Genomic DNA, 72,089 nt, shown 5'->3' on the forward strand with positions numbered 1-72,089 from the left:
TGTCACTATGAACTAATTACCATTTTGGGAAACTAGGAGCAAACTCTCAAATCCTGAGTCAGATAAAGGATTTTATTTTTCTTTTAGTTTGACAATAACAGGAAGGTGTAGAAATAACATAGCACACCAGTAAAAGCCTCCTTTCTCAAGATTTGTGTCTGCATCAGCAGCACAAACGCTGACAATCTCGCAAGCAATTCTGCTCTGCTAAGATCTGCAGACTTAACTGTGTTTAGGTAGCTCAGATAAGCTTTAAATAAGCATCTGAATTTCTGGGTGCTTATGGAAAATGAACCAAATTCCTCTCCTTTTGAGATTCACTTATGTCTGGATTCTGATGCATTCGTGTAGGAATAATAGGTCTTGCTTTACATACCTAAGCTTACCATTAATATTAAACAACGAATTTAATGTTGTCGCCCACGTGGTATTTCATTCATTCCAGGGAACAAGAATCTTTTGTGTTTATTTTATCTCCAGCTGGTAAAATGTTACGTTATTTGCTTTTTCTTAAAACAACTGCTGTTTTCCTCTGGGGAATTGAGGCATTTCATGGAAAAGTGCAATCATGATTCCAAAAGACTGCATGATATAAAAACCATAAAATTGTGCATAGTGTCGGGATGTGGCAATGTAACAGCGAGGAGGCTGCTGGGGACAGGCTTTGTCTTCCCGGTCTCATTAAAATCCAGTGACGGCCTCCATTTGTTTATATATTGGATTCCCGTTAACATTGATTATATGCTGTTACTGTTTTCTACCAAATTAAATTTGCATGTTGAAAAGTTGAACACTGCTAAGAATACTTATTTCCTTATAAATGGTTTCCTTGTAATTAGGATCAACCTGGTAAGCATAGTTGCTTCATGAGCCCAGAGGTCAAGAAGTTTTCCCAGAAGATGTGCTCTGAGTCCTTGAAAAACCTTACCAATAGATGATCCCCTTTCTAAAAATCAAAAATAAATACATAAATGCATACATGCACAATAAACCTGAGATGGAGTTAAGCTTAGCAACAGTGTATCATAGTTTAAAATAAATTTTAGAATCAGATTTTCTCATCTGCTATACCTGCTTCTTTTCACACCATTTTATTTGGCCCTCCTGTCCTCACACAGTTCTTTGCAGGAAATCATTCGAGCCCTGCTTACAGGTGAGGAAATTCAGGTACAGGGTCATTGGTCACCTGTCCAAGATCATACAGCTATTCAACAACTGAACTGGGGTCTGAATCTCATCTCTATCATTTAAGACTTTGCTCATCTACTTGTGATGATCTCAAAACATCATAAAGTACGTAAACTTGTCTATCACAAGCTTATTTTCCAGTTTCTGCAGCTCCACCTGGTGTAAAAGTTCACAGTTTTTTCTTCTACCATCAGTGGGCTTAGATCCCTTCAGCTACTTACTTACAAATGTCCTCATCTAATGGGGACGTGTGTACACACTTGAGTGGGCTGTGGAAAGATGACATATGCTGTGCCTACCGGACTGTCTAACACATGTTCAGAACAGGTCTCCCTTTGCCCCTTATGACTCTATCGACCATCCACCAAGAAAGAGAAAGTTCTAGTTGCCCTTTTTAATTTTCCTTTTCTTAGTGCACACTTTCTTGACATCCTCTTGAAGACTAAAGAGGAAAGAGAGTTCTTTCCTGCTGCAAAGGGATATCACAGAAATGTAGGAAGCTTCTTAAGCTTCTTCTGACAAATTGAAAATTTACAGATACTTTATTAATTCACTAATTAATTAATAATCGCTCTGCTGATTAGTAGCTTAATCATGTAAGAGAAAGCAAACCTAGCACGGGAATGGCCTATTTATGATACAGGATCACTTTTTTTTAATACCTCAGCTTATTCTCTAAAAAGATATATTCAAAGATATAACCAGTCTTAAAATGTTTCCAGCTGTGAACTTCAAAAAAATCTTTAAGCAGAGATCTCAAGTGTTTTTTATATGTTTATGCACACAATAAATGAATAGTTTACTAAGTTTTTTTTTTTTTTTAAGATTTTATTTATTTGACAGAGAGACATCACAAGTAGGCAGAGAGGCAGGCAGAGAGAGAGAGAGGGAAGCAGGCTCCCCACTGAGCAGAGAGCCCAACATGGGACTCGATCGCAGGACCCTGAGATCATGACCCAAGCTAAAGGCAGAGGCTTAACCCACTGAGCCACCCAGGCGCCCCTACTACGTTTTTTTTTTTGCAACAGATTTTTGTTGAATACATGAATGTAAGTTCACTGCTTAATCAACAAGCCAAACGAATGCTACGAAGCATGCTGCAATTCCAGCTTAGAGAGAACACCAGAGCTTCGCGATTTTCAACATCCTCAAGAAATGAAACAACCCCATCAATTATGTCTTGCCTGCCACTTGGGTCATTTACCAGAAAATGCATCTGTACATGTATTTGGCCACCCTCCCCCTAAGGAGAGATGTTTTCCCTTTCGGTGGATTAAGAAACTGAGTCCTACATGGTAGAGGTGACTCGCTCAAGGTTACACAGGCCAGCTGGTAATGAAATGGGAATTAAATCAGGTCTTCTAATTCTAAATCCCTCCCTGTTGCCAGCCCATACACTAAAAGTAAAACAAGCAGCCTTAAGACACTCTAAGAGATCAATATTATCATTGACATCCAATATTAACAAGTGAATGATAATAAATTAATTATTTTGGCTTATTGAATAAATAATTCATTAACTCACTGAACAAGTAGTGCTATTAGATAATTGTTAAGTAATTATTAATTATTATATTAATTAATTGAATTGTTAAAATAATGTATTAGATTGATAATAAGGGTAATGACTTAAAATAAAAGGAAACTAATGAGCTCTCCTCTCTCATTTTTAAATTCTTTCTTTTTCAAAATTTTATCTTAGGAAGTCCAAAAGTTTTGATTCCCTGTTTGAAGTCCTAGGCCTTTGAAACTGAAAAATTTTCACTGTCAGCCAACTTTAGCTATACTTCAAAAACTTCCCCTTGGTTCTCAACCCTGTTATCAACTCACCCCATTTTGCCCCTGTGGCTTAAAACTCTAATAACCCTCTCTAACCACAATGCTCTACTTCTCAACTTCCTCTCCTCTCTTTTATATTTATTTTTATTATTTTTATTATTTACTTTCTTTCTTATTTTTTGAAAGAGAGAGAGAGACATGGGTGGGGAGAGGCAGAGGGTGAAGGAGAGAGAGAATCTTAAGCAGGCTCCAAGCCCAGTGAGCAGCCAGATGCAGGGTTCCATCTCACCACCCTGAAACCATGACCTGAGCCAAAATCAAGAGTCTGATGCTTGATCCACTGAGCCACCCAGGTGCCCTCCCTGGGTGAGCATCTCTAAAGAGCATCTCTAACGACACCACACCACAGTGACTTGTTGCCACTCACTGACACTTCTCTGCTAACTTCATAAAAGCCCTCCCATCTTCCTCCGAGACTGTCTACCTTCTTATTTCTCTCTCTGATCTGCCCAACCCCAAGCCCCATTGTTCATGGGTGATGAACTACTCTCTTATCTCCAGAGCACTCCATTTCTTGCACCCGTGAATTCCTGTTGTGTCTCCCAGCAAAACATCAAACTCAAATCAATGATATCTGTCCAGAGACATGAGCATCTCTAAAGACACCACACCACAGTGACTTGTTGCCACTCACTGCATTCATAATCTCTCACCTCACCAAAGCCTGAAACACCAGCTACCAACACTTCTACTTGACTGTAATCATCACCAATCTTCAGCTCACTTCCTCCAGGTACAGCCCATAATGAGTCCCACCAACATCCTTGAATCACACTTGCCACCCAATTTCCTTGAGCTCTTACTTTATGAGCCATCATAAGCAGTACAAGTCTTTCTCAATTTGAAGATAGGTAGATGAGAGACAGATAGATGGATAGATAGGTAGGTAGACAGATAGATAATAGATAGATTGATAGATGATCAATGGGTAATAGATGAACAGATAGATAGATGTCACTCACTCAATTCTCATGCCATTGAAAATATAGTCTAATCTCCTTCTCATCTTTGCAACTTAACTTTTAAGAGGAAGCATACTTTGAAAAGTATAGTCCCTATTCCTCATTTTCAAGTCACTTCTCAACCCATTTTCAGGGACTTTTGTCCTCACTTAAGCCTCACTCCAGAAAATCTTCAGTGACTTCCTTAGCGGCCAAATCAGTGGACACTCTTCAATATCATTGCATAATTGACACTATCAATTATCCCCTGCCCTTCTGCCATTTCTAAGATTTTGAGTAACCTCTTTTCTCTCTCTCTCTCTCTCTCTCTCTCTCGTTCTTCTTTTCCTCTGGCCACCATTGAAACATATGTGTTCTTCAGTGTCCTGTCATCAGCTCACTAGTGAATTCATTTTAAATGCTTTCACTGATTGGTCTCATGCTGGTGCTTTCAACTAGTGCTGATCATCCCCTAAATATGGATTTGTACTCATGAAGATATGCATGTATGCTTAAGGGTAAATATACAAAAGTACGTAAGAGTGGTGTATGTGTATGTCAGTACACACACACAACAAAAACTGACAAATATCCCCAGTCAATCCAGCTATCTTCCCCAAGCTTTGGAATCACATATTTAATTGGGTGCTAAAGATCTCCCCCCGTATATCCTATGCAGATGTAAACTCACGGTTTTAAAACTGAATGTATTTTTTCTTCCCAAACCAGTGCTACATCCATTAAGACCCCTAAATTGAAAACTTCAACTTCATCTTTGACTCTTTCACTATACATTTCTAGTCAAACACAAATTATGTTAATTTTATTCAATAAATATTTTTTTCCTCCACTGCCCTGGTGTAGAAATACATCCTGATTCAGTGGGATTACCAAATCTCCAATCTAATCATTGTCTCCAAGTGGCCCATCATCTGGAAAACAGCTAATATGGAAATACCCAGACCACTTCCCTACCTAAAAGTCCTGTGTGGCTCACACGGCCTTCAAAGAACCAAGGCTCATTCTCTGCAACTTATTCTACCTCATCTCTCCAAAACATACTGAACTCAAGGGCAGATCCAGCTTTGGTGGGGCCTGAGGTCCCTATAACTTGGAGAAGGAAACTTCTTTAAGCAAAAGAATTCAAAATTAAAGACAACAGTAAATATTTATTTCAAATGAAAAAAGAAATCACAACAAATGGTGAAACCTGGACCTGTAGGTCAGTTCATGGAGATCTTGCTAAGCAGCGAAGCAGAAATGTTTACCTAGAAATTGTTCCGGATTACAGCTTAGCCAACCTTTCCACCTAAAACCTCCACAATTTCCAGCAAGCCTTAGAATTCATCGGGGACTGCTCAAGTGAAGGAACCTGAAGACCAAACTTTACTAGATTTCCAATAAACTCTGCTCTACTTCGCCTTAAGTTCCAGCAAGCTAAACAATGTTTCAAACACATGCCATCCAGTGTGCTGCCTTTTTGCTGTTGTTCCTGTACTAAAGGCACTTATCCATTCCAGGCCCTGGATGGCCTCCATCCATCCATCTTGCCTAAATAATTTCTGTTTATGGTTCAACATCTCGCTCCAGTGTCACCTGACTCACCCACACTGGATTACTCCACTTCTCAGGACTCTCTTAAGTCCAAGTGTAGTTCTCTCGAAATATACAAATTTATTTGTCCCAGGGCAAAAAAATGCATAAAGAAGCCCATTTGTTACATAGCCTAATATTTAAAAGTTACAAACCAAGCCGACAAGCCGTTAAAATATATTCTCTCCTTCTGCCCTGAGAAATATATCTTCATGATAGTTGAGTTCAAGGTTGGAATTCTGGAACTCCTTGCAGTTCTAAGCCAGAACCTGACGCAGTGGGAGAGAGGGCCCGAGCCCCAGTACCACACAGACTTCCTTCCTCATCACATCTCTCCTCAGACTTCTTTCCAAACTGTCATAGCTTCACATACACACATGTGGACAGTCCAGCCCCATCCCAGCCCCATCTACTATACTGCAAGCAGATACTGTAGGACCGTCCCTCAGGCCAAGGTGTGCTTATGTGTAGCAGCGGTCAGAGTCCTGGAATGGTAGTCAGGCTACTAGAACAGTGCAAAGAACTTCAAGTCCAACGCATGGTCTAGACAGCGAGACAGACTCTGGTTGATTACATTCCCTTGGCTCTCCAAACTCCCTAACCTACGGGAAGGGGCATAGACAAAGCAGAGACTGGAGTGCGGCTTTCTAAAACACACAGGCTTTGGCTGGAGTCCCTCTTGCCTGGGTCTAAGGCAGATACTATTTATATGAATGATAGATATGTCTCCCCGTTAGACTGTGAGCCCTTTATGAGCAAAGGCTGCTTCTTAATCCATTGTTGCCAGGAAATTATAAATAAATAAGTGACCGAATAAATTCATTCCATAAATTAATCAAAGAAGAATAACAGCAAACATCTGGGCCTGGAAAGCATATAAAATCATGATTCTTGGGATGTAACTATCTCCACCAGGCTTCCTCACTGATCCCTACATTCCGTTCACAAAGAAAAGGTCTTCCCAGCAAGAGGCAAGGTTTCTTTGAGTGCAGTGCCCTAGGGTGATATCTAGGTGGTGTTCAGGAATATGACTTTTCATAAGTTTAACAATGAATCTGCCGTACACTGACCAGGATTTGAACATGCAAATACTGGCTGAGGCAACACCAAAAACCATCTTCAAAATGAAATGCCATTGTCTCTCAGTCGATAAATTCAATTGCCTGGTAGCGGATTCCTCCCTGATTAAGCTGTAAGAGTCTGCCTGACTGGGAGCTTAAAGGACAGGGGAGGGAAGTATGGGAAAAGGTTAAAACAGGAGATAATAAAGCCACAGATCTTAAAAAAAAAAAAAAAAATGAATTCACAGTAGCTAACTAACTGGTAATATGCCGTGGCATAAAAGAGGTAAATAGCTTTCAAAAGGCTCGGAGGTCCATTCAGTGTTGGCCCTGTTTCTCTTCAGCTGGGCAAAAGGCAAATAGAAACCATGCAGTGAGGTATTTTGGTCATACACAGCTGCAGTTTCTGCCATCACATCTCAAAAACTTCAAGGGGCATTTTTAAAAACATGTTATCGTTATGAAAGAATTTTGTTCCCGGAGAATTCATTAATCAAAGCATCACTGGGAGCTCTGTACAAAGTCTGCAATGTTTCCTTCATTAAGTCACAGAGAAGCGGGTTGAAGCACCGGGGGATGGAGTAGAAGACAGATAGGGGTATCCAATGCCAGCTTTGAAGACCATCTTAGACCTTAGAAAAGTTACTTAATGATTTTTGCTTTAATTTTCTCAACCTGAAAATGTAGCTTGGAATAAAATTGGTTGTTTCCCAGAGCTGTTCTTTGAGGTTTAAATAAAAGTGGTTTCTGTGAGGCACTTTCACACTGTGGATATTTGATAAATGTAAATGAATTGTATCTAAAATTTAGGGGCGCCTAAGTGTCTTAGTCAGTTAGGCATCTGCCTTCGGCTCAGGTCATGATCTCAGGGCCCTGGGATCAAGTCCCACATCAGGTTCTCTGCTCAGCAGGGACTCTGCTTCTCTCTCTCCCTCTTTGCACTCTCTCTCTCTCTCAAATAGATAAATAAAATCTTAATAAAATACAGTAGTCATTTATACAGCACATTACCCAGGACAAAGATATATTAAAACCAACCATAGTCAACTTGACTTTCTAGTCAGCAATCAACTAGATTTTCACGTACTAGTGTAAATGTTCCTCCCACAAAGAATACTTGTTTAATGGTGTATTTCCTACTAAGTCTTAGTTTGCTAGTCTGTAAAACCCTGAATTTCTCACATAAAATTGAGGACATGTACTATTGGCTCATATGTCAGACTGCTTCAATTAATTGGCATAAATTATCACATTTAATTATACATACCAAAAGCAATAAATAAATGCCTGCTCAAACCGGATTTAATTTGGACTTTGATTTGCTTTTGACCTAACTGATTTTTTTTCACTAATATTAGCATGATTTTCTAAGCTCCTATTAGAAATCAAATGAATCTTGTTCTTCTGGATTTAGATTTTGCAAGAAGAATATTAAGTGAGTCCGGTAGTCTGAATACCAGTCCAATAATTGAATTGTCCTATGTTCTTTTAAAATAATTCTCAAACGAAAAACTAAAATATCAGACATGGGAAACTCCACACAACTATATTTTCAAAAATTGCCTGAAAATTTGTGACAGTTGTCTTCACATATAAAAGCAGTTTTCATAACTGAGTTTGTCATTAATAATGATATATATCAGTGGCCTCAATGAATTTAACATCAGAGCTCTTGCTGACTTTTTGAAATTCTTGTTCATAACTTTATTAACATTCCATATGTCTTCTCATTTTCCTCAGACTCCAGACCTGGAAATGCCTCCTTATTTCTGTGTGTCTCATAAAATGCACCTAAACCTGGAACTTAATGAAAGGGAATAATAAACTAAAAATCTAGAATCATAGGCTGACTCCTAGATTTACCACTATCTCCTAATTAATAACCCTTTCTGACAATATTTTTTAAGATTCTATATTAAAATTATAATTATTTACATTTGTATATTTTACATTTCACAATATTTTAATATTGTAATAATTATAATTTTAATATTGTAATATTTATTATTTTTTAATAACATACCTACTTCATGTCCCCCAAAAAACCACAGAAACAAACCCCAAAACCCAGGAGTGAATCAATGAGAATTTCCATCCCTGTTTTCAAGAAGCACTAACAATAACTGGTACTAACAACAGGGTTTTCCTCACTGGCCACGCAGGCTTTGATTTATGCCTCATGTAATTGGTTTTGTGCTTTATTTCTTGATTCCTAAATGGTTAAATCTTTACCTCAGCTGGAAAAGTCCATTCTATAGGCTTTTACCCCTGGAAAGGTCTGGCTGTTGGTATTATTTCTCAGAAGAGTTGTGTCAAATTATTGGAAACCATTAAATTAAATGATGTTTAACTACCTTCAAATTATTTAGACAATCAGCTCTATACAAATATGAGACATCGTCGATTCTTGTCTTCTTAAAGGCATCCTCTATGGGCAAAGATAAGGGGAGAAATATTTTCTACTATAATCTCCTTAAAGATTGCAGAGTCCATGCAGCTGGAAATGTCCCATAACTCCCTCCACTTTCTATACCATCAATGTGTCAAGAACAAAGACTGAGGTGGCTTTGGCGTCCATAATTCTGTGTCAGTTAAAGAACTATGATTTGTGCCCTTTCAATTAAAAGTTTATTTTTCTTTGTTGTTGTCCTTTTTATTTTTGTTAAATGTATCCCCAAAAATAATAACTGTAAACGTCATGGAGTGTAGTATTTCTGTGAAGTGAATCAGGAATCTTAACTACAGAGTCCCAGGAAAAGCTGGGTTAAATTATCCTGGTCCATTAGTAACTGCACCCCCCACATGTGGAAAAAAACAGCACTGTTTGGGGTCCTGTCACTCGCCTCACCATTACATGACCTTTACTGTAACACTTTCTTACCTCACACTTCCATTTCTTCATCTGTGAAATGAGGAGACTGGACTGTAATATATTTAAAACTCTAACATCCAAGGAGTGAATTTTTCTTGAAAATCAGATAATAAATTTTTATCGAGCTATACTAGTTTTGCTGGTTTGCCCTCATTTGTCTGAAATCCCAGTATATAACACATAGTTTCTGGATCCAACAATTAACAAGATGTATAGTACATTTAATGTTAGCCATCCTGCTTAAACTTGTAAACTAGTCTAGCATTTCTCTGAATAGGTAAGGAACCAAACTGATATTCAAGTAATGTAGCAATTAAGTATCCTTGTCTGGGTTATGGTGCTATGCATGACAAGAATATAAAAGAATTTTTATAGCACATAAGAATAATTTATCAAGAAAGAATAAAATCACATTAAAGAATTCTCAACTGTTTTATTTCACCAACTACGTATTATTGGTGTCAAGTTCTAAATTATTTGGTACTGGTTTTTAAAATAGTGATTATTTCATTATAGAAGTACAAATACATCATGAGAGAAATTCAGGGAAAATGATATCTGATTCTATCTATAGTTCTTTTAAATCAAACCACAAGTTGCATGACTTGAATTTAAAAGGGTGTGTTTACTCCTATTTAACATGAATGATCTTTAAATATGGACGTCAAAAGAATAACCAACTCAAAAATAAGTTGAATATCTATTTTGAAATGATAGTATTTGACATGAAGCTATAGTTCTAGAACATTAACTTTTACACTTTTGTGTACTCCAACAGAGTACTATATTAGTTATACAGAGGAAAATGAATATTCTTCATACATCATATCTTGTTTAGAGAAGTAATGTATTTTTTTATGTTCTAAAATAAGATATGAAGACTCTTGTTTCTATTTTGTTCCCATCCGTTTATGGTTTTTTTCTTCTAAGGTTGGGTAATGTGAACCTCACCACAGCCTTTCATTTCAAGTTGGGAAAAACTCTGGATTCTTTCTTTATCAGCAAATAAAGATAAGAGTAGCATGCTAAAAATGCCAATTTTGCTTCTTGTCTTGAAAGGTGATAATGTGCTTTCCAAAGGAAATTTTCTTTTCTAAGTCTGAAGACTCGGTAATATCACCTTAATAATCTTTTCATCTTGAATAGCACGATTCTTTGAAAATATTAATTACTGAACCATTCCTGATATCGCTTTGAAATTATGTTATACCACTTGTAACACTTTACCACATTCAAAATGTTGTACAAAGAGAAATCAATATTATTAGAGGGCTATTGACCAAGAAAGATTTTTCAGAAACACCGCTCTTCTAAGCGTAAGTGAGTACAACAAGCTTGAACATTAATTAGGTACTGAAAACAACAAGCTTTATTTGGGTGGAGAAACATGTCATTAGTCATAGGTCTTATGAGTGGAAAAATTTTAAGATACTTGAATCATGATATTTAAAAATAAATGCAGCTATCTATAATAAGTCCTTCATTCTAATCACTGTTTTCAGTACACTTAATTGATGCATTCTTGTAGCAAATGACTATATAATGGAAAGGGATGATTAAAAAATGAGTAATGTGTTAATTTTAAAACTCGTGTCTCTACTAACATCATAGGAATAACTAATCTTAAATTATAAGCAGTCTTGTAAGTAATATAAGATTTTTGACTTTTCATTTATGTTTCAGAACCCTAACCACATTGTCTCACTTATTTGTAATCCATCAACCCAGGTGACAAATAGTCTTCTATATTTACTCACTCAAAATATACAAGAAGCATACTGTATTAGCAGCTGAAACTACAAACGCTAATGTCAATCAAACGGTCTGGCAAGGTCCCATATTTCTTGTCACCAAGAGGCTTAAAGCAAAGAATCTGTGCCTAATTCTTTTAAACCTTATAGGTCAAAAGGTTTTAAAATTATTTTTGACACCATTTCTTTGCTTTGTCAACAGGCCTGAGTACTTTTTAGCTCGTAAAGGATATCAAAAACGACTCATTCTAATGTCGCAAATTTATGGGTTTTAAGACATCGCTTTTCACAGTAACATAATTCTGCGGGCAGATTAGGTGATTGCTATGCCTCAGAAAGATGTTGATATAATTTTGAGAACTGGGTCCTAAAAGCTTGGCTGCGTAGGGCCTAGAACTGGACTGAAGGGCCTCAGATGTGTTTCTGGCTATAAAGCAGCTATGGGGCTGGGATAGGTAGTTTGGTCACGTAAATTACAGATTCTAGAGGCACAATCAGTTAGTTCCTCGTGGCCTACACTGAACCCCCAGGGGAACATTTTAGCAGTTCTTCTGAAATGAAGCCTCACAGCCCAAATCACATGAGTTCACACACCTTCTGACAAAAAAGCAACCTCACTCTCTCCTGTATAGGAGAACTTAAATACAGTTCTTTCCCTTTCAGTTTCTGCTCCTCCCTTCCTTGTTTGGTATGAGAACTACTTCACTGGACCTTCTGGTCTTTTCTACTGCCTTCCCCATCTTCCCTCACATCTCAAATGCTTCCTCCTTTCAACTCTATGATCTGGGTTGTATCATTTGACCCTCTCCCATGGAGGTACACTTCTCTTGGTTTGATCCTTAACACCCCTGTTGAGGTCATTTTACTACTTAAACTCTCTTCCTTTGGGGTAGCTCAGGCCAGAGTGTTATTCTGTTAGCATACCACTCCTTGGAAGCAAAGCTACTCCTGTCCTCCTGTGTCTAACCTCCTTACTCTGCCCTCCAGAAGCCATCTTTGTGATGACATCCCTTATGACTGATACATTATCTCTCCGCACACTCAGTGACTCCACTCCCTTCATAAAAGCCACTCTCTGTATGAAGATTTCTTGACTAACTGAAAGGCATAACAAGCTGCTCCTGGCCTCACCCTGACTAAATATGAAACAGTCTCCACATTCTCTGTCACCACCCAAGAGTGATACTCAATGCTAATATGTGAGGTTTTCTTTCATCTTTTTGCGGTCTCTGTATGTCCTTACACTGTAGGGTGTGGACTCTTTATGTCAGGCTGTGGGGATGTGGTTGATGAACAACTGTAGAAACCTAGAAGTTATAGGTGATACAACAATGCATCCCATGAAAGGGCTGCACAATTAACATTGCTGTGTGACGTTGATGAGTGCTTAAACCTGTAAGGTTTCTTCAAATGACTTAAGGAGGATCATTCCCCTTTTCCATCCATTACAAGGCCCAGGTTACCAGTGGGTCAATAAAGAGGAAGCGATTCAACAAAGGGTGATTGTAGTATTCATTTATGTACCAAAACATGAGAAAAAGAAACTAAAATTATAGTATATATACTAAAAATTAAAAATATAATTAAATACATGTAATTATACTATAATTAAAACAAATATATAATTTACAAATGTGTATATACATAAATACATAGATATAGAAAATACAGTAGAAATGAACCAAAAGAATTACACAATTAAGTACCATCTCTGGAGAGGAGGAAATATCTTACAGTTGTCTTCAAACTCTCAGTCTTGGCCCAAAGTCTCAACATTTAGGAAAATAACCACTACTATAATAATAGACGTTCTACTATGAGTGTTGTATCAAAGAAAAAAATGCCATCTTCAATAAAAATTGGCTTACAGAATCTATTACATAAAGATTCCCCAAATCTCATTTTCTTTTTATTTTACATATAGGTAACAGTGGTCTACACTAAGCCATAGCTTAGTTTGTAGTTATTGTGAATTTGTTTTAAAGCAAAGGATTTTGTGGTTTTTAAATTTCACCATATTATATCCAAATGGCATTTTGCAGGCTACATGTTTATAAATTTGATCTGTAATTGCTATTGTAAATGAATAATAATAAACATATTGTCCTATAATGTTCTTCAATCAGAATAATTCTCTAATGCATTTTTGTTTCCCATATGAGAAGAATATTACAAAAAAAAGACTATTATAATTCCCAATACGTATACCATGATGATGTAGAGGGGGGTGGCAAATCTTAGCTGAGTCTGCCAACAAGCTATTTTTAATAATTTTGTTTCTATACTTTTACTTTTACAGCCTAAAATCTTTTTTTTTCCTAGACCTTAAAATCTTAAGTGATTTTTGTTTCCTAGGCATTTGTCTTCTTTCCTTTCCTAGATGGTAAAAAAAAAAAAAAAAAAAGGGAAAAGAAAAAAGCACTTTATGCCTAAAAAACTTGAAGTCAGCTCCATGCCTCAACCTATAACAAAATGCATGACTTTCACGTTTGCAAATAATTTTACAATAGACCTTTTTATCACATTACTTGGAATTACACAAGGCAGGAACGTTAACAGGAGAGGTTTGTAGAAACATTTCACATGGAAACATAAGGACTTTGTCTTAGGTAAATTAATCTGCTTTTTAAAAATGTCCTAAATAAGAATGTTTGATGTGTAGCATATAGAGTGTTTAGTGATACGCATGTTAAGTACCGAGAAATATAGCCCCAAATCTAAAGTTTAGAGTAAATCTATGAATGGCCATAGCGAGGCTTCCTTGACCTCTGGGTGTCTCATATCTGTAGGACTCCAATCCCAGTGACATTATGATAGGGTTTTAGTGGGAACCTTTACAAGGCCAACCCTTGCACTAAATTGCACCCAAGAGAAATTGGTATTATGATGAGGCTCTGGTGTATCATTTGCCTCCTCGACTGCATAGATAGATTTCCATGCAGTCGAACCTCTCTGCTGGGTGAAGATCCAGTGCTGTGTGAGCCCTGGGGGAACAGCTTCCTTCTCTCCCTCTCCCCTTTCAGCTTTCGATCACCCTGCTTTAAAAAAGAGGCAAAGAGTTGGGTTTAAAAACATTGTGTATATTACACATTCAGGGTTTCCTGAAAAAAATCATAATATAGTATTCTTATCTTTCATAATAATGAAACTGGGATTTTTGCCTTTGGAAAAAAAATCCCATCGTGCCTTGGCAGAGACAGAACTCAACAAGTACGGCCCTTTGTTAAGGGGGCATCGGTATGTAACTGCAAAATAGTAAATCAATAAGTAAAATACAAGGATAATTTACCATGCTAAAATCAGCCATATGCTATATGAGTAATACACAGCTAATAATAAGTACCATGTAGCTCTCATAAAAAGGCATTTGCCATTTTCCCTACACAGCAACAGCATGATTTGCTTTATTCTCTGTGTGCATTTATATGATGAATTCTCATTACAGAGTCTGAGACATTTGATATTCCACTTATAAAACATCCAGAACAGAAACTTGTTAAAGGAATGTGTTCTTTTGACAGATTTTTTTTAATCCCTCCAATTTTATTTTATTTTATTGTCATCCAGTTGTAAACTAAACCAAGGGCAGATAAAAAAGTTTTCATGGGAAAACCTAAAATGGCAGCTCTGACTGCCGGGGAGTAGGGAGTTGGAGTAGCCACAACCCACCTTTGGCTCAGTAGGCCATCTCCCAGCCCCTAGCTGATGAAATGCCATTGTGCAGTGAGATTCAGTTCCCTTGCGGTAGATTACACTGTGCTGATTCTGTTTTGCTTTTGGTCAAATGCCAAAACAATACATCTAGCAACAAGAAAGCAGTGCCGCTAATTAAAACAACATATTCAATCCTAACATATGCAAAAGGAATAAATATTTAAATAAACATGGATTTGATAAAGACTGTCATGATTAAAATTATACAAAACAAAATGAAGGCCTGAAAATAATGAATTCTCTCCCCAAAATGTCCCCTTTTAACTGGATGGAGCAAGTATTTAACTAAGAGGATCTTTAAAGGTAAATAGGACAGTACATATGAAATAACAAAGTAGACAAAATAAAAGAAAGGAATTCATTTAATGAAATCACTTTTGTCTTAAAACAGGGCTCACAGGGGCACCTGGGTGGCTCAGTGGGTTAAGCCTCTGCCTTTCCATCAGGTCATGATCCCAGGCTCCTGGGATGGAGCCCCGCATCAGGCTCTCTGCTCAGCAGGGACCCTCTCCGCCTGGCTCTCTGCCTATTTGTGATCTCTGTCTGGCAAATAAATAAATAAATAAATAAATCTTTAAAAAAAAAAAAAAAAGATAGGGCTCACAGATATATTCTTTTAAATACGTTTCCTCTAAAATTTAAAGTATAATCTTTTTTATTTTAAATACATGAAATTATGTTTTAATTAGCTCATTATCAAATCACTAATTTGTAAAGTTCTGTGTTAATTTAGTCAACAAATATTTATTGAGTACTTACCAGGTGCAAGGGTGGGTGCCAGGTGAGGGGGTTAAAAGGATGAGTAAGGCAGACATTTTCTCTTCCCTTAACAGAGCTAATAATTTGGTGACAGAAAGAGGATAAATAAACAAATGAATAAAGAAGATAATCATGAAATGTGACTAAAGAAAATTAACTGTATTTGAGATTGATAATGTTGGAGCCTGCTTCAGACAGGGTGATCAGGAAAGTGTCTACAAGAGGTGCCGTCAAAGCTGAAGCCCGAAGGATGGGAAGGACATGGCCAAACAAAGGACAAAAGAGAGAGATACAGTCAGAGGAACCAGTGAATGCAGGGGTTCTGAGAAAGAAGGGTTCAGCATTGCCTAGGAACTGAAAGAAGTCACTGGGGAGGGATCTGAGCACAGCCTGAGATGGGCTGGAGAGGGAAAAGGATTTGGATTTATAGAGTCTGGAAGGAGATGGGACAAGGTCGATAAGGAACTAGAAGAACGGGTGGTTTTAAGATATATTTTGAAGGTAGAAATCATAGGACAGGACTGTACTGTTACAACCTTAGAGAACTTGGAGAATGAGACCCAGAGAGATAAAATGCATTGACAAAGTTATGCGGATGATGATAGTGCTGGCACAAAACCCAGGTAGCCCAAATGATACCCTTAAATGCCTTATGTTACACCAACTGTTAACATCGCATTCCGTTCTCACAGTACCTTTACAGCAGTCTCAACCTGAGAACTTAAAGATACATTTAGGAGTGTGTATATATAAGAATGAATTGAGTATAGTGTTCTAATCTTAATAAATCATAAACCTTTTCTTATCTAAAAATAGAACTCAGTGAGAGCTGAATTTTTATAACTGTGTTTTGGTCACAGATATATTGGACACTACAATTGTATACCTCATGTTTCTCAACAAGGATTCGATGGCAAGACGGCTGACGCCCACCAAAAATCATTTTCCCCCCATCTTGAACACCTAACTTCCCAGTTATAGTGCATTTCCAAGGCTCTCTTGCAGTTAAGAATAGTCATGTACAAAGTTCTCACCAATAGAATGAAAAGACATGAGCCCTGTCGCTTCCAGAACTCGCCCTTAAGGCAGTGAGCTTGCCTCCTCCATGTTCTTACTCCCATTGCCACCAGCCTGAACGGGGATGTGGTGGCAATCCAGCAGGATCCATGCAGATGGCGACAGTACCCTAGAAGCTGTCAGAAAAAATGACTTTATAAGAACCTGAGTGCTTGAATGAACACAAGGAGAGCTTCCAGCCATGTTGGAACTCTTAGGTGAAAAAGAAATGAAATTCCTTGTTTTTAAGCCACTGTATTATAGGATCTCTTCTATTTCAGCAGCCTAGCTTTAACCCAAACAATAAAGACTCTTAAATCTCTGCATGTCAGAACAATTATACTTTTCATGTTGGAAGCAATCCTGAACCTTAATAGGGGGGAATATGAAGAGTCTTAATTGTGTATTCACTGGCTTTCCATCTAAGTGGTATTTTCCGGATGTCTTGTTGGGTGGGAGTGGAGGTAATTCTGAACAGTCCCTTGCTCCACCCCCTCAACACACACGCATACACAAACATTGGGATCCATTGTTCTATGTGGCTTTCCTAGGCAAAGGAGGGGGATCTCAAATGGTACATCGTAACCCACCTGCCCCCACCACCATGTGTGCTTCAATCACTCAAAGATCTGAAGACACAATAAGGAATAAATATATTTGTTAAGGCAATGCCTGTGAGATAGATCACTGAGCCGTGTGGGTAGGATACAGGACCCACTGGGAATGCGTTACTGTGAGGAAGGCAGAGACTAGCTTCAGTCTGGTACCAGAACTTACAGCATATGGGTATAGAGCCTCATGGCACTGAAGGCAACCAAGTCCACCAAGGCCATAATCGTGACTGGACTTCGATGTCTTCAAAACTGACGAAGTTCTACTATTCAAGAGTATGTCAGGAAGATAGCAGTTCAAAACCATCGGTTATGGTACCAATTACCGGTTCGATTAGTTAGGATTGCAAGGTCACATGGCAACTTTCACAGCCTGTGACAACTCTGAATCTATTTCTCAGATGAGTGATTACGAGGTTAACAGGCAATTTGTAATTCATAAACTATCCAAGAGTAGAAATAGTAGTAATACAGTGCTCACGAGCATAATAATGATGACAGCAAATATTTACCGAGCACTTACCCGGTTCTAGGCACAGTGCCAAGTGCACTACATACACTAACGTAAGCTTTGTATAATTTTATTATCCCCATTTCACAGCTGAAAAAATAGAAGTGTAGGGACACTAAGTGGGAGACCTAGTAGTCAAACAGGCAGGGCGACTTGAAAGCCTTACATGTAACTGAATTAGACTGTGACCTTTATCAAGCCAGCGCCCGGTTGTACCTATATCTGAGTCCCCAGAGCATCTAGCATGTAATTACCTGCATGCAATATAACAAACACCCAACTGCAAGTTAATTAAAATAATACAGTCAGGGTTTCCGCTATTCATTCTCACTTCTGTGGCAATTGGAAACCATTTTCATGTCATGTCAACACGGTAAAACTTTCATACAGCCTTCCAGAGATACTTGTAGATTAACAACCTGTTCGCTAATTGGGGCAATGCTCAACTTAAATTGTACAAGATGAATGTAAAGAGTATAACAACCTTGCAGATGCTGTTAAACAGCTTCACTCTTCTCCAAATGTTTTAGCTTCAGCTCACAGAAGTAAGGCTTCCCCTCTCTCCGTCCACATGGATAATCACTAAAGACAATGTTTCCGGTTTCTGTCTCTGACCCACTCTACACTCCTATTCTTCCCTACGTTCAGAAGGAGGAGTTGCTAGGCCAATGGACCAGAGTCTTCTATTCACTGGGTTTATTTACTAACGAGCAGGGTGACTGCGTCTTAAAACAGGCTTCTTCCCTGAACTCTTCGTACACTGAGGAAGAGATCTTCCCTGTTCTCTCTCTTCCTGAGCTCAGTCATGAGGCCACCATGCCTTTTATGTCCCTATGCGGTAAGCAGACCTACTTTCTACTCTGCTTCGACCAAGCATGTGATATTAGCCTTCAATCCTCTTCCTTCAACTGGTTCAAAACATGGTTTCAGAGTCTGACTTACAGCTGCAAGAACTCTACAGGCAAACCTGAATGTGTAGGTCCCAAAGTCAAAGCAGGAAGTCCCAAATCCAACATTGTGACAGGTTGAAAGTATTCTGAGGTAGAAAGTACTTGAACATACGAGACAGCATAAAGTTTTCCAATCTGAGAATTCAGAAAAACTTCTGTAATCCATGGCTATGTTAATTGAGGCCATTGTATCATCCTCAAAATAAATCCATATTACACTGTTTAATATGGTTGAAATTTCAATTATGAACAAGATACCTAGCGTAGGTAAACTAATATTGAAAATTTTACCACAAACTAAAAAGTAGAATTAAGGAAAATCAGTTCTATTCATAGGTCAAATGTGTAAAAGTAGGAGATGGGAAAGAAAAGGTTGGAGATTTAATTTTCATTCTCTCTAATCCCTAGCTAGCTATTCTGAATCCCAACATCACGAAGTACAATACAGCAGGGAGAAGTAATGTTACGGTATGTTTTCTGTTGTTTCCAGAAAACACATATAAATTGAAAATGAAAATTCCAAAAGAATACTAGCTTCCATACTACATGATACGTATTAAGGATATCTTAGGGAAAATTTGGATATTCAGTTTCAAACTTTCAAATACACTTGATTAATATTTGCTGAATATTGAAAAAAATGAATAAATATCTTGTGGTGGCTTTATTCGTACACCTAATGCAGCATTAAATATTGTTATATATATATATATATATATATATATATATATACAGTGGGTTTGGGGGTTTTTTTGGAGTGCATGCTAAATTTTACTATTGCTTACTTGTACTATTATCTTTCCAACAACAAAGTCTATGGGTATAAATTCCTCTTCAAACTTGCAAAGACAAAGAAAAAATGTTAAACCAACACAAGAGAAATTTGATTATATAAAAATAATAAGCTCTTATAGGTCAAAAATTGCAATAACAAAGTTAAAAGAGAACCAAAGAACTGAAAAAAAACTATTTTCAGTACTTAGACAGCAAAGAGTTAATATTTTACATTTCAAACAAATAATCCAAATGAAATACAGGTGTAGTATAGGAATATATAATTCACAGACTATATATGCATTCACCAATAAGTACATGCAAAGGTAGTCAACTTCACTAATAAATTTTAAAAATACTAATTAAAAATAATTTTTTTTACCTTGCTGAATGGAAAAAATTTCATATGAGTTGATACAACCCATTAGTGTAGAGTGTAGGGAAACTTGATTCATACACTTCTTCTGAAAGTATAAACAGGTGCTTTTTTGTCATTTGCAGTGTCTGTGAAAGATGAAATGTGCAATACTTCATAACTCAGCAATCTCACTTCTAAAAAGCCATACTAAATAAATAACAGAAGAGATACTTAAGGAGGGTTGGAGAAGCATTGTTTTTAATAGTGGAAAAAAAAATAAAGGTTGGGGGGCAATATAAACTTCCTTTTGGAAGAGAGGTTAAATGAGAGTAGAGCAACATAGTTGAATGATATTTGGGAGTCACATAAGTAAAAGCTTCTGGTGACCAAGTAATGCGATAACAAGGGGTTGAGTGCAATTAATGGAAGCAGGAGGTGTGTCACCAGAAAAGATTCAAATTCAATTTTTTTCAAACACGTGATATGGCCTGAACCAAACAAAATTTACGTGCAGGTCATTTTCCCCAGCAGGTCTCCAGATGTTGAGATCCGAAGTAGAATTAAATGTAGTGACATTTAAGGACAGCTAATGATACAGTTAAAAGGGGAAAAAATAAGTGGCCAAACCAATGAATAGCATGATCACCTGTTTGGTAGATACGTATACATAAAAATGTCTATAAACACATGGGAAAAAGTTAAAAAGCACAGGTTAAAAGTGTGTTACCTCTCCATGTAGAGTTAGTGAAACAGCAGAAGGCGACATGGGTGGCTTTCCCTTGTAATTTCGTCTTGTTTCTTAAACTGTCTAATCCTAGATAGTTCTTACTTTTGTGGTTTTTAGAATTTTTCAGATAAATTTTTGAACAATAGAATTAATCCACAGAAATTCAAAAATAAATTTCAGGAAAAATAAGAGAGTTATGTTTAGGCTGAAGAGACAAAGCACATCTTCCTTAAATGTCAAAAACTTCGGTTATTTCTAATTTGGGATATACCTTTTACGATTAGTCAATTACCAACCAAGTCTTTTTTTTTCCAAAGAGAAAACATTGGAATTAAAACACAAAACTGGCTCATGTATTCAAGCACTGAATTTGCACCAAGGGAAGATTTCAGATTCACGGAGAGGAGAGAAGAGTCAACGGTTTGGCAGGTTTTGACAAGATTTTCCAATGTGTAAGAAAGTTTAGGGGCACGTGGGTGCTTCAGTCAGTTAAGCGGCTGCCTTGGGCTCAAGTCATGATCCCAGGATCCTGGGATGGGGTCTCCTGTCAGGTTCCCTGCTCAGCAGGGAGCCAGCTTCTCCCTCTCCCTCTGCCTGCCTCTCTACCTAGTTGTGCTCTCTCTGCATCAAATAAATAAAGATAAAAATCTTTTTAAAAAAAGAAACAGAAAACAAGAAGTTTAATTCAATTTACCCACCAAAGCTAACATATTTTCAGTTATGTTACCAATTCACAGAATATTATGATCTAAGTGTCAATGAAAGTAATTTGCATACAGCAGTGAAAGATACAATTACGTTCTGCTTTGGTCCTATGATAAAACTTGAATTTGGTGATAAGAACATTTTATGTGAACATTTGGGGGTTGAAGAAAGAACAACATTGACAAGGCAACCAATTAGAAAGCAGCTGATCTTTTATCATACTATGATTTTGAGCACATTCGAGGCTAGTGTTTAGAGTTTGTTATTTATAATTCTTATGAAGTGTGTGTGTGTGTGTGTGTGTCTGTTATGCTTGTGTATGTGTGCATCCATGCTTTATTTGGTATTATGTTATTCTATCTCTCTACAACCAGGTTGAATCTCAGGAAGGTATTTTTATAAATACAGAAAGTTGTCTTAAAGAGATGGAAAGCAGGACTGATTTTGCTCTTCCGAGAACTTTAGAGTCTTTGGGCCCAAGCCATTCACACATTTGTTTAATCATATTCAGCCCTATCAATCAAGGGGTTGAGTGTATCACTCATGGTCACCTCAACTAGAACCTAGGTTCAAAAGGAGAGCCAGCATCTCATGTGACAACTTAGAGCACATAATGAGATAGTCTCCTTAAAGGAACCCAACCCATTAAGCAGCAAAGACGGTTGCAATATCAGTTATTAAATTAATTATTCTAGGGCACCTGGGTGGCTTAATCAGTTAAGACTCAGGTCTGCCTTCGGCTCAGGTCATGATCCCAGAGTCCTAGGATCGAGTCCCATATGTGGCTCCCTGTTCGGCAGGGAGTCTGTTTCTCCCTCTGCCCTTCACTCTGCTCGTGCTCTCTTTCGCTCACTCTCTCTCAAATAAATGAATTAAAATGTTTAGAAAATAAATTAATTATTCTGAAAATTAAATATTGAAATAAAAAGTGGTATGGCCAATAATTTTATCTTGAATCCTTCAGGGAAAATCTATTCTTCGTCTTCTTTTTTTTTTTTTTTTAAATAGGTTCCACACCCAGTGTGAAGCCCAACACGGGACTTGAACCCAGGACCCTGAGATCAAGACATGAGCTAAAATCAAGTGCTGGATGCTTAACCTTTGACTGAGACACCCATGTGTCCTGGGAAACTCTATTCTTATTCAGATAAATCTCTAGGAGTTTTATAAATCACAGGAAAAACCCCATGAGCAGGAGGAGTTCAAGCCATGCTGGGATCCATCTCTGGGGCAGTCATCGGAGACCCTGAGGTAGTGAAATAGTCTGGGCTTATGCAGGACTCAGTAAATGAAGGCTGATTTACCGACATCCAAAAAACAAATTAATAATACAGAGTAATACGGGCGGAGAATCTCCTGTTTTAGTTTTTGCTGTTGAGAGATTTCTCAAGCATGCTTAAATGTGAAAAAGAGTAGATTTATTTCTCCTCTGTGCTTTGCTATAGGTTTTTCTTCCATCATTTCCCCAACTAAAGGGAGTCTTGCCCCTTCCTCTGAGATTCCACCTCTGCATTTTCATTTCATCTCCTTCACAGTATAGTTCGTGTATATTTCAACATACCTGCTACTCTGCTGTCCCAACCCAGAGAAGCACTCGCCTCATATTATGTAAAGAAAAAGCCAAAGACCCACTCTTTAACTTCATCCTAAATAATCTCCTCCTCTCCTGCCTTCACCTCACCCCAGCCACTAGTCTCTGGCTATTCCTCAAACACTCCAGGCCTTTGCTTCAGCTGTCAACTACTCTGCAGAATTTACTTACTTAAAAACACCAAAAAAAAAAAAAAAAAAAAAAAAAGTGCATGTTTTAAGAAAACGCTTCCCCGTATTAATAGAACTTGCACATTTAGCACCACATCTGTTCCAATAGAGGAAGCCAATCTATTTGATGCTTTCTCTATAGATGTGGTAGAAGAGTCTACTAATTCTCACCAACTGTGTGTATTCAGTAATACCATCCTAATAGCTACCAGCAGACACTGCTTTAACTAGCAAATCCAGTCGTAGGTAACGCAAGTCACTTTTTTGGCATCTTTTCAATTTTATTTTTGATTGTGGTAAACTACTTACAACTTAAAATGTTCACTCTTAACCATTTTTCAGTGTAGAGTGCAGTACCTGAAGCATATTCACTTGTGGTGCAAACCATCCCCATATCCTTCTCCAGAACTTTCTTCATCTTCCCATACTTTGTACCCAAGAAACAATAGCTTCTCATTCCTCTTTCCTGCAGCCCTGGGCAACTACCACTCTATTTTCTGTCTCTATGGATTTGCCTACTCTAGGGACTTCATAAAAGTGGGCCCTTGTATAACCTGTCCTTTTGCAACTAGCTTATTTCACACAGCATTATATCCTCAAGGGCTAGCCATGTTATAGGAGGTGTCAGAATTTCCTTCCTTTTCAAGGATGAATCATATTTAATTCTGTATGTATACCACATTTTGTTTATCCTTCAACCAGTGGTTATATGGGTTGCTTCCATCTCTTGGCTATTGTCAATAAGGCTGCTAAGAACATGAATATACAAATATCTCTTCAAGACCCTGTTTTCAACCCTTTGGGTTAGATACCCAGCAATTGATTTTCTAGGTCATATGGTAATTCCATTTTTAATTTTTTGAGGAACTGCCATCCTGTTTTCCACAGAGGCTATATTCCATTTCATATTCCCACCAGCAGCACATGAGAGTTCTGATTTTTCCACATCCTGACCAACACCTGTTATTTTCTGTTTTTGTGACAGTAGTCATCCTCATGGGTGTGAAGTAATTATAACAAATCATTTTTTCTCACATAAAAATACTTGCAAATTGATAGTCTTTGTCATTGCCTACATACTCAAGCTGACTGTGTCTCAGCAAACATCAGAACAGAATTTGTGTTTTACAAAGATTAGATATTTTAGGCCATAGCCTAAGTTATAAACTTATTAGGAAGAACATGTTTAAAATTATTAAAGGAAGATGTTAAGTAAAAAAAAAAAAAAGGAAAGGATGGTGAAAAACTCAGCTTAGAAATCTTTAGGTGGCTTGAGACTGATGAACTGCTTTGTCAAAATTCTCAATTCCCAAACAATTTATCCTTTCATGGGTAAAAGGTGAAAAGTTCATCATTTTAATAACGTGACTATATCAGGTACTTTGAGTATTTTTTTTCTTTTTGTATTTTCATTTATAGGGACTTAACTACTGTTACCCCATTGTAGTCATTTGAACGTTGTCAATATTTTGAGGTTATTTTTAGTATTTTAGTAAGTGGTTATTTCCCTTTTTCCTTTAAATACGGATTGTCAAAAGTGTTGCATCCTTGAGGGATCTTGGTATGCTCTAGGGCCAGCTTTTTTCCCCCAGAGTAATAGTCAATAATTGTATAATGCTAGTCAACAGAAAAACAGGAATCACTTAGGAGAATTTGTTTTTCAGCGAGCTTGGCAGGGATGCTCTTACTCCACAGAGAATAGGATATACCTGCACTGACATCCACTCAGAGAAGTAATAACTTACCAAATCCTCCTTATCAACGTGTATCCTTTTCTCAATTAATTCAAGATTTCCAGTTTGTTTACTTTCATCTCCAAAATAGCAACAACTTCCTTTAATATTTCAGACGGTCTGGCATTTAAAGAACTGATTGATGAATGTTCAATTGCACTCAGAAGGCGACAGCAGTTCTCGTCATCCGTAATTCATTAGCATATAATGGAAATGCCGTGCCAATCAAATTAAAGTTGCATGTGATAAGAGCTCTTTGTTATTGATTGAAATTTTTTTCACAGCAACTTGTAACTGCCTTTGAGCCAAATATGTTCCCCGCCTGCCCCAAGCTGATTTCGTGGCTTTCCCCACCACTCTTTAATGCGCCCCGTTCTTCTCCTGCACATCAGCGGCAACGGGCAGAATTTCTCTGCCAGTCTCACGTTCAGCTGCATGTTTTTGTTTTTTCCCTCTTCAGCTCTTTACATTATTCATTGCTGGGCTAGAGCAAAATCTTGGAATGTGTAGCACATGGCAACAGAAGGAGAGGGTATCCCTTCGCAGCATTTACGCTGTATATATTTAAATGCTTTCAGCTTTAAGAAACTGCCACACCAAAACTCGAGCTATTTGCATATATCCTAACCACTGCAGACCACCTGGCAAGAGGCTGCTACATGGAGGCTAATCACCAAAAATCCATGTCCATGTTTTCAGAAAGGCATAAAAATATGATTTATGTACATTTTTTTATTGTGCTTTTTTAAACAAGGGTTAAGTAACAAAATAAAACATGTCACATTTTGTTTATCCTCTTAGGCCTCACAGCCGAATATGTCTTTAGTCTGCAAACATTTAAAATTTTTAGCTTCAACATTTCACCACAGAAGACATCTGAAGGTTATCCTCTTCCCTTTAATAAATTCTATAACTCAGAGCTTGATCAAAGCTCTTCCCTCAACTCTTAACAATGTAAAGAAAGAAAATTTTACATTGAAGTCATTTAGAATTCCTCAGTAGTTAAAATGTTTTTCATAGACACAATCAAATCTTCTTTAAAGTTGCAATTAATTCTTAGTTAGGGGAAAAATTCCATATGGAATAAAATTCTCTTTGGAAATCATGTGTTTGCATTCCTGCTGTATGATTATTCTTACCACACCAGAGACTTCTTAATTAATTGCACTCTTCATGGCTACACTAAAACAGATGTAAATAAGTGCTTTTTATAACCATTAACTTTCACAACAGGCTTCTTCACAAGAACTATAGGCTTCAATGGTGGAGAGGCAGCTGAGGGTGTGGGCAGCCAAAGGCCGGGGCACAGAGGCTCCCCACTCATTTGCATAGGCAGTTTGTTCTAAATCCAAAAAATGGACACAAAGACTTTTCCCGAATGCAAAGGCAAAGGCTCAGAACTTGCCATGTTTGGAAACAACTGGGACCTACTGTGTTGAGTTTTGAAGGGTGGTTATATAATTAGTGCTTTGAGTCAGGAGAAACCTACCTCAGCACGAGCTTGGTTTTGTATTTTAATTTTTCTTTTCAAGTTGGCAACTGAAGCCAATGAAAACTGTAATGGTGAGAGAAATGAGAGTGGGGAGAACTAATAAAAGCAAAATAGAGGACAAGGTCTTGTAAAGAGTCCAGGAGAAGTTGAGCTGGCTTTATGCCAGTCATTATTGATCTGAGGGATGGAATTCGTTAAGGAGGGAGCACGTCGTGTCTTCTAGGAACTCCAGCATGCGGCACTGTAGAAAGGAAGGGAGCAAACCCATTTGTATGCACTCTAATAGCACAGTATTAATTTCAAGTAGTCTTGTTAACATGCTTTTTGAGGCTGCTTGGGGGGGAAAAAATTGCAAAAAAGTCACAACTACACAAACATAAATCTATTGTGTTCAACTTTCTCTAATAGACATGTGTATACGTCTCTGCATTGGATTTTTCATCATGAATTTACAATTTCCCCCAGCTTTATTGATTGGTAGATAAAATTGCAAGTTATTTAAAGGGTACAACATGATGATGTCAATGTTTGTCAAAAAGTATGTCAATTCTTACACATTGTGGAAGAGCTCCTCTCATTGACTTAATTAACACATGCATCACCTCACATATTCACCCCCTTTTTAAGGTGAAAACATTTAAATTCCACTCTCTTAGCAAATTTCTACTATACAATATGTTATCAACTGTAATTACCATACGATACACTAGATTCTCCAACTCAGTTATGAGGCTACTTTCAAATTAGCAGGTTGCCCTGTGGTCTGAACGACGCTGAAAGGGAGAGCTCCCATATCGCTAGGGAAATTCTCACAAAGCAAAGAGGAAATCTGCAAGTGACCGGATGCAACTCAAGCTGGAAGCTTGTGCTTTTTTCAAAAATCCAGGTAAGATCCTCTTTTGGGGAAAGGAGGAACACCAAAGTACAAAGTACAACAAAGGCGCGTACCCAGGAGACCTACCAAATGAAGCTTAATCTGTGACAAATTACGTTCTGTGCCATTAAAGAAATTCAACCATGATTCCTCTCCCAGGACTTAACTAATACGTCCTTTTTCAGAAGAGAGTGCTCCATCGTGATCCCATGCGAGCTGTCTGATTATGGTTTCTGAGACCCATTCAGCTTTGTAATCAAACAATAATACCAATGATAACAACTACCAATTATTAAATGCCACATACACTATACTTTACATAATCACCCCTAATTCCCCCAAACAATTCTGTAATCTGGATATCATCTCTATTTTAAAAATAAAACTTGGGGCTCAGAGAGGTTAAGTAATATGACCAAAGTCACAAAGCTAGTCCACTGTAGAGCCATAATCCAAATTTAAAGCTGTCTAACCCAAAAGGCTAAGCTCTTTTTATTCCCCCATACTGCAATGAGACCCCTTCGTTCCACTGTAGATAACAAGAGCAAACCCAGGATGTCTCTGGGTTACTCTGAACATTTCTTCCCACATTTCCATTTTGCAAAGGTCTCTCGCTTTTCCTTAGGTAATGCCAAACGATGCTGTTTTCTTTACAACCACCCATAAAATGAGACTAATCTAGCTTCATGGGATTTATAACTCTGATGAAGGGATGGGACCAAAGTCCAAATACAGATGTGGAAATGATTATTCTTACACCTCTTATGTATGAGGAAATGTCTACCTGATCACACAGAGCGAAGGTTCCAGCTGTCTCTGTGACATAAGCCATCTCGTCTTTTATATAGGTCTTCCTAATTTAGAGCCATAATTCCTGTTTGAATGTGTATAGCTCTGTGTGTGTGTGTGTGTGTGCGCGCACGCGCGTGCATGCACACACACACGAATGCATACGCACTTTCTGAGTTTATCTATTGGTCCTTTTTTCCTTCCAAATGTATGACACTGGAGGATTTAGAATATCAGCGGTGTTCAATAACTATTTATTATCATTAATTAGCTGAATTGCCTCAAGAAAGCCTAATGAAAAGGAGAAAAGGAGTTTGGTTTAAGAAAACATATGATTAGGCCTCCCTGCTGACATCCTCTTTTTGATTACAGAACTTGCCTATTAGATTCACTGAGAAACTGCATTCTCAGAACTCTGTCTCCTTTATCCAAACCGATCTCTATGTACAAGAGACAGGCTGTTAGAAGAAATTAGTTATAAATCAGAATTGAACTGGAATTCCCACATTGTATCAAATTCAAACCATGTGACTTAATCTTTCAGTGGTCTTCCTTGGGGGTTTTCTCCTTCCTTCAGTGTTTAGGCAGTCAGTTCTCCCCTAAGTTCCACATCCCCCACCTACTCAGGAAGGGAGGGCTGTTAAGAGCTGGTCTGGTGTCCTGGGATTTGTAGTTAGAAGATTCCCTTTCGGTATTTGATAGCTCAGAGCTGAACCGGCTGTTATACACCACTCATCACCAACAGTGTCAGAAGTTGTATCAGCATCTTCAAAAAGAAAGTCAGTACATTTTCAGTTAAAAATAGCCATATTCTAAGTTTACCTATGTTCCCTGCACAACTTTTTTTTTTTTTTTTAAGATGAAGTGAAAAAAATCTCTTGAACCTATGTTCGACATGCTCAATAATTCCTATCAGGTGTAAAACACCTTTGGTCTATTTCAAGAAACCAGCAGCTCTTTGACAGTGGTCAAAACCAAAAAGGTCTTAAGATTTGGCTTGGCTAGCATCCCGAAATGTTATTCCAACCACCAACGTATCTTTCATCAGGAGACTATGCATCAAGCCACGTTTACCTGACTACGGTGACTATTTAGTGTGCTTAAAGCCATCGTGTTCCCATTTATGTCATAAAGTGCAACAGAAGAAAAACACCAATACTTAGAAGAATTATAATTAAGAGGGATGATATTCTGGTCGTGTTGTAATGTGGATCCTGGGGCTTCTTGTAGATCTAAGAGTGTCAAAGGAGTATAGGGAGAAGGAGATACTTCTGATTTGCTCTTTAGGATACAAAAATTACATGTAGGACCTCCAAGAATTGACTTGATTTCTGAAGATCTAAAGAACAGAGGAAGAAGTGATGATGGCCTTTTGTTTATAGAAGCAAACTTCTAGTCTTGAATGAGTGAATGGGGGGTCGAACAAAGTATGGTTTTAATTCTGCTCTGGATCAAACCCTGAATAAAGAGGCATAGCTCCCTGACAACACATACTCTTTTGCTCAGAGAGTTCACCGAGTCTAGACCAAAGAGGGCTTTGACTAGATTTCCAAACAAACTGATCAATATGAAATGTGTCAAATATCGCACATATGTTAAAAACTGTTCATGATCTGTCTGGAAAAAAGTCATCTGGACTAGTTTTTTCCAATTTTTCTTTTCCATTTGCTGGATTTCACACAACTTATTTCAAAGAAAGGTATGCAATGACTGCAATTTTGTGCATTGAACCTAGAAGTGCTCTCATCTTTATATTATTTGTATGTTTCATTAATATAAAATTTAACTCCTTTGGAAATTTTAGATTGGTTTATAAGAAACAAAATATTATTTGGAAATAGTTTCAAAATTCTATTTATAATTACTCAATTGAACTAAGAGACCTAAGCAAACAAATCATGTTATCATCATTACCTGATGACTTTAAGAGTGAGCATTTTGAGTGGATTTGGATCAAGTTGTTAATGAGAGCTAAAGCAGTGGCTTATTTCACTGGATTTTCACTTCTTGAGGCGTGGAATCATGTACTGAATAAATCAAGGATAAATGGCTTCATCTTAACCTCTGATGATCAGCACTAAAAAGTGACTGTGTATTTAATGCAATCAACAGGCTCCCGGGGGCGCCTGGGTGGCTCAGTGGATTAAGCCGCTGCCTTCGGCTCAGGTCATGATCTCAGGATCCTGGGATCGAGTCCCGCATCGGGCTCTCTGCTCAGCAGGGAGCCTGCTTCCCTCTCTCTCTCTCTCTCTGTCTACTTGTGATTTCTCTCTGTCAAATAAATAAATCTTTAAAAAAAAAAAAAAAAAAAACAGGCTCCCGGAAGGTGGTCTAGCACCCCGGAATGGAAGGAGGGCTCCTAGCCAGCTTTCAAGGGGATCCATATGAAAAGAATCCAGGAATTTTCCATTTATAGGAAAATAAGGCACCAGGAGACAAAATATCTGGTCATATGTTGGGGTGAGTTTCCTGGTCAGTTACCAGCCCTCTCAATGTTCTCTCTCCCAGGAGAAGCAGTGGCTGGTATTATCTGCTATTCCTACAGGGCTGTGTGAAGATTTACAAATTGTAGGGCAGGCCCAAATGTGACACAGACAGTCAGCTTCTGTCCTCCTGACATTTATAATTCAAGAGGCCTAAGAGGAAACGTCTGAACCCTCCCTAAACCACCAAACGAAGGAGGAGGAATGAGACAGCTTGCCAAACAAGCCCACCACAGTGAAATGCAGTCATGCCCTGCTCAAATCCTTCTTCCAAGTGAATTCAAGTACAGAATAAAGCATGGTCATCATTGAAGAGCAATAGTATGTGAAGGTGAAAAAAGAAACGCCTTCACTGGGCCGAGTTTTCACACACTTGACGGAACTACTAAACCGAGGCATGCTTGTTTGAGATAAATGAAATGAAATCATAAAACTTGTAAAGCGCTTAGAGCTTGGCACATAATAAGCACTCAATAAATGGGTCCGAGAGCCTATCAGTAAGAAAACTGAGATGGAGCAGTAGTAATAACATTTTAGACAGAGGAAGGACATACTTTTTTTTCAACACATGTAAAATAAAACTATAGTGCAACTGCACCAAACTGAGCCCCTCCTAGAGAAATGTGGAGTCCTGAAAATACCTTTCTGGCATAACAGGGACTTGTTGGGACTTTATAAGAAAGGATTAGGAACATTTGTTTATTTTTTAAAAGACTGCCCTATGGGGACCTGAAGTGAGATACGAGGCTTATGGGCTTGGGCTGATCCTCCCCAAATTTGGGGGTTGTTTAATGTAAGTCATCTTGGATTTTAAGCTGGCTATTCCGGACTATTCCCTTAACTAAAACAAGACGGCCCCCTACCTTCGCTGAGAGATCTCAGAATCCCTGAAGTCTGGCAGCTTCCACTAAGCCAGCTGCTGTTTGCAGGATTCTGATGATCTGGGACTTCCCAGGTGTCAGAAGCAAACAATAGATCACAGCTGGCATTAATTGGCAGCACCCTGGTTGGCAGTCTCAGAAGAGAGAGGCCAAACACTGAACAGGCCACAGAGAGAAGACTCCCCTCACTCAGCTAATATTAATTGAAATGTCTTCATGGAATGCTGTTTTACACATTGCAATGAAAACAGTTTGTTTTTAGGATTTAAACATCCCTCCGCTGTGTTTGCAATCTGAACGCTACAGCATGTGTTAAAACATAAGATCCAGGGAGGCAAACTGACTATAAACAGAGTAGTTAAGGAGCTGGAGGGTTTGCGGGTGTGGGGTGGGGTAGGTGGGGAAGCTGTGTCTTTCCTTTGCAATTTTCAAGCCCAGTAAAGTGTACAAGGAGTGGCAACACAGCATAAGCAAGGGGAAAGAAAGAGATATTTTAACGTCAGAGGATTTTTCACTATGTTTCCCTAGGTGTGTTGGTGAGAACTCTAGAAAAGGAAAAATGGTTTAAATCCATGAGTTTTCCCTCCAGTACTGCTCTCTTAAAATCCGAGGCCATCAAGCTGAACGTTATTCTGGTTATCTAGGGCAATAGTCTCAATCTACCTAGTTAAAAGATACCGAGGAATGTGGTTCACAGCCAGTAATATAGATTAGTATGCTAATATTGTTCTAAGGGTAGCATTGTTAAATAAGCCCCAGATATCCCTAGAATCAGACTGAGCACACCAAGCCAACCCATGTGTATCATTTAGGATTATACACGAACTGTTAAGAATACAGAACAATTGCTTCACATTTCTCCACGCTGGTGTCATCTCCCTTTCATATCTGGAAACAACACCCTATCTCGTCCTCAGCCACTGACATTTGTCATAAATTCCAATTGACCTTTTGCCAGAAGAGCTTCAGGGTGCTTTTCTTCTTATCTTTTCACGTCTTCAGCATGTAATGATTCATTCCGGAAGCATTTGGGGCCCAGCACTGTGTTAGATATTCTGGGAAGTGAACAAGAAGCAGGAAAATCAGTCCCTGCTTGGGAAATCCAAACATGTTTCTTGACCCAAGTGGACCATTGGAAGACAGTAATAGCTCAGTAATAACTTGCTGCTATGAACTGAACACATCAAGTCTGAAAAGGTACTAAATAAATAAATAAAGCAAATGTATCTGTGTACTCAGTTTAATCATCAAAGGCTGTCTGCAGAACATAAATATGGAATGGTGTTTCGAAGAAAATATGGAATTTAGGTAAGAAAAGTATTTCAGGTAAAAAAAATTTTTTTTTTTTTTAAAGAAAGCAGAAGGGGAAAAAACTCTGATTAATAAGGTCCTCAGAAGGGACACAAAGTGTGTTGACTAGAATAACAGAGAAGGGAGAAAGCTGTGGTCATACTGGTAGACTAGTCTAGATTTCATAAATAGAAATGTTGACGCAGAACAGTGAAATAATTCTCCAAAAATTATGGCTCCAACCAGTGTTGATATGTCATGACAATAGAAGTGAACAAAGCAATAACAGCTAGTTGTGGAGGGGTACCCATGCAAGTCCTGATCCGGCTCCAAGTGTTCCATGTGCAGGAACGTTCCTCCAGTTCATCTCTGGCACCTTTAATTCATTGTTCTTCAGAAGGTGCAAAGGTCTCCTCGGCCCGCCTTAGCCACCTGGGCACCTTTCTTCATTTCCTCTCTGCTACTGTTCTCCTGTTCCCCATTTCCCTCTCATACTCAAAGAATAGAGTGGCCAACACTTAGAGAACACTGTCTCAAAGCAATCCGACTTCCAATTCACCACGTGAACATGAGCCTGCCAAAACTCTGGGCTCAGTTTGAGCACCCTACTACCTGAGAGGAGCGTCCAGTGAGGGACAAATGTGATCTAACTGAAACACTCGTCTCAGTTGGGATGGATAGACAGTCATGAAAACCATTAACTTCAAAGATTACCAAGTACCTTCATTGGCGAATGCTAAACCTCATATAGGAATACAAGTTATATCTCAGGTTAGGGGAAAAAAAAAAAAAGTCCCATTTAAATAAAAGTTCTAAGACAGAAATGAAATTTGGTCCACTAGAGGCAGGGTGGGGAGTTGCAGGGAGGTTCTACTCTTGATCCCAAGAAAAACTATGTGAGTTAGGACAACCTATTGTCTAGTTAATGACTCTCCTGTGATAAACCTTTCTACCTTTACTGTAATTGTCACACAGTGAGGGAATTTATGATGAGTTTATTAGTATAGTTTCTACCACTCAAAACCATAAGCTAAACAAAAACAGCAGGTGTTTAAAAATTAGGAGTATTAATACTAACCATACTAGTAAATTTACGTGTAAGCTCTGGGGAATTAACCCAATCTTCTAAATAAAAGAATCTAAGAGATTCTTTTTATCAAAGTTACAGTATCTAGTGGTAGAAATAAACTCACATTTCATTCACTATTAATGTGCTTGAAACCTATCAAACTAGTAATTTACAAGGGATTCAAAAGGAAAGAATTCATTCAATACATTTGTAAAATGCTTTGAGGTCTTTTGAAGAAAGGACGGATATGCAAAGAGTCTACATTCTCATAGGTGACTTGTTCTCTTGGATTTAAATATTGCAGTGGAGAATTGGGAAGCCTTAATTGTCTTTTTCACTCTGTCTCCACCCCTGATGAACCACCTACATGAATTCCCACAAGTTAAGTGTTCCGAGCTCATTACTTATGACCTAATAAACAAAAAGGTGTGAAAACCAGAGTCAAAATTGAAGCTTCAAGTCAATCTGAGAGATTTTGCTCAGGAATAGATCAGATTAAGGCAAGCTCTTACCAAACAAAGATAATGCAGAAAGGAAATCATATAATTATAGAATTTTAAAGCCAGAAACAACCTCAGAGCTTATGGAGTCCCACCTGCTCATTGTGCAAATGAAGGGCTTGAAATCTGGAAAGAATAAATAAAATACCCAAGGCCATACTGCCAAGTATACAACCATGATGGGAACCCAGAAACTGAAGCAACACACACACACACACACACACACACACACGGACAGGCATGCATACACACATGCACACACGCAAATTAAAACGTTCAGAAGAATGGTTTTTTCATCTAGAGATAATGTCTGTACAAGAAGAAAGTTACTGGCAAAATAATACACTAAAGACTCTTTCTCTCTTCATTTCCCTTGAAGAGGTATGTTACTACAAAAGGGATTCAACCAAAACACAAACAGAACTGGGCTTGTTCCAAGTACTGTGTGAGTTTCCTGCCCCCGTGCTAGCTAAGGAGAAGTAAAAGAAAAGGGTGAAGGAAGAGGAAAAGAAAGAAAGGGAGGAAGGGAGTAAAAGAGGAAGGAGGAAGGGAAAGGAAGAAAGGAAGGAAGGAGGAAAGAAAGGGAGAGAGAGAAAGGGAGAAAGAGAAAGAAAGAAGAAAGAAAGAAAGAAAGAAAGAAAGAAAGAAAGAAAGAAAGAAAGAAAGGAAGGAAGAAAGGGAGAGAGAGAAAGGGGAGAAGAAAGAGAAAGAAGAAAGAAAGAAAGAAAGGAAGGAAGGAAGGAAGAAAGAAAGAAAAGAGAGAAAGAAAGAAGAAGAGAGAGAGAAAGGGAGAAAGGAAGTAAGGAAAGAGGACAGAAGGAAGGAAAACCATCACCACCATGAAGGTGACCCAGTCTACAGGCAAAATCACATAGAATTTGACGGTATTATAAATGACATACTGCCCCCAATCTAATAATTTTGCCTTGTAACAACTAATATAGAGAGTTATAAAATAAGTGTGTTGCTGTTATAATTCATTCTAATGCTCTCCTTCAAAATTAATATTATTTGTGTGTTGAGTTCTTACTAAAGAAAATATCCTGGGCCAGCCTGAAGTTCCATATTCATTTGGAATCACTGGCACTTGCCTATCAGTTCAGCATGTTTGCAAATCTCTCCTGTCCTAAAAGAAGCCATCTCTCTGTCCCTTTTACCTTATTCTCCTCCTATGTCATTCTCTAAACAATCTCTTAAAGAAGTAATCTGGATAGGCAGTCTTTACTTTTTCTCACTTCCTCTTCCCGATTCTACAATGTCACCTTCAGATCCTCAGGAGATCTCCGTTGAAGCTGTTTCACGGTAACTCACAGACCCCCCCAATCCAAAGACTTCTTCTCAGTTCTCATTGTCCTGGGTAGAGTTTGGCATCCAAACACCTTCTGGTAACCCAGCTTTTGCGTGGCTCCCTTGACGCAACTTTCTTCCACTCTTTATGAGTGTTTTCCCAATCTCTTACTGAGTCCTCCTCCTCCTCCATTACCCGCCCCTCCACTCAGTCAATAACAATGTCATCTAAGTCTCATCTCTACCAACGGTTCCTGACAGGGCATGACTTTGCTGCCAGGAGACATTAGGCAATGTCCGGAGATGGTTTTGGTTGCTGCAAGAGATGTTGGCTACTGGCACCTGGTGGGTGGAGAATAGGAATGTCTCCAAACCTCCCACAATACACCTCCTATGGTACACAGGATAGCCTTCCCAAACAAAGAATTAGCCAGCTTAAAATACAAGAAACCTTGATCTACATCTATCTATTTACAGGTTAATGGCTCTTACACAATTATCCACAGCCTATATCCCTCAACTAAATTCCAGACCTGTTTTTAGTACACCTCCTCTTATGTGACCAATGATCATCATTATTTGCCCCCGACCTTCTCTTTTTATAGTCTCTCTCGCAGGTAAAGCCCCTTTTAATCAAGTCAGCAAATCTGAAATCATTTTCCATTCCCCCTCCATCACTCCACAGTACTTGGCTATCACTGTGCTCTGTTTTATTTTATAACCCAATAACATCCTGCACTATCTGGTTCATCCACTCCATTCTTTATACTACAGCAGGCTTTATTTCTGCAACCAAAGTTCAGCCTGTCCCTCTTTCACTTAGCAATTCTCAGCATCTTTGCTCTTCCCCAGACATTCTTTCTGGAAAATTCTACTCATCATTTAAAATTAGCTAAAATGTTACCTGTTCTCTGACTTTCTCAGACCAAAACTCAAGCCCAAACCACTACTGAGGCAGAATTATCACTTCCTATTTTATGTTCCATAGACAGCACTTTCTTAATACCTCTTTCTTCACAGAGCAGAAGAGTCTGTCGTTTACATTGCTCTATCTCATTGGGCTGTGAGATCCTGGAGAACTTGTAATGTCTGGTAGCTTGTGTAGCACCTGGCACAGGCCAGGCGATCAACATGTTGCACTAGTTCACTCACCTATGCATCCATTCACTCAAATAAGCAAAGGAACGTCTCCTTGCCTAAACACTTATTTGTCTTCCTAAATTTTTTCTATTGTGAGATTTTTCTGTATCTTAAATGGCAAACAAAATTTTAGACAGTGAAAGTTCTTGGAATGAGCAGGAGTCTTCTGAATAGCTGTGAAAGTCAACAAGGGAGTTGTGCATGCAAGACAGACCTCAATGGCTTTATTTACTTAACTATCATAACTGAATATTTAACGTATTCAAATACTTAAATTCTCACTGGTAAACTGCAAATAACTATTTAAAAGAGTGTGTGTGGTGGGAGACGTAACTAAAAAAATGGCAAGCTAAGAAAACACCGACCTATTTCTCTGTCATAGAAATAGACAGAGTCTAGTTGCTGTCCTATGACACTCAGTGGAAATGCTCTCAGTGAATTACATCAGAAGTGAGTAGGATCCAGATGTGTTCCCCTGTCTCCTCAGTTTCAGTCCCAATGAACTTTTTTCCTGATTTCTCTTCTCTGCCCTCCGTGATAACCACAGATAAATAAGTTAAAGTGTAGAATATAATAAATGTAATAAATCAAGTCTTTATTATTTCATGGTTTAAAAGAGGCTGAATCAGGGGAAAAATTGATCATAATTACAAATTTCTACAAAAAGCTAGCAAACCTACTAATTGATATAATCTTGTATCAGAATTGGCTATGTGAATCAGCCAAGAGGCATTTTTTAAAGAGTAACAAAAGGTTAAGTAACTTTGATGGAATATGATACTTTCTGTAGTCACTTTCTTTGGGATCAGCAAAGTTAAAAGCAAAATTACATAGAATTTTAAATACTTGGGTTACTGTTACTTTTTATTATTGGTCTGAAGACTAGGTCATTTCCCTGGCTTATAAATGTATATTATATTGAACTATATGGGTTTTTGAAAAGTAAATAAAAATATTACAGATGATTAAAAAATATGTAATCCAGTCATCCATCTATTTTTCACCGTTAGCTTTTCTATTTCTACAGACAATATACACAGTTATTACTCAAAAATTCCACGAAAGTACCACCACTACTCTACATATTCTCCTTTCCATTTCCTGAGTCCCCTAACTGAATTATAGGAATTAAGGAGTTATCGTTAGCTTCAAGAGTTGAATTTTTTTAAGTTATTTTTTTTCAGGTATAAATATCTAGAAATTCATTTTTCACTTCTCTTTTATTATACTTCTTTATCTCCTTAAGTAATATTATTTTTACTTATTAAAGGATAAACAGGATACAAAGAATCAAATTTGAAGTTTTCATGAAAACTTTTCTATACTGTATTTGTGCATATTTTTTCCTTGTCGTCTAGGCAAAGTTAGTGGATTCTTAAGCATTGTCAATTTGAGTCAATAGGACCATCAATTTATAAATTTATAAGAACACCACAATCTGACTATAGGTAACTAGGGGCATGATTTTCCTACTGTGTCCTCCAAATTAAAACTTCATACGGTGTTCTTTTCTTTGATAATGTAAGTGAATCTGTGGGAAGAATGAGTCTTCTCTTTGTTTCCTTTTTCTTTCTTTCTTTATTTTTTTTAAGAATGTATTTATTTATTTATTTACTTATTTACTTATTTATTGGGGGGGTGGAGCACAAGGGCACCAGTGCTCCAGGGATGGAGGAAAGGGTGGACAGAGGGGGAGGAACTCAAGCAGGCTCTGTGCTGGGGGTACAGCCTGAGGTGGAGCTCCATCTCATGACCTTGAGATCATGACCTGAGCTGAAAGGAGGAGCCACATGCTTAACTGACTGAACCACCCAGGTACCCCCTGTCTTCTGTTTCTGAATCGTTTTCCTGAAAATTTCCTTAGATAAATCTAAGACCTGTGGATAAAGTATCATCAATCAGACTTTAAAGTGAGCAACAAAATTTACTATGCTTTTTTTTTTTCCATGTCCCCACCTCCTCTTTACCACCCCAGGGCACAAGAAGAAGAAATGTAATTATTTAATGTAACAAATTAAATTACCTCACCAAAAGCCTGCTGTGACACTGTCCTCAGGCTCACCGCTATCAAGACACCTCCCACAGATGAAGTTTTCAAATGCAGTTCTTCTCTGGTATTTACACTGAGTAAATTTCCCTGGACAGGGTCCAAAATGGACTCAGTTTGCCCTGCATTCCTATCCAGAACAATTTAGTTAATTTAGTAGCACGGATTCTATTTACCAGCCAAACTCAGTGAGTGAGTGGGTGGTCACTATGTGTTCTTTCAAGTTAAAAATAAATTTCCATCAGGGAGAGGATTTTGATTATGTTACTTATCTATGACAGTTCTATAGATAAAAGACTCCTCCTCTAGGGTACCATTTGAATACTAAATAAATCCACTCAGGGACAGTTTAGTAGTTATAACCATAATTAGTGATCTGCATTTAAATTCAAGAATTACAAAGACACACTCCCAGAATTGTAGAGGGAACATAAGGCTAACATTTTCTTGGCTTTGGGAAATCTACAAGAACCTTACTCTGAGTGACTGAGATATTTCCAAACAGTCAAAAATTATCAATTTTTTAGTGCAGAATAATTCTAAGTGAAAATCCTTGATGCACTGTAAAATAATTTTAATTTTTATTCACTTTAATGGCCCTAGTTTATTCTTCCAAATTATTTTGGTAACCAGTGAAATGTTGCCTCATATGAAATTCATTACTGTCAGAATCTAGAATCTTCAAATACAAATGGAAAAAAAATTTGAATAATTAAGGCAGCCCTTCAATTGCTTCCTTCCAATAAAAAATTTAGACTATGAGAAACCATATTTTAAATGTTGGGAGAGTTCCAGAATTTTACAAAATTATGGAGCAGGGGGTGCTTTTACTAGCTCAGAGACAATTAGCTTTACTGTACTGGAAATTTAAACCCAGATGTGAACATTTTTATATACAATTTTTTTTGGCAAAGGAAGACTAAATGGTGCAAATGGAGTATCTAGGGGCTTTTCTATTAGAATGGATAGAGATTTTCTGTGGGTCAGGTGTGAGTTATAAATTTATAATTCCTTGGGAGGTGAGATAGGTTGAAAACAGCTAATAATGGCAAACACTTAGCCATGTATGTAACATTCACTAATTAGCTAATGTCTATCAAATTTAGCCAAATTCCTATGTTGACATTTCTACATTATATATATATATATATATATATATATATATGTGTGTATATATATATATATGGACTAAAACTGTTTTGTTAAACCTGGAGAAGCAATAAATTTTACTTTGTTTAATCTTTTATTTCAAAGTCTTCAAAGCTGACTCTTTCTATAGTATTAAATATAGTAGTAACAGAGGAATAGTAGTCTCATATATTAACTAATGTGCTTTCCCCTCAGTAATTCTTTCTTAATCTGTGTCCCTTCCCTATTCAAAGACTTTGAGTATCCATTGCCTTAGGGTAGGGTTGATATTTTGGAGAAGAGAACAAAAGACTCAAATCCTTGGCTTTGGAGTTTCAAAGACTGAGATATCAAACCATAGGACAAAAAGATCTGGGATGATAAGTACTTTCAGTTAGAACCAGTTTTTCCCACTCACCACCAGGAGACTAGATGAAGTTAGCAGTTGGAATGGGAGAGGAGATGCAGGCTGGAGCAAACAATGGTGTTTGAACTTCCCTGGGTGTCTGATCGAGAGGAGGGTTGATAATGCTGGAGCCTTCAGATGGGTTTAGGGGGACTGGAAAGGTGAAGGGGGTGGGATTTGTGGTTGGAGATCAGGCAGCCCAAGAGCCTCATAGACAGAGAATTCCTGGTTCCAGCCTCACACACAGGACACAGGAATGAAAACAGTTGCTCGGAGGTTTTAGTAAAAAGGGGCCTGAGATAGCTGTAGAAAATTCCCAGTGGTCTACCCAGAGAAACTCCCAGCAAACTGTCCTGTGGGAGAGGAGGTATTCAGAAGTAGCTGGAAGAGTGAGACTGAGAGTTTCTGAGAGAGCAAGGCCATTCAGGTTTGAAAGGGGATCCGAGTTGATCAACAACCTGAAAACCTGATAAAATATGGGGGTCTCAGTGGACGCCAGCAGGAAGAGATGACAACCCCCACATCTCGGCACCATGTAAGCTCCCAATAAGTAGGTTCAACCCTGGGGATGCAAGTGAAGATCTGAATGTGAACTCTAGTGAAGCAATCTGGCAGCAAGGATTTCAGAGAAGACCCTGCAGCATCAACCCTATAGTGAAGACCAGGCAAGGACACTAAACACCAAGGTTTGGATTTAGTTATTTCTGATTCCAAAATCCAAGCCAAAATACTTTACTAGAATAATAATGAGTCATTTCTATATTATTCAATAAACAGTGTGTGACAACTGCCTCATCATTTTGAAAAGAGAATGACTCCTTATTTCAAAATAATTTCCAGATGGATCAAAGATTTCCAATTACAAAATGAAACCATAGAAGTATTAAGAAAAAACATGAGGAAATATTTCTTTAATTTTATAATTAAAGGCCTTCCTAAACATGACACAAAATTGGGGAATTGTTGAGGAAAATGGCAAAAGGCATGAACAAAGTTAAAAGATCAATGGCAAAAAGAAAGAAAAAATTATGAACCATATTTCTATAGTCAAAGGCTAATTTTCTGACTTATAGTTTGTACAAATTAGCAATGAAAAAGATAAAAAAAAAGAAAAATGAGCAATTAATCTAAGTAGCCAATTAACAGATGCAGAAACAAAATGGCCAATAATATGCAAAAAAGATTCTTGTTCTAACTCATCATTAAAGAAATGCAAATCATATACAAGTTTCCTTTTATCAGACTGACAAAAAAAATTTTTTTAAGATTTTGTTTGTTTATTTATTTATTTATTTGTCAGAATGAGAGAGAGCACATAAACACACAGAGTGGCAGGCAGAAGTGGAGAGAGAAGCAGGCTCCCTGCGGAGCAAGGAGCCCCATGCGGGACTCAATCCTTGGACCCTGGGATCATCACTTGAGCCAAAAGTAGCAGCTTAATGGACTGAGCCACCCAGGCATCCCAAGACTGACAAAATTGTTTAAAGTTTAATAATATCCAGTGTTAATGCAACTATGGAGAGACAGGTTTTAAGAATTCTGGCACTTTTGGGATGCCTGGGTGTCTCAGTCGGTGAAGACACTGACTTTGGCTCAGGTCATGCATGATTCCAGGATTCTTGGATGGAGCCCCACCTCAGGGATCCCCACAGAGCAGGGAGCCTGCTTCTTCTTCTCCCTCTGCCTGCTGCTCCCTCTACCTGTGCTCTTCTTTCTGTCAAATAAATAATTAAATAATCTTCTTTAAAAAATTCTGAAACTTTAGATGGGAGTTTTTTTGTTTTTTTTTTTGTTTTTTGTTTTTTAAAGATTTTATTTATTTATTTGACAGAGAGAAATCACAAGTAGATGGAGAGGCAGGCAGAGATAGAGAGAAGGAAGCAGGCTTCCTGCTGAGCAGAGACACCAATGAGGGACTCGATCCCAAGACCCTGAGATCATGACCCGAGCCAAAGGCAGCGGCTTAACCCACTGAGCCACCCAGGCGCCCCTAGATGGGAGTTTTTAATTGATAAACATTTTTAGTACTATTTAACTATGACCAAAATCAATAATGAATAAACATCTTGTGGCCCAGCAGTCCCACTATTAGGAATTGACTCTACTAAAAAATAAGGTTCCCACCGATGATTAAAATGTCCTTTACAGAATTATGTACAGTAAAAATCAGCAGGAATATAATCCAAAAGCCTATTCAGAAGAGTATGATAAAATAGAAAATAGAAAAAATTATGAAATCCTCATAAAACCAGACATTATGGAGCCATTAAAAAGAAAAATGTATTTCTATGGACTCAGATAGTCTCTAAGCCATTTGGTTAAATGAAAAAATAAAGTATAAATCACTGTTTATAATACAATCTTATTTGGGAGGACTTTGAAATGCACACACATATGTACATATATAATATTTGTAGTATAAGATGCAATTACATTGTTCTAGAAATATGCAAAGGGCACCTGGATGGCTCAGTGGGTTAAAGTCTCTGCCTTCGAGACAGGTCATGATCTCAGGGTCCTGGGATCGAGCCCCACATCAGACTTTCTGCTCAGCAGGGAGCCTGCTTCCTCCTCTCTCTCTGCCTGCCTCTCTGCCTACTTGTGACCTCTCTCTCTCTCTCTCTGTCAAACAAGTAAAAAAATTCTTTAAAAAAATAAAATAAAATAATAAAAAATAAAAATAAATAAAAATAAAAATATGTAAGAAAGTAAATGATTACCTTTGAGGAAGTTACTGGGGACAGAAATGATGGCCTGAAAAGAGAAGGGTCAGTTTCAATTCTCATAATTTTCTTTACTTTTTGTATGTAGGTTACTTTTCATTTTTTTTAATGTTAACCTTTTCTTATGAAAAATCAGACATTGAAGTTTTGCTTTTCTTGGTTTAAAATTTTAAATCGCACTTCAGTAAATAAGATGTGTCTCCAGAGAGCCAGACAGCTGCAGCAGCCAGCAAGAAGAAAATTTTGTCAGGCTTAGCATATTTTCTAAATTACTGGTTTTGTTATCACAAACACCTGATTCATTTCCATATCCCAGGTGACTTCCATGAACCCTAACTCAAACTAACTTAAAATCTAAGGAAGAGTCCGCAGTCTGGATGTGTTCACCACCTCTGTTTAGTCTCTAATAAAGACAGTCAACAAAAAAGCTGCCCATACATTTCTGAGCCCTATTTCCTAGTGTACTGGCGAAAAGAATACGGAGAATCTAGACAAAGGAAGACAGACCAACTGCTTCTAGGTAAGCCAATTGACCTTGCCTGTGCTCTTCTTTAAAGTCCTAAAGCCAGGGCACCTGGGGGTTCAGTCATTAAGCATCTGCCTTCAGCTCAGATCATGATCCCAGGGTCCTGGGATCGAGTCACACATCAGGCTCCCTGTTTGGCAGGAAGCCTGCTTCTCCCTCTCTCATTCCCCCTGCCGTATTCCCTCTCTTGCCGTGTCTCTCTCTCTCTGTCAAATAAATAAATAAAATCTTTAAAAAATGAAAAAAAAAAAAGGCCAAATCCCACACGCTCTATTCAAAAATCTGATGTCACTTTCCCCTGATAGGCATTCCCTCCTTACCTTCACAAGGGCACCTCGCATTCACACCTTCCTTCTTATTCCCAACCGTAGGAAAATTATTGACTTCCTTCTTGACTTTTATGATGAATTGCAGTTATTTTTATTTACCTGTGAAATTGGTTTTGTCCGTCTTCCTTGTTACAATGCATGCTTCAAGAGAGCAGGACCAAGTCTGGCTTGTCTAATGCCCACTTGGTATAATCTTGCCACGGACTAATATGCAATTAAGCCTTGTTTATAAATAAAAAATGTGATGTGTGTGAGAGGGAGAATATAATACTAACAATAGCTAGATTTATTGAGTGCATACACTATGTGCACTATTCTTAGTATCTATATATTATAGTCATGCCATACTCAAAACCACTATATATGGTAAACCCATTATGATCCCCATTTTACAGATAAGGAAAATGAGTTACAAAAAACATTAAGTAACTTTGCTAAAGTCACACTCAGCTAATAAGGAAAAACTATAAACATATAAAACTAATAATATGTGTCAGCTACATATATATTTTGTATATCACCTGTATATATTATGTATATCAGACATATGTATATTCACATTTGTATGTAAAGTAAACACTAGAGATTTGCTCTTTTAATTTTAGCTTCAGAAAGAAATGGGAACTCCACCCTCAATGAACCATGGAAAAAAAAATCACCAGATCAAAACAATTCTATTTCTCCTTTGACGTGGAAGGACACACATTTCTCCTGAATAACGAGGACTTCCTTTTGCTTCCATCTTTTGGAAAAGTACATCAACTCTTTGCAGAAACTCTGCAAGTAGCTTCAGAGGGCCCACTCTGTGCAAACTTAATATGACTACAGAGGACTCCAGGAAGCCAAGCAGCCAATGACCCATTCTACTCTATGCAGAATATAACTGTCACTTCACTATTTATATCTGACATGCAGTTATGTAGTGTCACCATTATCATAGGGAGAAGCAACAAAAATAATTCAGAAGCAGAGCACGGGGTGTTTTGAAAGACAGCATAAAAACTGATTCCCTTTACTTTATGGATTTTACAATAAAAGGAGAGAGTATGGATAATACAGACATGTAGGACATTCTCTATGAAAGCTCAAAGAGAATGGATTGCAACAAAAGGATTAACGCAAAAGAAAGATTAATTCACCTTGACAAAAATATCCTACCATTCATTGCTGAATTCTTGTTTCTCAAGTAAGTCTTTCTTTTGTTTTCAATACACAGGGGTCAGAGCTCTGTAAATTGATATGCAGCCTAAAACAGACACACTAATTATAACAGTGCATATATATTTCTTTCTCTTACCCAGTGGCTTCATTCCCACCAGCCAGGAAAATTATGCTAGCAAGCCCTCATTTCTACAAATAATAGTTACTAACAGGACTCTGAAATATACTCTCCATTAAAACATGTTTATGGATTTGAAACCACCAGGGAAACAATCATGAAGCAGACAAGTGAACTACTATTAAAACCTTTTTTTTTTAAGATTTTATTTATTTATTTGACAGACAGAGATCACAAGTAGGCAGAGAGGTAGGCTCCCTGCTGAGCAGAGAGCCCAATGCGGGGCTCGATCCCAGAACCCTGGGATCATAACCTGAGCCGAAGACAGAGGCTTTAACTTAGCCACCCAGGTGCTCCCTATTATAAACCTTTTAACATTAGTGAGTAGAACATAATTACCAATCATTCAAAATCACTTTAAACCAATCGTTTTCAACTGGGGACAATTTTGTCCACATGGGGCCTTTGGCAATATCAAGGAGCACTTTTGGTCATGGTGACTTGGGGGTGGGGGAGCAAGGGATGCTACTGGTACCTGGTAGGTAGAAGCTAGAGAGATGTCAAGTAGAGAATTGAATATTCACATATAGAGCTAAGGGTAGAAGTCAGAAGTGGAAATGTAAATTTAAGAATCATCAGTTTATAATTAGACTTATGGGACTGAAAGAGATTATCTCAGACATAAGTGCATGTAAGGAAGAGAAAATATTACATAAGCTCTGCGATAGACTGAATTTTCCAAAGATGGTCATAATGTTATTTCCCATGCCATTTAGTCATGTACAATGTAACGACTCATTAAGAAGTGGAATCTATCTAGTCCATCAACAGATGAATGGATAAAGAAGATGTGGTATATATATATATACAATGGAATACTATGCAGCCATCAAAAGAAGTGAAATCTTGCCATTTACAACAATGTGGATGGAACTAGAGGGTATTATGCTTAGTGAAGTAAGTCAATCAGAGAAAGACAACTATTATATGATCTTCCTGATATGAGGAAGTGGAGATGCAATGTGGGGAGTTTGGGGGGTATGAAAAGAATAAATGAAACAAGATGGGATCGGGAGGGAGACAAACCATAAGAGACGCTTAATCTCGCAGAACAAACTGAGGCTTGCTGAGAGGACAGGTGTCAGGAGAGGGTGGTGGGGTTATGGACATTGTCGGGGGGGTGTGCTGTGGTGAGTGCTGTGAAGTGTGTAAACCTGGCGATTCACAGACCTGTACCCCTGGGGCTAAAAATACATTATATGTTTATTAAATTTTTTTTTAATTATTTTAAAAAAAAGAAGTGGAATCTAGGTTCCCTCCTCCCTACCCATAACCAGACTAGGTTATGAGTCTGGGTGGGCTTGTGAGCACAACCAAATGAATGCAATGGAAGTGACACCACGTGATTTCCAAGACTAGGTCAGAAAAGGAGACTCCACTTTCTTCTTGTTATTTGGAAAATTTGCACTTGAAGCCATGGGTAATGATTTAAGAAATTCGACTACCTTGGAGCTGCCTGTCTTGAGAAAGCTAAGTCACGTGGGTGGCCATGTGTAGATTCTCCAACTGGCAATCCCAGTTTTCATTGTCTGGTGATATATGGGAATCTGAGCACTGCATTCAAGGGACAAGGGTGAACCTGGGTCCAGTGTGATGGCCCTTAGATTCTGCATCCAGCTCTTCACGCCCTACTTAAAAACCAGCCTCGGCATCTAAGAGGAAACCAAAGAAGTTATATTTTCCTTCTAATTATTCATCTAGTAATTAAAGAACAGAATACATTTTTAAATGACTAAAGTTATCATCCATGATCCTAGTTTTGCTTCCATTTGCTTACTGATGATAGGAACTCACTGGTATGACAGAGGGTACATCTGTGAGTATGGAACAGACCTGTATTCCTGCCTACCTGGTGTTTTCCACTCTCAAACACACACACACACTCACACACACTTTTACCCTGACACACCTATGTGGAAAAGAGATTCATCTTCTATGCTATAATTTTCTGTCACCTGTCTCTTTAATTGCCCATCCTTAAATTATAAAGTCCCAGATTTAAATACACGTTTACCTGGTTATGTATATTTCTACAGCACCAAGAGCTAACACAGACTATCAGAATATGCTCAGGAAATCTTGCTTCAGGAAATCAAAATTGCTTCAGATTATTTGACATTTATAATTATTGTAAATGTATTTATCTATAAAGCTACTAAGATGGGATAAGGAATTAATTTTATGAACCAGGAGGATTATTTGACATTTATAATTATTGTAAATATATTTATCTACAAGGTTACTGAGTTGGGATAAGGAATCAACTTCATGGACCAGGAAGAAGGTGCTTGTTCACCTCACTTTTGTTCTGCCATATATAATGCTATGAAAGTCCTGCCAAAAGAATTCAAAGGAGTCCCATGAGTAACATATGCTGCCAAGCCCTTAGGAGGCACATTAGAGAGTTTCATTATTATTATGTATGTTACTCTGTTTGCTAAATTCTCATTAGAATAATCAGCTATAATTTCACTATAGTAGAAGATAAATAATTTAATAGAAGTCTGCAAAATTATTTATGTCATTTGTATGACTCTTTACTATCCAACGATGTCATGTTTATAAATCAGCATCTAGAAAAACTAACAGTACTTACTCACAGGAAGAAATTATTTCAAAAGTAATTATGAATCCCAAGCTATTGTTCTGACTTTTCCTATAAATAAATTTAATAGTGACCATTACTGGTCTTACAACATTTTCATTTCCAGATGCATGAATGGAAATGGCGGCAGCTTTAGAAAATTATACTGAATGAAAAAAAGCAATAAATTTTCACTAAAAAATAAAACCAAAGTTCAAACAAAAATGTAAGACTCATCAGTAGGGGGAAAAAAATCCCAAGTTGGCATTACTCTCACATATGAAGATTTCTGAGAGTTCTAGGCAAGTTGATGTTCATTTGCTAAGTGAGTAGTACATTTTACTGGTGATATTTGTTAAAGTCCTACCAGCTGCGCAATCAATCCCCATACATTCATTCTCTTCCCTCCTCTGCAAAATAATCCCTATCACTCTTTAGCTTGTTGATACAATATGAGATACAACAGTAAATAGAAAGTTCATAAGAAAGTAAAATTTTAATTCCACCACCCCTCATTTGCTTTCCACCTATTCTAAAAATAATTTCTTCCAAGGTGTTGCTGGGAAATAAATTAAATCTGAACAAGAATATTCGCTTATGCCTCCTAATCACTTCAAAGAAAGTATGTTCTCTGGATGTGGCTACACATATGCATTAATGTGACCAAAAAATAATAAGACAAGTTTAAAATTTTTTCAGAGTACAATCTAATAACATGTAAACATTTGATTTCATGCACGCAGTCTTAACAGAAATACAATTTGATTTTATTGTTCTATTTTGTTACTCCAAGGTAATTTTAAATGTACAAAAAAATTGGAGAATTGGGCTGGAAGTAGTTTTTATCTTGAATTATTAAAAGAATTGTTCTCATTTCTCAATGATCCTTTTCATATCAATGGAAAAATTCTTCACTTACTGTCACTATATCACACTATATATTAGCATTTACTTTTTAAGCCATGGCTTCAGCTACAAAATAGAAATTCTGGAAGTATTTATCTTTGTAAAATACATTGTTTAGTTAATTATTCTTTCAAATTATAATATCTATTTATGTAGCTAGGTGTTTCAGAGTATTTAAACAACATATATATATTTTATCTCATTTGATAATGGAAATGCCTGTCACATTAGGTAAAAATAAGTTTTATCTTCACTTTACAGGTGGTTAAATTGAGGCAGAGGAAAAAGATTGTGTCCAAAAACATGTAACTAGCTTTGGATGATAACTGACACTAGAAATCAGCTCTTGTGACAACCAATCAGTATCCTTGCATTGACCTATCGAAATTGTCACTCTTCACTTAATCAGTTCATCAATTTATCATGGTTTCATAAATGCAAATAATTTAAAGTTGCCAAAAATTAAGTCTATATGGTTCTGAGAGTTTGAGAATAAACTCTTAACCAGAGAAGAGCTTCCTATACCAGATACTGAGACAGAATGAGCCCAAGGTGACCAGAAAGAAAAAATGTGCCTACAAGTTTTATTTTTACATAGTCACAAGTTGCATTTTACAGAAACTTGTGCGCAACAATAATTTTATTTAACATCTAGATTGACAACAGTGAAAGCTTTTCCACACTTTTCAAAGAAGCTCTCAGAACACTCATGGAAAGCAACAGATAGCATCTCACATGACTTCAGCAAAGCTTCTGCTTCAGCTCTACGTGATAAAGTCATCAACGAACTGGAAACCCAGCCTGGGTCACACAAATGATCGAGAGCTGCACAGTTAATGAGTGGTTATCATTGGCTCAGTGTCAACCGGGTGGGAAATGAATAGGAAATCCCAAATGTAAATTTGTTTAACATTTGCCATTGGTGACCTAGAGAAATGGAGAGCTTATTTAAGTTTGCAGCTGGATAAGATAAATGTCCTTTCTTGCAGTAAAAATCTCAAAAATGAAGAGAAGGAATATATCAGAATCAGAATTCCCCGTATCTTTGATTAATTGGCAAAAAGTAGTCAGGACATAATCAAGATCAATATATCTAAAAGCGATATTGTATCTTTGAGAAAATGTGATCATAAAAATAGAGAATGAAAAATTACTGGCAATTGCTTGACCTTTTTTGATATCTATTTATGTAACCCAACCAAACTCACAGTGGGTGCACACACACACACACACAAGGTATACATACTAAAAGGAAATGGAATTCAGATGGAAAAAATGGTAGTGGTATCTAGCATTTTATAGAGAAATTTTCCTTTCTTTAGTAAGACTCAGAAACTTCTAGTGCAGGAATATTTTCCCTTAAGTAATATTGTTATTGTTGTTATTTTTGTTTCTGTATGTCTTTTTACCAATTCAAGGCAGCCTATATACTTTATGACATTGTACAGCCTCTGGGTAAGACAAAAGTGTAAGAGGTGAGAAAGGATGTTATTATTTCTTTAAAAAAAAAAAGATTTAAAACATTAAGTCATCAGACCAAGATTAGGCAAGGAATAAAGTACACAGCAGTGTGTTCAAAATAAAATGTAAAACTTGTTAACGCCATGTTTATGCTTCTCAACTGGACAATTATGCCTTCTCTATTCAATGTTATTCTAGAACAGATCTTTGAAAATAATGTAAAATGTTTGACGCTGACAAACCTCACTCCATGAAATAAAATAGATAATTGAGACCACTAATCACATAATGCTGAAAACTTCTCTATCTAAATCTGCAAATGCTAAAATGAAGAGTATTTTACTAGTTATGGTCCAAACTTCTTTTTCCTAAGACTTTCCACAACAACTGTTTCTGAAATATTCACATAAATTTTATATAGTATAAATTGAGACCATGGCAATATCTGGCAGTTCAGATAGAAAGGGCAAACAATAACTTCTTTTTTTTTTTAAGAAAATCAATTTTGCTTATGGTGGATTTTGCAATTTGAAGAAGGAGGTAATAAGGATAATTTTTTTTTTTTTGGTCTCTGTATCTGTCATGAACTAGAAATGTAACTTTTCTGTAATGCAGCGTTCTCTTTGCTCTCTCATCCAGCACCAGGACACTGTAAAATGTGCCATTTCAAGAAAACAGTCTAGAGTTGATTCTGTCATTTTATTTGATAACTTGAAAGGAAGTGTTTGTATTTTTACAGTTTCCATAGACTAGCCTACTTAAAAATTTACCCACTTAGTTTGGAGGTACCATATGTAATGCTCTGTGCATGTGTGTCTCTGTGCATGTATATGGAGATCTATATATATATAATACATACTCCATGTATATAGAGGTCTCTATATACCATATGTATGGTATATATAGATATATTTAATGTATGTGATAGACAAGGACATCCCTTCACTAGATTCTGTTTTCTTTCATATAACTAGCCAATCTCTGACTCCAAATCTAGAATTTAAACTTTAAGAAGTTTAAGTATAGAAGACATGAGTGAGATCCTTTAAGAGTTTTGGCTATAAGTAAAAATTTTAGTATTTTATCCACGTAATGCCACAAAACAAATTAAGTGGTTTAGAACAATTGTAAAACATGAATACTTCATTAATTTCATTAATTATTTCATGACAAATTTTAAAGGAAGGCCGCAAAGGTGATGTACAAACACGGGTTATTCTGAAAGTTCTTGGCTATTTTTTAATTGAAGAACTTGCAAAATATATATGTCTGAAATATTTCTAAGAAAGTATGGAATGTCATATCACATCACATTAATTTTATAAGTATCTCATCAAAATGTAAAACCAGAAATAATCACATATGCTAAAAATATGCTGTTGGTTTTCTTGCCAAAAATAATCATTCCTGGAATCAGCTTTGAATATTAAACATATTGCATCTCTGCCTGTATTTAGTTGATAACTATGACATTCTTGAGTTTCCCAAGTGCTTTTTTAATCCATTTCTAGCTCTACAAGTGGGAACAGCTTGTGGTAAAAATTTATATCAAATTAAACCAAATAAAATTATACTTTTAAAAATTTATCTCTCTCAGGTTTCAAGTGAGTCCCCTTTACCCTTTGTATTAGATTACTAGGACTACTGTAACAAAGTATCACAAACTGGGTGATTTAAACAAGAGAAGTGTATTGTCTCACATTTCTGGAGGCTAGAAGTCAGAAATCAAGTGTCAGCAGGATTGACTCCTACTGAAGGCTGTATGGGAAGGATTTGTTCTAAGTCTCTCACCTTGGCTTGTAGATAGCTGTCTCCTTTCAGTGCCTTTTCACATAGTCTTCTTTCTGTATATGCATCTATCTCCAAATTTCTTCTATTTATAAGGAAACCACTCATATTGGATTAGGGCCTACTCTAATGACCTCTTTTTAAGTGGATGAGCTCTGTAAAAAACCCTGTTTCCAAATAAAGACCCACTGAGATACTGGGAGCTCCAGCTTGGGAAATGGCCGAGTAAGAAGACACTTTTTCCCTGTCCCATGTTTATACCTAGATCTCACTACTGACATTGAAGTTAATAAGCCAGAAACTGATCTGAAGACTGGCAGAACAAACTCGACAACTAAATATGGAGAAGAAGCTGTATCAGAGAGTTTAGGAAGCTCAGGAAAGTGGAGGAAACTTCCCATAGGAGGGAAGGAGATGCATGTGCCCAGATGGAAGAGAAATGGTCCTTGAACTAGGGAGCTCACACAGGGAAGACTAATCCCCATAATGTTTGACTTGAGAAACCAGAGGGGCTGAATTCCATGAGTGTCTAAAACCAGTGGGACTTGAAGCCTGGAGATTTAAAGTCATCTGACTCAGCACTGGACAAGGAGGGAGGGTGAGTGATAGATGGGTTGCTGCCCTTTAAAAGATTGCAGCATGCATGGAAAGGCAACATAAAAAGAGCAATTTATACAATGCCAGGGACAAGTGAGAGACAAATCTGTTCATACTGATTTTAGAGCATGTTGGAGGACTTCTCTGAAAATGAGAGGTGGCAGGCACCATTTTCCTCCCTACCCCCAGCTTAAGCCTGGTGCCATCTGCAGGATGGGGTACTGCACAGACACTTGCTACCTAACCTGCTATCAGGGCGCCATGCCCACTCCAAGCCTGATAGCCTCAGTCCTAGATTCAAGGCAACTTTTGTCAGTATGCACTGTACCTGGCCACCAGCTGCACAGCTACCATCACACTGTGCCCAGCTGTGTGCCCCCAGTCATGATCATAAGCTGGACTCAGTCATGCCCAGCCATCACTGCACACCAAGCCCAGCCTCACACCTCTAGCTGCCTCAGCATTTAGGAGGATGCAACATGGCACTTATGGCCCAGCACAAATTTTGCCAGCACCACCACTCCACTCCCAATTTCCCCAGTGGGCACATCCTCTCAGAGCTGGCCTGCTTGTTTCCCACTAACATCACAAAGAGAAAGCACAACCCACCAAATGCAGAAAGACAGTGTAGATAACTGGACTGAAAGGGAAAGTGACTCAGACAAAACATCAATGTATAATCAACACACATGGGATATTCTCCCCAAGTGCCAAGTTCTGATAAACAGGGAACACTGCCCTGCAGGGCACTCTGGGACCTCTTCTTCATAAAGTCACTACTTTCAAAAGCAGAAAACAGGGTCGCCTGGATGGCTCAGTGGGTTAAAGCTTCTGCCTTTGGCTTAGGTCATGATCCCAGGGTCCTGGGATCAAGTCCCACATCAGGCTTTCTGCTCAGCAGGGAGCCTGCTTCCTCCTCTCTCTCTGCCTGCCTCTCAGCCTACTTATGATCTCTGTCTGTCAAATAAATAAATAAAATCTTAAAAAAAAAAAAAAAGCAGAAGACATTGCTGATTTTCTTAACACAGAGAAACAGACACAGAGAGGCAGACAAAATGAGGAGACAGAAAAATTGATCACAGGTAAAAGAGTAGGATAAGCCCACAGCCAGAGATCCGAGCAAAACAGATATAAATAACATGCCTATGTTTAAATAGAGAATTTAAAGTAATGATCATAAAGATACTCACTAGACTTGAGAAAAGAGTAGAAGACATGAGTGAGATCCTTAACACAGAGATAAGGAAAACACAGCAGAGATCAAGAGTGCAATAAGCAAAGTGAGAAACATGCTTGATGGAATGAAGAGCAGGAAGGAAGAAGCAGAGGAATGAATTAGTGACCTAGAAGACAGAATAATGGAAAGTAATCAAGCGGAGCTGAAGAGAAAAAAGAACTATGCAAAACAAGAATAGACTTAAGGAAATCAGTAACTCCATCAAATGTAATAACATTTACATTATAAGAATCCTAGAAGAAAAAGAAGAAGAGGAAGAGAAAGAAGAAGAAGAGGAAGAAGAAGAAGAAGAAGGAGAAGGAGAAGGAGGAGAAGGAGAAGAAGAAGAAAGAAGAAGGAGGAGGAGGAGAAGGAAGGAAAGAGGAGAAAATTTATTTGAAGAAATAATAGTTGAAAACTCTCCTAGTCTAGGAAAGGAAACTTCCAGATATCCAGATCCAGGAGGCACAGAGAACTTGCATCAAAATCAACCAAAGCAGACCCACACCAGGGCATATTGTAATTAAACTGGCAAAATATAGTAATAAGGAAATTTTTAAAAAAAAAAACAAGACAAAAACAAGTCAATATCATATGAGGGAAAACCCATAAGGAGATTTTTCAACAGAAACTTTGCAAGCCAGAAAGGAGTAGCTTTATTCAAAGTGCTGACTGAAGAAAATCTGCAGCCAAGAATATTCTATCCAGCAAAACTATAATTTAGAATAGAAAGAGGGGTACAGAGTTTCCCAGACAAAGACTAAAGGAGTTCATGTTAACTAAGCCAGCTTCGCAAGAAATGTTAAAGGGAACTCTTCGAGTGAAAAGGAAAGACCAAAAGTGACAGTATAAAGGTAGGAAACACAAAAGGAGTAAAAATGAATATTTCTGTAAAAAGGAAATTAGTCAAGGAACTCACACACACACACACACACACACACATGGATATAAAATACAATAATAAAATATACCTAAAACATGTAGGGAAGAGGAGAAAAGAATGGGTTCAAAGTCAAATGACCACCAACTTAATATAGACTGCTATAAGCAGAAAGTTATATACAAACCTAACAACTAATAAATATGCAAAGAATAAAGATAAATCCAAATGTATCACTAAAGAAAATCAGCAAAACATGAAAGGAAGGAAGGAAGGAGGGAGAGGAAGAAGGAAGGAAAGAAGGAGGGAAGTTAAAAAAGCAAAGAAGGAAGGAAAAAAGGAAGGAAGGAAAGAAGGAAAAGAGAAGAAAAGGATTAGAGAAAAATGATCACAAACAATCGCAAAATAAGCAATAAAATGGCAATAAATATCTATTAATTATTACTTTGAATGTAAATGTATTGAACACTCCAATTAAAATACAAAGGGTGACGTAATGGAAAAAAAATAAAAACAGACAAGTTCCACCTATATGCTGCCTACAAGAGACGGATTGTAGACCTGAAGACGCCTACAGATTGAAAATGAGAGGATGGAGAAACCTCTTTCCTGCAAATGGATGTCAAAAAAAAGGGTGAATAGCAGTACTTAAATCGGACAAAACAGACTTTAAAACAAAGCCTGTAATAAGAGACAAAGAAGGACACTATGCAGTAATAAAGGGGACAATCCAACAAGAAGATATAACAATTGTAGATGTTTATGCACCCAATTTAGGAGCATCCAAATACATAAAAGGAAACAAGGGCTTTGAAAGACACACTGGAACAGATGGACTTAACAGATATACTGAGAACATTCCGACCTAAAACAGAAGAACACACATTCTTTTCAAGTGCACACAGAACTTTTTCCAGAATAGATCACATAATAACCCATAAAACAAGGCTCAACAAATTCAAGAAGATTGAGGCCACAGCATCCATCTTCTCTGATCACAACTCTGAAACTAAAAGTCAGTCACAAGAAGAAATCTGGAAAGATCAGAAATATATGGAGGTTACATACCATGCTACTAAACAATGAATGGGTCAACCAGAATATAAAAGAAGAAATGTTTTCAAAAGTAGCCATTGAAATTCTGGGGCTTAAGACTTCAACGTATGGATTTGGTGGGAGCATACAACACAATTGTGACACTTTTCCTTTTTTTTTTTTTTCAGCCTAACAGTATTCATTATTTTTTCACCACACCCAGTGCTCCATGCAACCCGTGCCCTCTATAATACCCACCACCTGGTACCCCAACCTCCCAACCCCCCCACCACTTCAAACCCCTCAGATTGTTTTTCAGAATCCATAGTCTCTTATGATTCACCTCTCCCTCCAATTTACCCCAACTCCCTTCTCCTCTCTAACTCCCCATGTCCTCCATGCTATTTGTTATGCTCCACAAATAAGTGAAACCATATGATAATTGACTCTTTCTGTTTGACTTATTTCACTCAGCATAATCTCTTCCAGTCCCGTCCATGTTGCTACAAAAGTTGGGTATTCATCCTTTCTGATGGAGGCATAATACTCCATAGTGTATATGGACCATATCTTCCTCATCCATTCATCCATTGAAGGGCATCTTGGTTCTTTCCACAGTTTGGTGACCGTGGCCATTGTTGCTATAAACGTTGGGGTACAGATGGCCCTTCTTTTCACTACATCTGTATCTTTGGGGTAAATACCCAGGAGTGCAATGGCAGGGTCATAGGGAAGTTCTATTTTTAATTTCTTGAGGAATCTCCACACTGTTCTCCAAAGAGGCTGCACCAACTTGCATTCCCACCAACAGTGTAAGAGGGTTCCCCTTTCTCCACATCCCCTCCAAAACATGTTGTTTCCTGTCTTGTTAATTTTGGCCATTCTAACTGGTGTAAGGTGATATCTCAATGTGGTTTTAATTTGAATCTCCCTGAGGGCTAGTGATGATGAGCATTTTTTCATGTGTCTGAGAGCCATTTGTATGTCTTCATTGGAGAAGTGTCTGTTCATATCTTCTGCCCATTTTTTGATATGATTGTCTGTTTTGTGTGTGTTGAGTTTGAGGAGTTCATTATAGATCCTGGATATCAACCTTTTGTCTGTACTGTCATTTGCAAATATCTTCTCCCATTCCGTGAGTTGCCTCTTTGTTTTGTTGACTGTTTCCTTTGCTGTGCAGAAGCTTTTGATCTTGATGAATTCCCAAAAGTTTATTTTCGCTTTTGTTTCCTTTGCCTTTGGAGACATATCTTGAAAGAAGTTGCTGTGCCTGATATCAAAGAGATTACTGCCTATGTTCTCCTCTAGGATTCTGATGGATTCCTGCCTCACGTTGAGGTCTTTTATCCATTTTGAGTTTATCTTTGTATACGGTGTAAGAGAATGGTCGAGTTTCATTCTTCTACATATAGCTGTCCAGTTTTCCCAGCACCATTTATTGAACAGACTGTCTTTTTTCCACTGTATATTTTTTCCTGTTTTGTCGAAGATTAATTGACCATAGAGTTGAGGGTCCATAACTGGGCTCTCTACTCTGTTCCACTGGCCTATGTGTCTGTTTTTATGCCAGTACCATGTGTGACACTTTTCTTAATACAGAAAGTGCTTTATGTATGTATATATATATATATATATATATACATATATATATATATATATATATAAAGACATGGTCTGATTTTTTTTCTTTCAGAAAAAATATATATATATATCATCTGAAAGAAAAAAAAAATCAGACCATGTCTTTGTAGGTGTGATTTACTTGAGTAATATGAAAGCAGTTGATACATGCATATACAAGTCCTCCATCCAAACAGAGTCATTCAAAGCTTGTTCTTGAGGTAAACAACAACAACAAAAACCTGTATTGATTGAAACATTTTTGGTTGCAAATGACAAAAAGCCTATCCAAATTTGGCTTAAACACAAAGGAAATATATTGGCTCTGCTACCTAGGAAGCAATGAGAAGTTACTCAAGTCAGAGATCTAAAAGCTATCTTCAGGAAGAAGGAAGGGAAGGGGCAAAGGCAGAAAAGGAATGTGTTTTGTTTTGCAGAACCAACAGTTTTCTCCAAGGAGACTAAGGGCTAGGTGTTTTGCCTGATAGCCACTTGCATGAGCAATCTGTAGCTGAGAACCTGTGTGAAAGCCTCCCCACCGCCCCAAGTTGCACTTTAGCTTATTATAATACTAAGGTCCTCTCCTACGGACAGAGTTGCCTGCCAATTTTGAACATAAATGTATTCATGCTGACATGCTATGTTTATACAGTTGAACCAAACTGCCTAAGTAATAGAATATGTGTTAAGTTCCTTAACGTATATGCAAACCCCCAGCCTTGATGGTAATACACTGAACAAAACGTTCCTGTCCTAACCCCACAGAGAGACAGTGCTTTGAGAGCTATCCCCTCACTTGTGGCAAGAAATAAAATGTTCTTTGTTTTCAACCCTTCCTTGTGTTGTATTCAATTTAAAGCAACCCAAGCCGTGAACCCCCTGAGTTCAATTACAGCTACCATAACTGAAAATTCTACAGGTGCAACTAGTTTAGGTATGTCTGGACTCAGGTCTCACACAATGTCATCGGTACAAAATTTGTCTGTATTATCCAGCTCTGCCTATTTCATGTTGTCTTCACTGCCTCAGATTTAAGTCCAGCAAGAGGAAACTTTCCACAGCCATCTCCAAAATTCTCTTTGTGTCTTATTGTCTCAGACTGGGTCATGTGTTCATGCTAATCATTGTGGTCAGGGAAAGGGGAAGCTCTGAGTCAAGTAGGAACTCACAGACCACACATTTAGAAACAGTGATGGAATCAATTCTAACTGGGTTGATTGAAAATGGGGAGAAAGCTGATCTCTAAATAAATAGCAAAAGGGGCTATAGGAGCTGGGGTAAATGAATATGAAATGCCAAAATCAACAGGTATCCATTTCAGAGCCCCAACTGACAAGCTCAGATGTCATTGGTCATATTGGGGATAGTACCTCCTTACTTGTGTAAGACCTCCATCAATGCAATATTAACAATGGGTTTTAAGAACCCATTAGAATTCTCATATAATGCTAAATTTATCTATAAAAGGAATATCAGCTAAACCCCTGATTTTTCATGCAAAAACCTATATCAACTAAATTGCAGAGGATGTCAAATAACAACAAAAAGAAATGGCTTTGATTTATTGAGTTTGAATACCAATATGGCTCAGCAGTGCAGAGGGCTATGGGCAAAAGATAAAAAGAGAATAGGGTTAAGTAATACTAAGAAAGATATTGCCTCCCAAGTGGCCGTCTTTTTTTGTCTGTTTATTTCTTGGGCCGTAAAGAGTATGCAACTACTACATTCACTGAGGAAAAATCAACACTTTATTTTCCAATAGACTAAGAAAAGGGAAACTTAAAATTTTTATTTGAAGGCCTAAATTAATGAATCTATCTCTTTTCAACTCATTAAGACAGCACCACAGATTAGTGGAAATGATATATCTAGGTCCACACTCTTCTAGACCATGTAAATGGGCTATGACAAATTTGGTTGCAGAGCTTCTATTTCAATCAGCTTCTTATTGGTCATATATTTATTGAATCACATTTAAGACCTTGAATTTGGAACATAACCTGTAGCTTTTAGGTTAGAGATGAACTACTATTGTTTTAGCAGATTTTGTAAAATTGCTCCTTGGTATTACATAATTCTTTACTGTAAGATCAGTCTAGTTCCATAAAAGGGAGGTATATACAAAAAAAAAAAAAAAATGACTCTCAAGGTCCAAAGAATTGTAAGACTGAAGAAAAAGACCAACAAGGCCAGCTTGACAAGGTTTAAGGGGACTTTGGGAGAAACATGTCTTGGGAGGTTGCAAGACAAGTAGATCTCCACACTCTCCACTCCCATGTAAGACCTGCTTTAATACCCTCTGAGGCTAGGAAGTATATGCTGTGGGACCACCCAGAAGGAAACTTTTGAGAATTATTGTATGACCAGAGCAGCTCAAGGACATTACTTAAAGGTGTTTTCAGAAAGAAAAAAGGAATGTAGGAACAGGTGGTTGTGCTCAAGAAGGCGTCAAGTCACAGAGCTGTCATCATGGTGGGTTTGTCCAAAATGGCATCAGTCTGGTTCACACATTAGTAGATCTTCTAGACTGTCTTGACATTTAGATTTCTCTGTCTTGCTCTTTTGCCAAGAGAGGAAAGTGTGCTGAGAGTCGAAGGAGCACAACCACCTTTAACATTTTTAAGCAAGAAGTTTGGTCTGCATTGTATATGAATATATGATTGAAAATTAAGTTTCTTATTTTTCTCTCTTTCTTGTACTGCGGAATGCTCTAGCTTTGCATACCTTCATCCCTCCCCACCCTCTCTTTATCTATCAAAAAAGTTTAAAGAAAAGGAGAATGAATCAGACCAGGCAGAAGAACACTCTCAACGTTAATTAATATGAAATGAATTTCAATTATCAAGTTCCCTACAGTGCACACCAAAGAACCAGCTGAAAGTGGTTAGGAAGTGTCAGCAATTTTAAATGTGTTACTAATTATTTCTGTACCTCATCAACAACTCAGCACTTTTATTCTTGGTAACCATGACTCACCCTCTTCATCCATTCATCATTTTGATTAACTTTTTCTGTTATGGTTATTCACATGGCTTTAGGAAAAAAGTGACCCAAAAAAGGCACTAGGTCCTGGATGTCAATCAGAGACCCACTATCCAGCTGCTACTCTCCATTACCATATTCTGCATGTTCTTACTTTGTTTTATTTTGTTTTACTTCAGTGGGAGGAGATACCAAGGAACAAATTTACAAAATCCACTAAAACAAAAGTAGTTCATCTCTACCCTAAAAACTACAGGTTATGTTCCAAATTCAAGGTCCTAAATGTGATTCAATAAATATAAGATCAATAAGAGTTGAAATAGAAGCTCTGCAACCAAATTTGTCATAGCCCATTTAAATGGTCTCGAAGAGTGTGGACCTAGAGATACCATTTCCACTAATCTGTGGTAATGTCTTAATGAATTGAAAGGAGACAGATTCGTTAATTTAGGCCTTCAAATAAAAATTTTAAGTTTCCTTTCTCTTGGAAAATAAACATTACACAAATGTCAGCCATAGGTATGCATTACCATGTATATTTGTAGGTTTTAATGCTACGATCTTTAAATACCAATGATGTCAGGGGCTCCCATTGTATTCCTAAAAACCTAAACCTGAAAGTACCTAAATCACAAGTCATATTCAATAAATACTTGCTAACTAAACATACATGTGAAATAACCAATGTTGCCAAACACACAAATCGAATATAATAAGGAAGTATTTCACTGTCTATAACATTAAATTCTCTCCAGAGGAGATGAATTGTTACTAGAAGGCCATTGCTCAGCTGAGCACTTTGATGAATGTCTAAATATGAATTTGGAAGTATAAGCCAGAAAACATGCAATTATTTTCCAAAATATTGGAGGATCTCTGAAATGGAGAAGAGGTAACTTTAAAGGCAGATGTTCAATAATGAAGAGAGAGAAAACTCTAAATAGCAACAGAGACTTGAAAGGTCTCGGGAGAACAAGGATCACGAATATAGGGCTTTATAATTGTTTGTTCTAGAATATGGCATGTAAAGAATCCTTCCCCTGCTTTTCTACAAAATATTCAGTAAATTCTGCACTTTTCACTAATAAAAAAGTATGCTTGGGGGGAACTTGAGAAGTCTATAGCTTCTTGCCTTGTTAGACATGTTTCTGGGTGACAATAGCTCACAAGGAAACAGGATTATGAAAATGTAAATCTTTGGGTGGGAATTTTTCAGAAATGCTGAAAAGACTGATGGCTTACACAGGTCGTCAGTGAGGTTGGGGGCATGATTCAGTTCTATCTAGATCAGATGATTCAGGAAAACCAAGCGGTCATCTAGGATCCTTACTGCCCATTCAGAGTGGAAGAATGGAATGCCTCAGAGGGATAGGATTAAGTTGCTCTTTGACTATCTTTTCTACTGTGCAGCTTTCAGTTCTACATAAACTATCACCTCATTACAATCAAAGAGCTCTATGGCACTGTTCTTCTGCCTAAGCTCCCAACAATTATCAGTATTTGTGATTATTGTGATACCTAACATTTATTAAGGTCATACAGTGTGACAGTCACAGTGCTAAGACTTAACAAGTGTTATGTCATTTACAGGTATTTATCCATAATATTCCTCATGAGATAAGAAATATTATGCCTGTTATAGTGTAATTGATGTATAAATACTTTTTCAATGAGTGAATTATTATTAGTAGCTACTATTTACTCAACACTTAGTATGTGCCAAACACTCTTCTAAGCAGTTCCCATAAACTAATTCACTGAATTCTCAGTACAATTTTAAGGGGTAGATAATATTATTATTCCCATTTCCATGGCACAGAGAAGGTAAAGACTCCTATGGTCAGACAGCTAGTTTATACCTATGCCATCTGGCTTTAAATCCCACACTCTTAACTGCAATGTCCTCCAGATGAATGATCTAAGACAAACAAGGCTTAGAGAGGCTAAATAAATTGTCCAAATTCACCTATCAAGTAAGAGCACAGAACTTAAATTCAGTCCTGGCTGTCTTCAAAATCCACACTCTTAAGTGTTACATGCAAGAAAGACCAAAAGCATTCTTTACAATGCATATAATTATAATAACTCATAACAAAATGGGTTCTGAATATCAGAACCAAATCTTCTTCAAGTTTCTCACAAATCTTTTTTTTTTCAAGTGCTTAATATGATTTTATTTTTCAGATTTGAAGGCTTTATGGATTACTCTGTCCCTGAAATCTTGCATGCACCTCTAGAGGAATTATGTCTTCATATTATGGAAATGCCGAAGGAATTCGGATGCAATTTTTTCATTCTTTACTACTCCTTTCAGAATTGTGCTGAGTCCAAAAATAACCTGTCTTGATAGTTGATGTGAAAAGCTCCATCGCAGTCCAAGAGTTGGGGTGGGATGACGGTGGGAGCTTTCAACTGAGGCTCGAATGTCAAATTGGTTTGGTGTGGCAAGTGCGCAGCAAGTGTTAAAGTTGAGACCTGCTGTCTGATGTTCGCGGGGTGGTCTTTGGTTTTGAGCATGAGTGCCTGCCTGGGAGGCTGCACTAGCTCCCAGATACACAGCGCAGGAGAACCTGTGGAGGGTCTGTTCCTCGAGACCAGCGCAAGTAGGGATACTGGATCCCAGGTCTGGCCTGAATTACAGCTGGCCTGAGGGGTGATAGCACTTGCAAGACTAGCTGGACCTCGACGGGGAGATGGCGGCGAGGAAATTCTTTTTGGCCCTGGAGCAGTCCAGCCCCATGGCTGGCTTCTGCGCACACTCCACCTAGCCACCGCCTCCCCACCCTCAGTTTCTCACAAATTTTACAGAAGGCAGAGAAGTCAGAAGTCCCAGTGAAAGAGGTCAAAGGAACAATTAAATGGAGCATTATTTTGATTAAATGGGCATTAAGCCACCAAATCAGGACTGGGTTCATGGACATACAACCAACACAGTCACAGAGAACTCCACACTCAGGAAAGTCTTGCACTTAGCATTTTCGACTCTGCAGCCTCCAGTTTGAAATGACAGTCTAAGGACAACAAGACTTAGAGAAGCTAAAGAACTTGGCTAAGTTCATCCACTGAGTAAGGTCATTTGAATTTGCATTTTGTAAATGAAATCTGATGACCAAATGGAGCACACTCAGAGACTTGGAGCACCACGCCGGAGTGGCCCACCTTCTATTACCATCTGCCTTCCCACCAATCCAGGAAGGATTCTTGGGCATCTAGGTTTTCTGCCCAGCCTTATGAATACTAACACCTTAACCTCAAGGGAGGGAGAGCTAACAATCTGTTGTCCTCTACCCTCTGGCCTCAGGAGGATGTGGATATAGGTACAGAAGGGTTGGAGCTGGACACATATTCCATGGCATTTTAGAATAGGTCAAGGAAGTGACTCTCTCTGCCCTGGGCTAAAAGGAGCACAGAATATTTGTAGGTCAAGGGTCTCTCACCCACTTTCAAGCCAGGTACCAAGTACATCTCAGAACAGAGGTTGCAATCTATAGGAAGTCAGCTGTCCACCATGGACTGGGACAAGGGCCTATAGAAAGGAAACATTGATTTTCTTGCCCCTAACAGGAGCCCCACATTTTCATTTTGCCCTGCATCCCACATATTATATAACTATTCCTTCACAAGATCAACACAGAGCTTTAATTGCATGGTTGGAAACTAAACTCCCAACTCTGTCATCACCTAACTTAGGATTAATATAGGTAGAATTAATATAGGTAGAAAAGTAGAAAAACTATTTTATAATTACACTTGCAAATAAAAGAGAGCATCTAGAATTCCATTATTTTAGAATGGCCATATTTCTATGGTAATGCCTTATCTTGCTAGTTTGTCTGTGTGTGTGGCTATTTATTTTTAACCACATTCAAAATTCTTTAAAAAGATCAGTAGCAGTTGGGGAGATAAAAAAAAAAAAAAAAAAAAAAAAAAACTGTTCTAGTCCTAACAGTGACACTAACTTGTCATGTGAGATTGAAGAGGTATTTTCTGGCTTTTAAAATTTTTGAACTATAAAATCAAATAGGTAGATTATGATCTCTGGGTTACTTTCAACTGCAAGTCTACAGTTTTGTTTCGTACATGCTCATTCTTCAGAAAATTCACCTCATGCAATTTCAACAACCACCCATAGGTATATGTCTCAAAAATTACAGTAATAACTATAATAATTACTACTTACCAGAATAGTCCATTATATGAACTATCTCCTTCAATCCTCGTGTTCTATAAGAAAAAAATTTGACTATCCCTCAATTTATCTTCAGATAAATAAGTTTTCATTTTTTTCCCTTAACTTAATTTTGGTAAATTAGATTTGTCTAAGATGTAGTCAATTTTGATAAATTTCCTTTCCTTATAAATAAAATTGTTTACAATATCCTCCTATTGTAAAGTTGTTTACAATATGTCTACAGCACTTGTAGTGCTGTCCCCTTTTCATTTCTGTTGCCTTCTCTTTTCAGTTATTGATCAATCTAGACAGAAGTGTGCTGGTTTTAATAAACTGACTCTCTTATGATTGTTTTCTGTTTATTTTCTTACTAAAGCTAAGAGAGTAGTTGGAAATAAAGAGGAGGTTAGGAAGGTAATAGTTGGAGGCAGGGAACAGATTTTATAAGGACTTTGGTTTTACTCTAAGTGAAATGAAAAGCTATTGTACGATTTTGAGCAGAAGTGAGATATGATTTGCCATTTGGTTTAAAGGATCTCTTTGTTAAACACAGACTATAAGGAAGTGTGAAAGTATCAGTCAGGAGTCTATTGCCCTAATCCCATTAAGAAACTAGGATAATACCAGCAGAGATGCTAGAAAGAAGATAGATTTTGGATATAATTTAGAGAGAGAGCCAAAACTTAATGAGCTATTAAAGGTGGGATAAGAGAGCCAAAGAATAGACAAGGATTACACCAAATTTTATGGCCTGACCAACTGAGAGATAAATTATCATCAGCCAAAGTGGGTTTTTTTTTTTTTTTGTCATTGTTTTTTTGTCTGATGCTCTGGGGTTTCAGAAACACTGTTTGGGACATACTGATTTTGAAATGTCTGTTAGGTGTCCAAGTAGAAATGTTGAGTGGCCAGCTGGGGAAAGACTGAGCTAAAGACACAAATTTTGGAGTCATTAAATTACAGATGGTATTAAAAGCCTTTAAATCAAGTGAGAACATAAATTGCTAAGGGAGTTAAGTATAAAGAGAGAAGAAAACTAAAAACAAATTTTTAGAGCACTCTCAACTTTAATATGCAAGGAAGAAAAGGAGGAACCAATGAAGAAGACAGAACATGAAGGACCAGCAAAATAGAAGGGATACAGAGAGACTGTGGTGTCCTGGAAGTCAAAGGCAAACATATATTAAAGGAAATAATCAACTGTGTATGTTATTCGTATTTCAAAGAAGATGAAGATGAAGAATTGACCCTTCAATTTAGCAAAGGGAAGGTCATTGTTCACCTTAATGTAGTGAGTAAACCTGATTAATTAGACTCGGGTAAGAGAGAAAGGGAAGAATGGATTGAAGATGAAGTAGAGACGACTCCTTCAAGGAGCTTTGTTGAAAAGGAACAAAGAAATGGTGGTGGATGAGAGGAGAACTGGGTCAGTAAATTTTGGTCATTATTGTTTCAGATGGGAGAATTAACATTTGAGTGCTGAGATGAATAATTCAGTAGGATACAAATTTGATGTTTTAAAAGGCAGAGGAAAGCATTGCTGGAGCAATATCACTGAGTAGGTAAGAAGGGATAGGTAGTAGTCTCCCCTGTACAAGTGTAGGTTTGGCTTTGTATAAGAACATGCCTATTTCATCCAGGTGGAAAGGCCGAGTATGGGAATATGATGCTAACATTAAGCATGGTGCTGGCAATCTGTGGAAACTCTCTTCTGATTGTTCTAAATGTTTCATTTTTTAAAATGTCATCTGCTAAGATTAAGGATGGGGGAAGAGATGTTAGAATTTTGAAAAGGAAGAAAGGATGAATGGACTTAGCTACAGCAATGATGTTTTCTTGGTACTGTTAAAGTTCAAGTGATACCATTCAGTGTGGTTGTGTGCTTTATTCATAAGCCATGTTCAACAGGACAAGTATAAATGGAAAGAAACACAATTTTACTTTAGCCATACTTATGCCAGGTCAACTACAGTGAAGCCCAAGAAGGACAAAATTGTCAAGATAGTATAGAAGAGTGATTGGGGGGCACCTGGGCGGCTCAAGTGACTGACTCTTGATTTTGAACTCAGGGTTTTAAAATTGAGCCTTGAGTTGGCCTCTGTGCTCAGTGGAAAGTCTATTGGAGATTCTCTTTCTCCATCTCTCCCTCTGTCCCTCCCCTGCTCATGCATGCACACTCTCTCTCTAAAATTAGTAAATCTTAAAAAAATAAATCCGAAAAAAGAGAGTGATTAATATTAATCCCCCATAGAATTTCAGTGGTTAAGGAGGAGAAGAATCTCATGGGGATGAAGGGCATTAGAATGTAAGTAGGAGGGACGCCTGGGTGGCTCAGTTGGTTAAGCAGCTGCCTTTGGCTCAGGTCATGATCCCAGCGTCCTGGGATCGAGTCCCACATCGGGCTCCTTGCTCCGCAGGGAGCCTGCTTCTCCCTCTGACTCTGCCTGCCTCTCTGCCTGTGCTCGCTCTTGCTCTCTCTCTCTCTCTGACAAATAAATAAATAAAATCTTTAAAAAAAAAATGTAAGTAGGATCAGTGGATTGATGGTCACAACAAACTGATAATGTCTTAATACCTAAAAAACCTACAACTTAGGTTTTAAGAATTTCTTTAGAACTTACCTAGCATTTTTAGTTGATCAATTGTTCCAATGATCTTATTACCAGAAATAGAACCTTCTTTTAGCTTTTAAACTTATTTATTTGCTTCTTGCAAGTGTCCAAATATGATCGTTTTACCATGCCTTTCTCTTGCCATCATCCAACCCAGGTATTTGTCAGCTAGTGTCTATGTTATCACCACAGCCTTCTAGCTTATTTCTTTCATAATTCATTTTATAGCTACTAGAACAAGAGGGGTTTTTTTTCTCAAATATTATTTTGATTATTGTTTACCATATAGATAACCAAATATTGAGGAATGAAATTCCTTGCTGTCTTTAATTCCCAAAATCCAATATGGTACATAATTATTTTTAAATATTAAAACTTTCCCCTACAGGCCTTCTACCGTCTTTAATATTTTACATTGCGTACTTTCTTGCAAAATTGTATTGTTTTGTGTTTCTTACTATTTGCACTGAGAACTTTGATTTTAAGAACCATCAGTGTTGCAGAATATAGGTCTAATCTATTGTTTCACATTGTTGCTTAGTACTGCAAAGTGAACAACTGCATACCTTTTATTATCACTTCCCAAGGGACAAACACCCCAGTTGCTGCTTAATCCCCACCACTATTAATAATACTGTACCATGTTATAATTTCTTTAGAATACGTAATATACCCAGGAATAAAATAACTGGGTTCTAGAGGTTGAAGTAATCATATTTGGAGAGATCGCTTCTAGATTGATCTTTCCCATTGACATCCCACCAGCAAGTATGAGATTCTTATATCCCTGACCACACTTGCCATCATCTAAGTTTCTAGTTTTTGCCACTATAATAGATACAAAATGATATTGGTTTTGTTGTCTTAATTTTGGTTTTTTTGTTACAAATGAGTTGAATATCTTGGTACATTTACTGATTATGAGAGTTTTTATTTTATACATTGCTTGTTTACACTATTCACCCATTTTTTGTTGTATTTTTCTTAATTTGCAAGCATTCCTTGTATATTCCGGATATTTACCTTTTTAAAAGATATTAACATTGGGGCTCCTGGGTGGCTCAGTGCATTAAGCCTCTGCCTTTGGCTCAGGTCATGGTCTCAGGGTCCTGGGATCGAGCCCCACATAGGGTTCTCTGCTCAGCAGGGAGCCTGCTTCCCCCTCTCTCTCTGCCTGCCTCTCTGCCTCCTTGTGACCTCTCTGTGTCAAATAAATAAATAAAATCTTTAAAAAAAGATATTAACATCTACAACATATGAATTCTTCCATTCTGTTGGCTCTTAACATTGCCCATGGTATCTTGCCTTAATCAGAAGTCATTCACTCTGATATAAGCAGATTCACCAATATTTGCCTTACAGTTTATTCTCTTAAATTTTACTTAAGAAGTAATTTCTCATCCCCAGATCTCAAAGCATTTTCCTATTCTTTCTTCTGTTAACTGTATAGTTTTACTTTTCATATCCTGAGTCTACTTTTAAATGCTGTGTTAGCAATCCAATTCATTTTTATGCGTATGATAAACCAGGTCTGCCAAGAATGTTTTCCAAATAATCCGTCCTTTTCCCCTTGACTTGCAGTGACACCTTCACTATAAATTAAGTATAAATGCACATTCACACGTAAGTCTGTCTTTGTGCTTTCAATTCCATTCTGTTTGGTCAATTCTCTGTTCTGGGCCCAATTTCTAAACATCTGATAGCATAAACAAGACTCACCCTTACACACACATACTCTATATTCTTCTTAAATTTGACTTACCTATTTGTGAACAACGATTCTTCCTGGTACATGGAAAATACCACTGGAATTGTGACTGTGCAAGATATATCAGTTAATTAAAATATATCAATTAATTCAAGAAATATGTGCTATTTTCACAATACTATCATCCTAATCAGAAGCATGAAATATCTGTTTACGGAGACCATAATTTATGTCCCCTTTAGAGTCTTAGTTTTTTCTACATAAAGTAATTGTGTGTTTTTGATGAAGCTAATTTTGCGTACCCAATCATTCTTGTTGCTACTTTAATTGTATTTTGTAGTTGATTCCATGACTCTCCAACAGTATCTCATTCAATGTTCCTAAGAAACACGCACTAGCAGGTGCTTTATTTCCACTAAGGATGATTTAAATATAGTAGAATGTTGCTCTGTCAGAGCAGCTCCACCTAGAAAATCAGACAGATTAATAGATTAAACAAACTTCATCAAATAAATTGTTCCATATACCTTTTATCTCTTACATTTTGGTGTGGACCACCAAATGTCTAGTGAAAGAGGAAACATAGCTTGAGTTTTCTTCAGCATGAATAGTGGGCAACACTAACTCTTTTTACTTAGCAAACCAACATAGAGCACAGCAAACTGAGAACTTTGGGTTTTAACTTTAAGAAAGATGTGAGTATGTTTGTAGTCTAAGGAAAAGTAGTCATAAGAAAGAGAGAGCATCCAGACACAAGGTAGCATGTCGGAGTTTGGGGAGAACAGAAAGGAGAAAGGGAGGTTAAAAGAGACATGAAATAAATTCTTGGGAAAGGAAGGAGAAGAGATCTCTCATGGTTTCAATTCACAGGCATTTACTGAGTATTGGCAATGCACCAGGCCCTGTGCTCAGCCCTGAAGAAATGGGGATCAAGAAGACACAAACTGTGCACTCAGGGAGTCTGGAAGATAAAGAAAGAGCCAGACATTGAGCAAGTGAGTATAAGAACATAAACAGCAGTGCAATCTTAGAAGCAGGGGTGTGTCGTTCTCTGAGATGGGAAGGAGACAGAGAACAAGATGTAATGAGGTTCTGAGGCAAAGGGACTTAAGAGTTTAGGGAAATCACAGATCATAGCTTTGTATCGCCTCAAAAACTAAAAAGGAAAGATACCTACTAAGAATGAAAGGAACCAATTTATAATGAGTGTCATAAAAAATAGGACAAACCTTAAATTACAACTCCAAGGATGAAATATGGATAAGTACCAGCATTAAAAAACAAAACAAAACATACAAACAAAAAACAGATGAAGAAGGAGAGCATAACAGGGCATTCCCAGAACCACCTCTTTCAAATCTGCTGAGATCTTTCTTAAATATGATTCCTGCTCAGGCCCTATCAGAAACCAATTAAATCAGAGTCCCTGGTGGTGGGCCAAGGGACTACATTTCTATCAAGTTATTTTGGAAATTCCCTATGCAATCCAGACATCAAGAAGTACTGACGCAATTGGGCTAATCCCTACGGGTTTTGGGTTTCTCTGTCAAGGGTCATCGGCAAATTCCATAATAATTTAAATGCTTTATAAAGAATTTATTTTTATACCATTTTTAATTGAATCTTAAAGGTAATACTTTCCCTCCTCCACTGAAGAGTTTGTTGGATTTTTTTTTTCAAATGTTGCATCTATTACTTGCTCTCTTTAAGTTGTTGCAAGTTAGAAGAAATAAGAAGCTAATTCTTTCATCAGTGGCTATAAATGGATTTCCATTTGCAAAGAATCTTTTTGTTTTTTAAGGAAAAAAAATATTTATTTTAGGAGGATTCAAAATTTTACTCCAAAAATGATGACTAGCTGACACTACCAAGTAGTATATTTTTTAAGTGTTAGCTAAATTTATAGTTCTCAAGTGCTAATTTTTTCCACATACACATTTCTCAATGTCCACCTTTAATTGAAATCTACGAAATAAAGGTTGATCAAATGTGGCTAGACGAAAAAGCCACTGACAGTTGTAGTATCAGTAGGTATGGGAAGCATTAAGGAAGGAAAGGTTGACAATGAGTCTCTAAATAAAAATCTTGAATTTTACAGACAGCTTCAAATACCAGACAAAATGGATAATGTAGGAAAAATCTATAGGGAGTATCCTCTTAGACAACTATTGTTTCTATTGACCAATATCCACCTTTTCTTAAAACAACATTTGCTATAAAAAAAATAATAAATAGTTTGACATACAGGGGTAGGTATACAGATATATTCTTATTGAAAAAATCAGTTCCAAAATATTTATAAACCTCTTCATGTTAAAAGGAAAATTTCAAAGTTCAATAAAATTTAATTTAAAATATTTTAATTAAATAAAATGTTAGAAACCATTGGTTTGTTTCCCATAAATTGTTTCCCCAAAATATTTCCTTTTTCTTTAATATTACACCTTAAAGTTTGATTGCTATGCATTCAAACTATATCATCACTAGCCAATCTAGAATTTTTTAAAAATAGTACTCACTAAGAGAAATGTTCTTTAACTTTTGTCATTTGGCCCTGCTGCTAAATAAATAAATAGATAGATAGATAGATAGATGTGTGTGTATACACACACACACTCTTATTTATTTAGTTATTTATTTTTATTTTATATATATATATATATACATATATATACATATATATATGTATATATATATAAAATATATATATATTTTATATATATATATATATATATACACATATATATATATATATATATATATTTCTATGGAGCAAAACAACAGAGAACCAAGAACTCAAATGCTTTAATTTTAAAGGTATCATTCATTGCAGAAAATTGGCATAAGTTCATTTGTATGTTGTTTTGTTTGTCAGGAATATGTTTCAGGTGATGGATAGATTTGTTTATATCCTAAAGATATAGTAGAGTCTGGTCTTTTTGGCCACAGTTCATGGTGGTTTTTTAAGTACTTATGGCCAACTGAAAGCTGAGACACTTAAGCTTCCAAACTAAAAATTTTAATCCTGAAGTTTCTTGAGAGATCGACCACAGTTACAAAGAATTTTTCTCTTGCGCTGATTCTCTAGATCATCACTTCATAAATAAAACAAGACATATTTAGCAAATTTAATCATTTGTATGTAATCATTTCAGTAAAATGAGTGATTGTTCACATTTAATGTGTCTCCTTGTCAATTCATTCAAGAGGCACAGTCAAACAATAGTTTAAGACCAGAGGACTTGTAAAATCAGCTATAACAGTTTATTCTTAATGTCCCTTACTATGTGTAACGCATTGTCCTAATTAATCCTCTCTTCGG

The sequence above is a fragment of the Mustela putorius genome, unplaced genomic scaffold (assembly GCF_011764305.1).
Source record: "Mustela putorius furo isolate JIRA1106 unplaced genomic scaffold, ASM1176430v1.1 tig00000868_pilon_pilon_pilon, whole genome shotgun sequence".
Classification (NCBI taxonomy): Eukaryota; Metazoa; Chordata; class Mammalia; order Carnivora; family Mustelidae; genus Mustela; species Mustela putorius.